This window comes from Megalops cyprinoides, chromosome 16 (genome assembly GCF_013368585.1).
Source record: "Megalops cyprinoides isolate fMegCyp1 chromosome 16, fMegCyp1.pri, whole genome shotgun sequence".
In the NCBI taxonomy this organism is placed as follows: Eukaryota; Metazoa; Chordata; class Actinopteri; order Elopiformes; family Megalopidae; genus Megalops; species Megalops cyprinoides.
The window spans coordinates 10,563,610-10,635,698 of NC_050598.1; the positions used below are offsets into that span (position 1 = coordinate 10,563,610).

The window sequence follows — 72,089 nt, forward strand, 5'->3', positions numbered from 1 at the left end:
GAACGGCTCTTAAGAAACCCGACCACGTTTCTGCGCCACCTGTGCCAACTCAGCCAGTGCATGTTTTCAAGTATAACGTAACGAACCGCATGCGATGCACAGTGACGAGTCTGACCTTTGCATGCCTGGCACAGCGGCCGCTGCCTCTAGCGGCCGCCCCCCAAAGGTTGCTCACCTAGACCGCAATAAAGAGGACTGAACTTAGACGCTTTAGGGAATCCCAGCCAAAGATGGTTGTGCAAGCAGCGAGGGACAGCTCATTTCCTGTTTTATTTTCTCCCAAAAACAAAGTTTTTATTATCACTCTCTTTTTCTTACGAAGATGAGAAGGGCAAACCAAAGATCGGCCTCAAAGAGATCAATGGCAGGCGAAACGACCCGAGAGCCCCAGTTAGACGATTGATACCACAGGCAGAGGCGTCTTTGCTCGACCGAGTTCCAAAGGTCAAAAAACGGAGACTTTTTTTTTTTTTTTTTGCTGGACAGTTGAGCATGGTGGGGAAGAACACGTTAGCTCGTCCACGAACAGGTTCTGGAACTAAAGAAAAACAAAGAAAAGCATATAGTATTGTAGGTAATTACAGTAGTGTCCGAAATTGCTTACTCGTCAGGGATTTCATGCTGAAATATAACTTCTATACTAGTGAGAACTTATCCTTGTGTTGGCTTGATGGTGTTCTATTACACTGTTTCTACCATGACTTCAGTTTGTGGGTGTGGTGGTTGAGCATTTTAGTAGTTTAACACTTTTTGAAGAATTTGCTGTTAATGAGATAAAAAGATTATTTTATACATGGCCTGCTGATTTTTGGTACAGTGTTTTCTAGCTAAATTATTTTGTCATGCACATATAAACATTTATTATGCACTACTTTTCTAAATCTTTTTTTCCAACTGTCATTTTAGGCACATTTTTCACGAATGGGAAGACTCCTTTTTGCAATACCTCAATTTTTCACATTGTGAAAAGTAGCTTTTGTACTTTTGTTACTGAGAGATCTGCATATATGGTAAAGTTCATTTAAAAGAATTGAATGATTTTAATATATATTATTTTCAATTCTGCTTTTTATACATTTCAGTGCTGAGGAACCTTTTTAACTATAAGCGTGCACTGGTAGTGTTGTGGCAAAATCTGCAGAGGAAGGATCAAAGTGTATTGCTAAAGGTCATATCTTTTACACTAGATGTTTCTATTTAAACTAAGAGAAATATATCGGATATTACAGCATGACAAGACTAAGTTGTAACACTACCGTTGATATTTCTAAACATGTGTTGAGCACCTGTCTATTCTGGACAAAAAAAAAAGAAGGTGACTATATTTCTGCCTCCCTCACGTCGGTAGCTGGAATATAACTATAATATGAATAATGCTAATTTGGTTAATGTTAGGCTGTATCTCGTATCACAAGAATGGATGTTAGGTGTTTAAATATTTTACCATTTAAAATATATATTCTTGGGCTGCCAACTAGGTCCCACTGTAATCTTTAGCGTGCATGACATAAAATAAATACAGGAATTAGCTTTTGAAATTACTTGTCGTGATTGTGCTCTAGATGTTTCAAAATGTATTATTTCTTAAATCCTCCCTCCCCGCCCTGCCCCACCCGCCCGCCATGTGTTAATCTTTATGCCTTCCCCATACACAGACCTCTGCAGGGTGCACAAAGAAAACTCTAAATCAATTTTTGCAGTGCAGGACTTGAGCATCTTATAGGACACTGTTGGAAAGACTTGATCACTCATCCCCTTTGTGTTGAGACACTGCGAGGGGACTTTTAAGACTTGAATGTGGTAAATGTCACAAGTTAACTTCGAGTTGTTATGTGCAATACTTTTTTTGAGATCTTTTCAGATACAGAATCTTTGCAATGTAATTCCTTAATGCCATTTTTAATTGCAGACATTTAAAGAAGATGTTAATATGTTTTTCACAGTCATTTTCTACTGTTATTGTAATCCTTTTCATGCTGGTGTTTGTAAAAAAGAAAAAAGAAATCAAACTATTTGTACTAATATAAATGATTGAAGTTATTTTTAAAACATTAAAGGTTTTGTGCTCATTTGCTTATTTTGTTTATTTCAAGCTACTGTGATTGATAGCATTGTAATTATTAGGTCAAAAATGTAATTAGCAGTTTATTGGTATATTTTTAATTGGAATGTAATTCATTTTTATAATTTTGATCAGATTTTTGTTATATTTTTGAGGTGAAGCTTTTAATATGTTAAAGTGTCTAGTTTTTACTAATTGCTATATTGTGCTCCACAATATATGGTTCACATTTTCAGAAGGAAAAAAAAATATTTAAATATGTCTGTTAATGATGTTACGTAATGGCAAAATTTCAATAGTTTTTAACTGTGTATGGGAAGGTTGTTGTATTTATTAATAGCATTTTTTACTTAAGATATCACCTTAATTTTTATTATGTCATTCACATTTATAAGTTCCTATTTTTGTATTTTTCTTTCTAATTAAGTTATGTAATACAGATGTCCATATTTCTAGTTGGTCTGTAGAAGTGCTAGTGAAACAAACAAACAAAAAAAAAATTAAATCTAATGTTATTTAATTGTTTGCAGCCAACTATTTATAACAGTATGCATCATTTTTGAATATTTGTAATGTGAAATGTTGAATGAATAAAACTGTGAGAAGCAAGTTGAAATGTGTGTGTAAATTTGTCAGCGGGGGCTGTGCTGTGTGTTCACTGTAGATAAATACTTCTCTAGAGTTCCTTTGTATGCCCTAGAGGAGTGCTGTGCATCTTTTGCATGTCACAATTCTTAATTGCAGAGCTCTTTTAAATCTCCTGCACTGTGTTTGGATTTCTGTCTATTTATAACAGTCACTGAAAAACAACACAATGGCTTCTGGCAGTTGTGTCACTGGATTAATTTAAATATATCTGGAACTCAGAGTAATATTACAGTAGAAGTGTTTATAATGTTAACATTCTAATGTTTCCTAGCTCCATACAGGGGTATTGAAAAGAGGTGTGCATGTATGTTGTATATATAATAAACATACAGAATTACCTTTAAATCATTGGTTGAATGTATTTGAGGAAATGACCGTTTATTTTCCTGATCAGCACTTAAATGTCAGATGTACTTATACATTACAATGTCACACTGGAAGTGTGAATGCCTGACCTTTCTTTTGCATGCTTTTGTGTTCATTTTGTTCTAAAAAAGGCTATGAAATAAGGATTGACTGTTGGACACATCCCAACAAAGCAGAGAAAAGCACAACCAGATTGCAGTCCCTTGTCCTACTTGCGTCACTTAGTGGCAGAGTGCAGTACCAAACCGTGTAGAACTGGACAGATGGATAGACATACAGTCACACTGAAGAAAATACAATGCCAAAGGGAGTTGAGGGCCACAGCCTAACCTCAGCTTCCAACTTTGATTCATTCAAATTACTCAGCAGTGCCATCTTCTGGCTATGCTTGGTATTGGAGGGTTTACATCTTGAATTGCACAGCCGTTACCATGAACCCTGAGTTATTTGTTAATGATTCCATTTGGTAATTCTGATAATGTCATTGACAACTGAAGACAGGTATCATGCACAGTGAAACTAGCAGCATAGAAGTCAAACTGCCTTTTTTAAACAGCAATTTTTTTTTTTTGACATTTTTAAGGGTGTGTTTTTTTCCCTGCAGAGCAGCATCAGTGTGTTACACAATTAGGGAAACCAGGTTATTCATAAAACACTAAGCATGATGTTCTTTTCTGTCCCCAAAGAATACTGTGTAAGAAAGAGAAGCTGGTTTTGACATCCTGAGCGGATGCAGCAACTGTTTAAGATGCCTTGTTTCAAGACAACCTGTAATCTGTATGCATCCACCATGTTCCAGAGTAGTACTGCTCGGGTATGAGACTTGCTGCAGTTCATGTGTCATGCCACCGGGGGTGCCGCAGAATACTGATGCCTTCTGCCACCTACTGCAGCACTGATCCTGAATCAGAATTCACCCTTTACACAAAATGGTTAGGATAAGGTCTGGGGGTGGGTAGAATCATCCTGGAACATTTGATAGAAACAGAAATGAGCCAAAGCATGGGGTACTGCAGGCACACTAGAAGCATTGCTAATCCCCTGCAGGAAATGATCACGGATGATAGCCTAAGATTCCCGAAGATGAAAACCTGCTGACATCACCCAGTTTTCTTACAAAACAAAGGTATTTCTGTCCAGTCTGGTGGAGAATGCCTTGAACCAAGACACAGAAAACAGTCTGGAGAGAAATGTCATCATCAGCAACTGCATTGCTCTGTCAGCATCTGAAACTTTAGCACTGTTTTTTGTTAAAATGGTAAATTAACTAATCCTATCACAGCTGTAGTTGAGCAGTGAATTGTTGATGCCAAACTGGAAGAAGAAATCCACATTTTCTCCATTTTAGACTTACTTTGGTGCCTTTAGACAATATCCGACATGTTGTTGATAAATGTCATTAAACACTAAAATCCTATAAGGATTAATCTGTCCTTTATATCTTGCAATTGTATCAAAATGAATTGCCTAATCAGTTGTAATCAGCTCCACTTATTTTCATTGAGTAATAGAGGGGTTTATTTGTAAGTAAACTGTAAACATGCGCCCTCTTGTGACCATATGAATAAAAGGGACCTTTCTTTTCAAACATGATACTGCGTTGTCATTGCATGGCGAATGCTTGGTGATAGTGTTTTCTAGGGTGAAAAAAATAAAATAAAGTTCATTTGAAAATAAACTGGCTAACTTAACTTTTCATCTTCAATTAGTTTGTTCAAATAAATACCCAAATATAGAATCTACGAATAAAAGTACAGCACAGTACGTATCTGTTACCCATATGAAGAGCTTTATCCCCACAGAAATGGAGTAACTGTTACTCCGTTTAAATCAGACTGAGAGCCGAATGACTGAAACATCCTATTCCAAAATCTGTAGTCTGTGTAATGGCCTTTATGTTGCACTCAAGACAGCCTGTGGAACAGGGATGGTGAATTCTTAATTTGAGGATGTCAGAGCGAAGTTTCACCTCGTTAGATATATTAGTCATTTTTCGGAAACTGGTCAAACGTCATCTAACAATTTTAGCCATAATGATATGGCTAGTCGAAAATGTCACTTTATCTGATTGTAGTGCTCGAGATTAGTGAGTCACGAGCATCGATCGTCCAGTCGCTGCTGTCCTTCCTGCGCCATTTTACAATATTGTTCGGTTTAACTGGAAATCACAAGAAATCTAATGGCTGAGACAAATACAGTATACACCCCGAGGTTTGGAAAGAAGTCGTCTTTGACTGTTGGCAGAAAACGTGCTCCTAAAGAGATGGAAGTTAAAGAGAGTTCTGTTGCTTTCGCCGGGCCCAGCACACAGCGTAACCAAACAGTCGGCACGGGAATAAAAGCTAAAAGGCTAAAAACGGCTAAACTGGTGTCTGTAGCAAGGAAAGAAAAACAGCCCCTCAAAGTGTGCACTCCTCTTTGCGAGCGAGGCCAAACTCCACGAAAGTGTACAAAAACCTCGAAGAAAAAGAACGAAATTATACCCGAGGAATCAACACATCATCTCACTCAAAGTCGTAAGGACCGAAACGAACCTTTCTGTTGCCTAAGAGTATATAACTTAGCTACCCAGCTGCTTCACCCTCAACAAATGACTAGATTAATTGGTAGCTTTTCTGGCTAGTCTCGTCGTAAACTACAACTTGGCTTGTGTCCAGTCCAATCTTTGTCCAACGTATGAGGTTGGCAAACAATATTGAGTCAATCAAAATGAGACCACAGTCTTACGCTAACGCCCGCAAAGTTTGATTCTTGTGACCACCAGCAAGCTTGTGTGGTTATTAATATTACGCAAACAATATACTGCGATTAGTCATATGATTTTATCTTTACGATGGCATCCAGATATGAGATCAATGGTGATCAGAGGACGTGATGCAAATGATCAAGTTCTGGCCACCATTTCATTGAGCCTATATTTTATAACAAACACTTAACAAAGCACTTGAACACAAATTTCGGCATAAAACTTTCTGGCTGATTGTATACAAAGTGATTTGTTTTTTTGTAGGAACAACTGGCGTGGTGAATGAGGATGTTTTCAGTTTTTCATACACAGACGGTCTCACGCCATCCAAAACGGTATGATGATCTCAGCTTGTGTTTTAAATTTCTGTCAGCTCCGTGAACAACTCTCAGAGAGTTTAGTACAAATGTATCTTCTCCATTCTTAGGTTTGTCTTTTAAAATACAATCTATTTCTTGCATACAAAGGGTTCACCTAGTAGCATTAAAGTATGATGACATCAGTAAACCATTACTGTTATATTCTCAGTTAAATTAAACATATTGAAAGATATTAGCCTATTTCAACAATGAAGAGGCCTCCCGTGGAATCATGTTTGTGTACGATGTGCTCCACTTACAATCTGCATCTTTGGTAACCGCATTGCAGTCTGCTGTGAAGCAGCATGTTCTGAGGACCATCTCTAAAATGCTGGAGGAGAACAGGGTCATCAGGAGAAGACTGATCGCCTGCAGGCAAGAGAGCAGAGATGCCGAACGCGCAGAGATCTGATGACATCGTTCCTACAGGCTCTTAATGCCCGGCTCTGTTTCAGCGTGTGACACGAGTCACTGTCGTTCACATAGTCGTAATCCTGCCTATGTGTCGTGGGTCCTTTGTGCTCTGTGTGCTGTGTAATTACACGTACACTGAGAATGGTTTTTCAGAGTGTCTCAGTCTTATGGGAGGCCTTGCGAAGATGCTCTACAGTTCTGGTTTTGTGTGGATGAGACCATGAGTGGACAGCTTCCAATGTCAGGCTCATTTTGTCTCCATTCTGTGCAACTGTTCGATATTTGTTATATGTTGAGTGTTTTGGAATTCCTCTTTTGGCACTCCTGTGAATTCGGTTAAGGTCAGTTTCTGTGTCAGTAATTTCAAAGCCTTTTTTATCCAATTATACAAAGATGGTTCTCTCAGACACCCAGAAGAGCATTCAGTTTGTACCAATAGCAGTGCCTATCAATTTTGTTTCTTGCTTGTGTTTTATTTGAGGTACACACATATAATCTGTTTATGTGTAAGACAAATCAATGTGTAGTTATCCCATGTTGATGTTAAGCCATTGACTTCAATATTTCAGGCAATGTTGTTGGAACACACAGCATGAAAACAGCCATGACTACAGTGTCTGTCATCTGTTTCCTGTTGGCCCTTCAGTGTTGTTACCCCTCAGATCTATTCCCCAAAGCAGGGAAGTCAGTGAAAGGCATTTGAGTGTTACAAACAGGATCCTTGAGAGCTGTTGGTAATCGCAGCATGAGGACTTGTGTTTAAGATTCTATCACTTCTCAAGGTAATTTAGTTAAAGTGGTGTTTTCCCGCTATCTCTGCTGTTGCATTGCAGTTGATGTCTTGTTCTGAAAGTGCTCCAAATGATACTCCAGAGCGGGTCAGCTAAAAAAAAATTTAAAAGAATCCCTTTTTTAAAAACTAGGATGGATCAGTAATTGACAGGCGCTGTGACAGGAATGGACAAGAAGGCAAATCACTTTTAGGTTTTGAACTGGACCCTTACCTCTGAATTATAGCTTTACATTACATGTGCATAAATGGTGTTGTTTTTTATTGAGTTGAACCAAATTTGTTCAAAAAGGTTGTGAGTTACCAGTACATTTATTATGGTAAGATGTGCCATATGAACATCCAGTTTAATTCCAATGGATTGTGCTGTTACTTGTCTTACAGACATTAGGTGCATTGTCAAATGCATGCTTATGTTTACTGGTATTTCAAATAAAAATGGAAAACATTGTACTGTAATAGTGCTCCAGTTGATATAATTTCACATTCATACCCTTATATCCCCGGACATTTGAATAAGAATATTTACATCCATACCAGACATACAATATCAGGCATTGATGTAGGCCATCAGTGTGAGGAGTGTGGAAGAATAATAAAAATGGTATTCTTCAGAAACCCTCATGGTCGTCTCCAAAACAACCTATCCATAAATGTGTGTAAAGGAGTCTGTAATCAGATAGTAGAACTGTTGAAGTTAACCACAAGGCCTTGAAACTGAACGACTTGGGACTTTTGCTGTGATCAAGAGCAGGTCTTACACACTTCTGTGTAAGAAGTATATTGAATATAATGAATAGGGGGAATGCTGACAAACATAACATGCATGCTGTTTCGTGATGGCGACACTGTGGCCAAGGACAGAGAGCAGATCAATTCAGGGATTGACAAGCAATCACAGATCTGTTCTCAAACCATTATTGGAAAGAATAAATGCTGCGACAAGTCAAGCACATGTGTTTGGTGCAAAGCATACAGTTTCCCCTAAACTCCATGCCCATTTTACAGCTCCAAAAATATGATTTTTTGCCATTACGTCGGCAGGTGGCGGCAACGACGCTGATGCGAACAATTCACTTGCTTTTGTTTAGACTAAAAAAAGCAAATTATCAACGGTATAATTATTTACTCTGATTCATTTTTGTACTAATCTCACACCTGGATTCTAAATGCTGAGCTTAGATTCTAAATGCTTAGCTGGCCACTTACTTTCTGAAACTAAACGTGCATATAGGAGAGTCGTTCTGCATTTTGCTGCCTGTTTAAAATCAATAAATCATGCAAACGGTTAATTCCATCCAATTACAATCAGTGGTCTAAAGTATAGGAATGAACTAAATGCCGGGTTTAGGAATGTAATTTACCAAATTAGCTTCCATTTAAGGCGAATTAGGCTAATTTAAAAGATAGAAGGAATGTCATATTTTAACTAAATCGTGCCTTAGCACCATAATTATGGACTGAAACTCAAACATCGCTTGCGATTAGCTGAAAGTAATGGCGCGGACATAATCATGTGAAACGCTTTGCGTTTTAAAGGAGAAATTATCAGTGTCATATTCCCAGTGTATTATTTACTAGCCTACTCCTTAAGCCCACAAAAAGTTGATTGGACGCTTTATATATTACAATATTACAAAAGTTTCTGGACAGAAGATCCATCCTTATGGCAGACATAGGCTACTCAACCAACGCAAGTTTGGCCCTCTGTGAACTAGGCGTATAAAAAAACACTAGTAGAAAAGTCCTGTCCTCCACCGCCTGTATGCAAGTGTTGCAGACAGAGCTCGCATCCAGTTTCCTCCCTATCCCCCTAGTGGCGTTAGCTGCGAAGTGGAACCGGGAGCGGTATTTGGATTTGCACGCTGTCGCTGTGTTTCCGTGGCGCGCTGCCGTCTGCCAATGCTTCTCTCATCAGCACCACTCTCGCCGTCTCCGTGTTGTGGAAACGCAAGCGCTTTCTCCGCCCGGCAGCATCTCACCTCCTTTCTCCCTCAAGTTTGTTAATGTAAAACAAACGTTGACTATTATAACGAGAAAAGGAACTGACATAAGTTCATTATAAATAAGGAATCCGACATCTGTAAGTATGATTTCATCTCCTTTTTTGTAATATAACCGGTATGTTTACTTGCACTGCGGAATTATTGTGCGCTGGAGTGAAAGCAACCATAGCGGCAATTTTGTCTATCAGTCTGTTATGAAATCTGAAGTTTCATTAAGTTGAACATTGGATATTTACAATATTTACGCATGTATTCTTTTTAAATCGTGTTATATCACTTCCCTTTGTCATCTTGATATGTGGCTACGCATTTTGCAACTGCTGAATTTAAACTTCTAAGAGAGGGTGTTGTCATATCTTTTTCTATAAACTCGTCATTTTCGTGAATATGCAAATTGAAGTTGATTCGAAATATAATTTGCCAACAGACGGGCTTTCACTTGCTGCGGTATCTGTAAGCTGTGTGTGATGTTACGAACAGCAAATTAGTGTAGAAGCAAATGCAATACAATAAATGTATTAGCGTTTAGAATCACAAAGTCTCACCATTTGTAGCGACTCTTAAGAAAGAAACAAAATGGTATGTTTGTAGATTCTGTTAGCTTGCTGGTCAGAAGGGACAAAAGACGGTAGAGCACCCGATGACAGCTTTGGTATTTACTGTTTCAGTGTGCAAAAGGCGAGAGTATTCATAATTTGCTGAAGATGGTCAAATTGGGAACTAATATACAAGACAAAGGCACCAAGGCAGTCAGTGTGGAGGATGGTTTTCAGAACGTTCCCCTCATCACTCCACTGGACGTTAACCACCTCCAGTACGCTGCTCCGGACAAGGTAAGGCGGATTCTCTTTCCTTGCACTTACACTTTTAACCCACAGCCAACGCACAGAGTCTGACATTATTGAGAGGGAAACTGTCTGCGCTCATACATTTTTGATACGTCTCCCGGGCGAATTTGTCTATTGCTCGTTGAGCAGGATGAAATTAGCACCATGCTTTGTGTTGGGTCTTTGACTCACCCCTCCCCCTCCCTCTTATCCTGGGCGGGGGGGGGGGGGGGATTTTAACCCTTTGTTTCGGTTGGCGATATATTCTCAGGTTGGATAGTAATTCAACAAAAACAAAGGACAACAGCGTTGTGTAAACGATGTTTGAATATTCATATAACTATTCGCTCAAAAAATTATAGGCCTACATAACTCACAACCGAGGTTAACCGACAGTTTCCCACTTCATTAAGAGAGCTATGGCGAACACCCTCTATTTGCATTTACTCGTTGAAAGTAAACGATAGTGTTTATTGGTCACCCCCTATTTCATCCTGAAATGCTTTAGTGCGATAATAACAATTGGCACAAAGTGCTACCGTGCTAATGCAGGCCAGGATATATCTGCCAACTGGAAGGACCTGTCATATTTCACAGGGGGCACTGTCACATCGAGTAGCGTGTCCTGCATCATAGGGGGGCATAATCGCGCCGCACACCTGCTAACTGGGGCGGTCTGTCATATTTGATAGGGCGCGCAATCGCACCTCACACCCGCTAGCTGTAGTGCCTGTCACATTTCATAGGCTAATCTGTGCAAGGACTGAAGGCAAATTTGTCAAGGGGGAGCAGAGGGTTGCAGGCTTTACAGTGCACAGAAAGAAGCCCCTTAACCAATCTGTCATAGGGCCTCACCTGACTCATGCTAGCCCTGCAAATGAGGTCTCTTTTGAGGGGGGGGGGGGGGAGGAATAATGTAGAATGACAAAATTTATGAAATGAAAATTTATGAGCTGAACGTGTGTTAGCTCTTCACAAAAGTCTGCATGTAATTTCTCTGTTTGTTTCTATGGATACATTACGGCTGTGGGTAGAGAAGCGTGGAGAGGGTATGAGACTGAACATCTGATTGTTTGAGTATTCAACCGTGAAATTAGTAATCAGTTACATGGATTATTATTGCTTTTTAATGAACAGTAAATGAACAAAAATCCAGCGTTGGATTCTGTCTCATCAGTATTCATGATGGAAATCCTCAGAACCCTCTATCAAATAAGATACTTCTTGGCATTATTAATTTTCTTGCCTGAAAGTATGACTGAATTTGGAACTCTGCAGTGAGTCATTATTTACACTGAAAGAACCGGAGTGCTTGGGGTAAGAAAGTGGGATTTGGCTATTCGACTGTTGATCATTGGGAGTCACAGGATATTTGAATGAGCGATTCTGTGAGGCGCACATCCTGGGTCTGGAGTAGAATGCAGTCCAGGCTTGTAGGCGGTTCAGTCGGAGGCCGGGGACATGCTGTGTGTTTGCAGTGGGCGGGGCCCCGTGCCCCTGACCGCCTCATTTGTCACTGCAGCCTGGATGGACGAGAGGCAAGCTGTGCTCAGGATGGAGAAACACGCTGCTCCGCTCGGCCAGATGCCACGAAAAAACTTGTTTTTCTCCTCTGTGTTCAAGATGAATGTGAATGAAGGTGCACATCTTAGTTGCAATAAAGGCTGTGTGTTTATTATAGGGAGCTTTTGTGTCTCTGCACCAAACAGGGTGCAGTTTGTGCCATAGCAAACAAGCAGAACTTACTGTTTTACCCAGTTCTTTTAACAGTATTCTCACACTTGCTATGTGTTTCAAGCATATTTCTGGTTGTGTTCCACGCACGAACCTTGATACATCTATGACAGGTTGCATTTAAAACTGCCAATGGAATGTACAGATGGTCGGGAAAGTGAGAAGACAGTAGTATACAGAGACATTTTTACACTTCCACAGTGTATCTTACACGGTACATATTACGTGTACTGTATATTATACACCCTTGAAACACTCCTGTTGGACTAAACATATGTTAATTAAATGTGTTTGCAGCCTAGTTTTACAGCCAAGAAAAGGGTGTCATGAAATGATATTGCTGGGTTGAACTATGTTTTGCTGCAGGCATTTGCTGTTTGACCAGATGGGTCACAGGGTTATACAGAGATTGATGGAAAACAGTTATACTCCCCAGTACAGTGCAGTGCTCAGGGATTTAACAGGATTATATTTGATTCCAACATCTGGGCAAGGATGCGACAGGATCTCCAATATCCTGATTGGATAGATTAGATAGTGATTTCAGATGTGGAGCCAGACCACACTCCCCAGAGCGCTATGCTGATTTGTATTCAGATTGCACTTTGGACAACTGTTTCTTTAATTAAGTTCTGTCCTAGATATGTAATTCTATTGCAGATCGATACCCGATTGCAGCTGCAAAGTGACATGCCATTTGCCCGGGTGCAACAGTGCTTCCTGGTATTCAGCCAAAAGGCTATAGTGGAGATGGACCTTGAAGGAGAAAATATGTTTATTGATCCCATGTCACTGGCTTAGATTGCAATTTCATGTATTGACAAAACTCATCTGCTTGTTGAAAATCAAGATTTTTTTGTCAGTTTTTACTCAGTCATATATTAAAGGCAATGATTGCTATTGCTTTGTAGAGTAACCACCATCTGTCTACTGTAATACATTCTCAGATTCATTTAATATTGCCATCAAGTGAACTCACCCAGTTGGATGGGCTGGTGGTCTCTTGGTGTAATGCTACATTATTTATTTGCCCTTTCAATGAAAAGTTAGACAGCATACCTTTCTATATGTTGGGGATGGCCGGGTACTTGCTGAAGCAGTTGGAGTAAATGACTCAAGGGTGGGGCATGGTTGTACTGTAGCATTGCCTCCGCCCCCCCCAACACCACCACCAACCCTCCAGAATCAATCCTGCAACCCTGTTGTGACAAGTTCCATTGCTTGACTCTATTGCCACGTTGCTGGCTGACATGCAATTACTGAACACAAGCAGAGGTCATTTCCTCAGATACAGGTGCAGTCAGACAGCAGATTACTTCACACCAGTAAAAAAAAAAAAACAGGAACAGTAACCATTTCTCAGGTGTGAATTCCAGGGAGGCACAGGGTGGGAAGCGCAAGCAGGCCCAGCAGCAGTTTCACTAGGAGAATGAGCCGATGGAATGATTGGTGGTGAATGAGGAAATAGTCCTGGTGAGGTTTGGGCCAAGGGGTTAGGTACTCTTCCAGACGGCTTTGGGATGACAGAGTATTGATGCTGGGTTTGCAGGTAAATGAGACACCTGAGGCTGTGGAGGACTTAATCATTTAATAAACATATATATCTTGATCCATTGCTGGCAGCAGTGATGTTTATGGAGTCATTAAGCCTGAGTAATAGACAGGGATTTTGTTTGTTGGAGGGCTAGACTGAAATAGCCACGCTGTGGCTATTTGGAACTTTGCAAAAGTAATTAGGTTGCTGGTGAGGAATCACCTCCTACAGAGCTGGAGGCATACTACCAAGGCAGTCGTGAGAAACGTTAAGATGTGGCCCTGTAAAGTTTAAGCAATGGGACCGTAAAGGTGGTGGCTTGGCTTGATAACCTGTTTGAGAGCAAATGTAGGGCTATAGCTTGAATAGGCCACTGGTGTATAAGGGAGCATTTTGTTTTGTTTATCTGTTTAATTAAACCAGTAGCTGTGACCATTTTATGTCACTTATGCTGTTTCGTCCTCCACTCCCACAGGTTGTGGTAAAGACAAGAACCGAATATCAGACAGACCAGAAGAACAAAGGCAAACTGAAGGTGCCGAAGGTGGAGGAGTTCACCATAAGCTTCAACGATGGTGTGTCAGAGAGACTCAAGGTGAGATTCCTTTCTATGGTTAGTAAGGGTGCCCAGCAAACCAGCCACAGTCCAGCATATTTTAAACACACACATCCTCTCCAACAAGGAATTACAAGTGAAACACTAAAGAAATGGACCTGAAAAACAGTTTTATTCCAGGCTTGCTCTGATTTAGCTTGGCAACCACAGTTTAAAGTAAAGGAATTGTATTTCCTCATAATGTATCTGTAATGAAATATCCATATGTCTTATGATAAGATTGTAGTGAAGGTATTGGAATATGTTGTGACTTTACAGAAACCATGTGGGAAAAGCTACAGAATCTTACGTTCATCCACACTTTCCACATGACAAAATGACATGAAAAGAGTTGGACATGATCCACTTAAAATGTGCTCAGACAGGTGAAACTTTTGTTTGAAAGTTTCTGCAATCTGAGGCTACTCAGCAGCCCTGTCTACCGCAAACATATTCCAGGTCTGACCAGTGCTCTGGTGTGCGTCTGGATGTCAGTTGTAGGGAAATACACTTTGACACTACAGTTCTACAGTAGGCCTTGGAGAAATACAATCCTGGAGTGCAGAACTTGCACTTGAACTTGAAGGAATGTTTGCAGGTTCAAGGCTTTCTATGACATCCTTGAAAGGACTGAGAAAATTGCTAATTCAACATTTGCCCTTCAATCTTCTGCTTCAGGCCTTTATAAAAAAATCCATATTCATATCCAATTGCAGCCAAAAGGGGTTTAGATTAAAGAACTATATGCAAATGTCTGCATCTATAAATACCCCACATAGTCCTCCACTTGTTTGTTTAAAGATGTGCCAAAGACTTGATCATTGGAATTCCAGCCCAAGCTGAATGCAGATAGCCTGTGATGCAGATCTTTCTGCTGGGTGTCTTATTCCAAAGGTAACCCTAGTCAATTCTTGACTAGTCAACAGAAACAGGACTCTCAGCGGCAGATTTATGGCAGATTCACAGGGGGAGGAAACAAGCACAAGGTTTCTGTGGTGAGCAGGAAACTGAACATATTCATGACCGTGGCTGCCGACCACAAGCAAAGCGTGAACTCTGGCTGATCGTGGGTTTTCTGTCATACTTATGCAGTCTGTGCTTTTGTTTTGTGTTGCAGCAACAGTAGAGGAAGAGCTTATGTAAATTAATGCTACGAAAAGATAATATACACCTTACATCAGGTTATTGGGGGGGTGTTTGTGTGTGGCTGCTCTGAGATTTCAGAACTGAGATGCTTTGAGGAGAAGCGAGTTTGTGAAATAACCGAGACAAGCAATACCAAAGAAGAATGCATCAGGAACTGCCAATGCACAAGAGCGTAGTTTTACAACATATGAGGAATAATAACAAAAACATATCAACATCAGAGTTTACCTGCATGTGCCCCCCCCCCCCCCCCCCCACAACAGCCCCTCCTCTTCCCCTTGTCGGGTTGTTGCGATTGCCTCCTCAGCAGGGTTGCCAGCGGTTGGCTGAGGTTCACTGATGGGGAAATGGCAGTCTTTGCCCAGTGCCCTCATTACAACCTGGCTGTACTCCGTGTGCTGCAGGCCGGGGCGATGGCAAACCCGACCCTGCAGTGGGCCCCGCGCTCACCCAGTGGCAGCTGCAGCATCTGCAGAGTCAGTGGAGTAGACGAACGGCTGACCTCTGGGACAGGCCGTGGCAGCTTTCCCTTCATTGCGGTAGCTTGTCGCCTCTGATGAAGCAGGGGTAACACTGGCTCACAGAGAAACAGGCTCTACCTGGGGAAGATGAGTGTGCTTCTCGCAGAGGGCCTGCTCCTATATCAGTTCTCACAATGCCCTGTAACTGTGGATAAAAACCTGCTAAATTGCAGGACCCCCACCAGTCTTCATTATAGACATTTTATCAAGGGCAGCCTTTGCTTTTGCATACCGCACGTCTCGATTCCTTTCAGTGTACAGTTTTTCTTGTAGGCTATTTCCTCATCAGTAAACTGTCTCTGCTGCTTTACTACACATTTCACTTCTTAATTTCATTTAATTAATGGCAGATTGCATGGATTTGAAGTAGGCAAATTTGTGTTTCCCTCTTTGGCGCACACCTCCGGTTGCAAAGTGTGTTTTTTAATTAAGGTACGCGCTCACCACTTGTGGTTGGCTGTAGTTCACTGGCCATTTTCATTCAGCGGGTGTAAACACCTGCAAATTGCACATATTCTAATTCAGTTTGCTGTTAGAGATATTGGTAGTCTGCAGTTAAGATAATTGTTATTGATAAATATACTGCAGTCATGTGAATGACTTGGCAAGGGGTACAGCATTTCTGTCACTGGTGATTACGAGTGTGTTCTTTGAAAAATCTTCCCCCTGGAGTAACCGGTTGATCAGATCCATAATTCTTTCCTTCTTTGATGATTTCCCATATTAAGGAGCAGTCTAAGGGAGGAAAATTGCATGAGTGAATGTGGTATTGGAAAGACAGGCAGTTTATGGGTGAGGAGTTTGGACGGCCACTCGAATACTAATGGCGGAGAGGAGCTGGAGGCAGTGGAGTTTGACTTTAATTAACATTAAACAGAGCAAGAGGGGAGAGGGAATGGAAAGTTTTTGCATTGCCGGCAAGGGCAGTGGAGGACTTAGCAGGAGGAAAGATTTATGACACAAACAGGAATCAGGGGCCGTGAAGCTTGCCTAAAGGAGTTTTGAGTTTCGAGGCGGAATGTGCCCAACACCTTCCGCTGCTGAGATGGAAGGCTTGATTGACCATGCTCTGATTATTCCATAAATGCTCAAAAAAAGATGGAGGGTGGATAGGTGCAGGCAAACACAAGTCAGTCTGAGGTATATGGTGTGGAAAGTTGAAATATTTATAAGTCCACACAGTAGTGCTGGGTTAGTCTGTCTGATTTTTTTCCCTTTTTTTGGAGCAAATTATACCTTTTTTCTAGTTTATTTGATCACTTCGATTTACACAAACTTTGGGTTTTCCTCTGTGTCTGGGGAGGTCCTTTGCAACATTCCTGAGGTGAGTATGTGGAGGCAGTACAGATGAAACAACACTGATTCTCTCTGGTGCATTCTGATTCCCTAGTTGTCAACAACCCAAACAATTTTAAAATATTGTGACACATACAAATGTGAGGTTCAAGTGTGAGATTTAATGTGAATGGGCTGTCTTAACTCAATTAAGTTAGGTGATTATTGAAGTCAAAACAATAACATGAGGTGCATACTTGCCCAGAGCATATTCTTTTCTATGACTCACTTGAAATTCTCAGTTGTAATAAAACTCTGTGGTCAAATTTGGACTGTCTGTTAGCTGTGGTTGTGAGCTGGAGAGTCGCGTTAATCTTCGCCTTCTTCTCCCTGTAACTCCTAGCAGAGAGAGCAGCCAAATTCCCCACGGTAATAATTTCCTCAAACGGAGGAATGTTCTCTTCATTAAACATTTAAAACATGGAATGAAAACGGTCTCCTGGCATCTGATGCAAAATAGTGGAACGGATTATCATATCATGTAGAAGTAAAGAAATAAATACAAAGAACTTAATTATGTGACAGAAAGGATGGCTTAATCCTGGACCGGTGCTGTATTGCCTTAAACAGAGTTAATCGGAGAGCACACTGAGGTGAGGCTGAGTTTCCGCTACCTGCCAGCTGACATATTCAGCCTTCCACATTCAGCATGGCTGTTATTCTCAGCTGGAGTTTGGCCCACACGCCACACCGGGGAATTGAGTCTCAGAAGCAATTATCCTGTAATTACAGTACTTCAGGTTGAGGTTTGCCCAACTCAGAATGAAATGCCACGGGTGGTGACTGCCTGGCTGTTGTGCCCCAGTTCAGCTGATACACAGAAACACCTGTGTGCCAGGTTGAAGAGTGAGAATCCTGCGTAACATCTTCAGAATCTGGCTGGACTCAGACCTGCAATAGGCCCCCTGATTCATCACTCCAGAGGGTGGGGGGTGTCATGTTGCTATTGTGTGTGTGAGATAGAGGTAGAGGTAGAGAGAGAGAGAGAGAGAGTGAGAGAGTGAGAGAGAGAGAAAGAGAGAGAGAAAGAGGGGTTGTGAAAGGGAAAGCAGGCCATGAGTGAGGAAGAGAGGGATGTGAGGGATAGAAAGGAAAAGAGAGGGAAGATGGAGATGTGTTAAGGGACGAGGCAGCAGGGGATTGTGTGAGCAGGCAAGGTGTTTGAATACTTGATTAGTCCTCATTTTCAACATAGTGTCAAACAAACAGAATTATTAATCTAAGAAAATCTTTTGAGAATAACAAAAGTAAGTCGAATCCAGTGAGACTTTCTTTTTTTCATGCTTCTACTTATGAGTGGTGCTCTGAAAACCAAGGACAGATGTAGAAAAAATAGTTTAGCTTGAACATTTTGAAAACCTAAGACAATGAGAATTGATTACAATGAGTATTACTAAAATAGTATAATTATGTTTACAATATCTTAATTAGTTACTTGCTTAATCAAACATTCAGTGTAAAATCAACATTAATTTTCAAAGACATGCAGCTATTAATGGCTTATAGCTTATAAGCATTTACCACATCAAACAGTCAGATAATTTTATAATTTTACCACCACAAGCTATAACTGAATTCTTACAGATCAAGTGTAGTTTCAGCTGTAGCTGTGTATTTACTCATTTGACTTAATATACTGGTTTGCACTTGTGTTTAAGTTGAGGTCTCACCCTCCAACTCTTGAACATATTGAATACATATAGTTGAATTTCTTTTGGTAGTGCTTGCCTACATTGTGTTTGTGTGTGACTGACTGAAGATATTTGCATGTCAGTTTTGTGCATTTGCCCATTAGATCATTACAAATTAAGAAATCCCAATGCTTGTGCTTTTGTTTATCCCATTTGGAAAGGTGACCCCCAGCAAAATGATTCTGGTAAGCAATGAAGATTACATGTGGATGAGGTGTGCAGCGCATGAGGAGTATGGTATTTAAGACGATAAACATGGTTGTTCCTCTGCCTGGGTTTCTTGGGCTCAGGGTGAGCTCACTGTTATGTATCAGGGGTTGGCTAACATACTGTCATCCGAGATCAGTTTGGAAAGTCTGTGGAATTGCCTCTGGCTTGCCTCAGGTATAGCTGACCTACAGCTAAGGCGGGTCAGCAGTACCACGGTGGAATTATGTCTGCTCGAAAGAAACTACCAGATCAGGAACCAAGGAAAGGTCACCAGTGAAACTGACTCTCTTAAGATTGTCCCCGTGTTTAAAGTACAGACTAAAAGGGCGAACAGCACAATGGAAAGACCAACAAAAAGTGAGATTCCTTTATAAATGACATGCCCGTCTATCTACTGCATTGCTGAAATGAGCATCCATGCTCTGTTTTTGACAGATGTGAAGGAGACAGCTTTTTTGGTTAACACCCCTAGCCCAACCCCCTTCATCAGTCATACATTTCAATCCCTCTGGCATGCAATAACAGTTCAGCATGAGTTAGTAGAGCAGCCACTGTTAGTGCACAGACTTCAAGAAACTAATTGCAGAAGCGCAGAATCGCCCACATGCAAGTACAGCCCCAGTAAGTAACAGTGAGCTGGCATTGGCCCCAGGGTCTGCCCCACTGTTGAATAATTGCCGCTCCTGGTGTAGTTAAGGGAACCACAGGACATGTGTAAACCGTAGATGATCCAGTCACATGGCGGCAATGTGTCTAGCCAAAATTATAGGTCAAAAGAAGACCAAACTAGCAATATAAATATGCAATATGAGATAAAGCATAATAACACATGCACATCTCTTAATTGATGTACCTCTATGCACACGGCCATGCTACCATCAGCAAATGGTAAAATGTGGAATGTGTTTGGATTTTAAAACAGGCTTCTGATGTGAGTGTTTGCCACTCACTATTTAATGCTGTCCTTGTGTCTCAGAATAGAACAGGCTGCATTCCAGTGGTCTGATAAGACAGAAAAGAATCTCCATAAGTGGGTGGACAGATTATTATGAGATGTACAGAATGTCCCTTCCCTGCATTTACAAGGGAGAAGTGGGAGCGTTGAGGAAAGAGATATTTATCTCTAATGGTGAGGGTCGCATTCCTCATTTGTGTAAATAGCACAGGTTACTATTACTGCAAGGCATCATCCATTACCTGTCAGCCCACTTACATTTTGGCATAAGCTGTCCAATTGTTGGGTCAAAAAGTTAATAATGTAATTCAGCAGCCATTGTTGTGCAGAAAGTTAAGGCATGTTTTTTTCCACTGAAGAGTTTACAAAGTTCAGTGTCACGTCTTAAAAACTTTAGAATTAAAGATTCTTGGCTTCTGGAAGAACTTAACCATTGAATTGTGTAATCACACAAATCATACAATAATCTTCATGTGTATAAGTTCAGTGATACATTTGAGAACTCTTTCTCACAGTGTGTGCTCTACATTAGGAATTTACATTGCATTCAGCAGACAGCAGCATATTAATATTCTCAAACTACTGTATATATCAAATATAAACATGTTTTGATCCAAGGTTAGAGGTTAGAACCAAGGTTAGAATAGGCTTCCTGTGATCACCTTAGTACTCATGCTCTACCAGGTTCAGAACCGGTGAGAATACGTTGGTGGTAGAATAGGAAAACACCTCCCTCTGTGCTCACAGACTGGATGTTATTATAAAATGTTATTAGGGAATTATTGCCTCAGGCAGTGATTTATGACCAGCCATTCGTCATACAAACAGGGGAACGCATGCACTTTCAAAAGAGCCGGTAAGTAATAACTCTGGTTATCTCTGCAGCGCTGTAAGTAAGGGCCCTGCTGCGGCATGGTCAGTCAGAGACGTGCCCCTAATGTGCATTATTCATCGATTCATCGGCTAACGCTGACATCTGGTCTGCCAGCGCTGACCTCTCTCTCCGGGGACTCTGACTGTCAGGGAATGATTTATCTATTTCTGCGGTCCTGTTCATAGCTAACTTTGGCTCTTAGCAAAATTAGGGTTTTGCCTTTGTTTATGCAATCTGAAATGGAAAAATCAAAAGCAGGATATTGATGTTTTCCCCAGCGATGCGTTAAGAAAGCATCCTTTTGCCGTTGCTGGCCAGTTTACCAAAGTAGAGAGAGTTTCAGAAAAGGAGGTAAAGTTAGCAGCATGCAATCATCAAACAAAATGATGACAAAACAAACATTCTCACCTTAACACCAGTGTTAAAGGAATGTACTGCTTTGCATCAGAGAGCACATAAAGTATAGAATTTTTTACCTATAGTCAGGCTTTCCTTCACTCTCTTTCCTTCTTTCTTTTTTCCTTCTTTCTTTCTTTATTTTTCTTTCTTTCCTTAAGTCCCCCCCCCCCTCTTTTCTCTGCCCTGTGTGCCAATGTGCATGTATCACGTAGGCTGCTTCTACTTTGCTGTGTCTTCCTGTCCTTTGGGCAGTTCCCACAATGCCCTGTAACTATAATATGATTACGGACGTCATTCTGACAGGGGACTTTCCATGAATACCACAGGGTAGCCCAGCAAAAGGGCAATTTTGAGTTGAGTGAAAATGCACTGTGCTATTTTCACATGAAATTGTATTCACTGTTCTGTGGAGCCAGGGGGAGGAGAGGAGAGGCCTACAGGAAGGCATCTGCAATTTCTGTTGACATTTGTCATTTTTGATAAAAGGACATGATTTAACAGCCACACAGAAAGGGCCCTCTGTGTGAGGAACACCAACAGTAATTTATAAAAGGAGATGGATTTTTATTATTGAGTTTCCTTTGCACTTTTTCATTAAAAAGAATGTTTTGTTTCATAATAACCCTAGGCAAATTAGGGAAAGAACACATTTTTACACATTTTAGAGTCTGATATTTGACATTGATGATTGATTACAAAATGACATGAAAATCAAATGAATTCATTTGCAGTGTTAGAAACAATTACTCTTCCATGATGACTGGAGGTAACAGAACTGAGCTGATTTTAGGCAAGTGTATTTCTTGATCAATAACATTTACATATTCAAACATTGTTGAAAAAAGATAATTAATTGTTTAATAATAAAATTACCATCAAAACATAATAATTCCAAATCTTAAATGAACAATAATGTCTTATGCTTACAACATCTTCACCTTCAAAATGGAAAGCTTCTCTGAAGGCTAGCAAAATTGCTTGCATGATATATATCAAGCTAGATACTGTTCTAGCCATTTTTTTAACTGCATGTTATCCATACAGTATAAAATGAAGCCATAAACTGCTAGGCATACCATTGATTGCTCTTCTTGACTGCTTTATATAGGAATGGGCATTCAGTAAATCTTGACATCGTTAAACTACCTTGTGATGGTTTAGAGCCAGGAATGTATTAGACCTATGTTCCCAGTTTCAGTAGTAAAATCCTGCCCCTGCTCATAGACATGAGGAAATGTAGTTTTCAATCACTTTTAAGTGGCAGTCATTCCTCTCTTCCCCTAGCATCCTGTGGCATACCCGGGCATTTCTTCTTCTTGCGGAAATTGTTCCAGCAATTTATGAGAAAAAGTTGGAAGGGTTTTCCAAAAATCCAAAATGGAGGAAGTTACAATGAAATATTCAGAATGCAACTTTTACGTAACTTGTATGTATGTTATTAAGTTTTAAATGCTGCTCAAACAACCAACAATCAGGAAACCAGTCATTTCCTTTTTTGTCACAAGGAAACCAGTTCATTCCATTTGGGTGCGTGGCCAACTGTCATATCCCCTTACAAACCTGCCAAGTTTCAGTTTTGGATAGTTCACCTCATTATTATGGAAGTGTTTTTTTTCAAATGTGGTGGAAAAATATAATTAACCCAAACAGATAGACCCTTACTATTCATCTGTGGTACTTGACCCCCTAATCAAATTAATAACAAATGGTTGGTGTACACCATTTGCGCATGACTTCCTAAGATTCACTTGCTCCACAAAGGGTTAGAATAATAGTCTAGTTAATTCTGTGTAATTCAGTAGATGTCAAAGTGCTATCCATGTCAATCAGTGCTTGTTTTTAGCACCCATTAGGATAAAAGGCATGGTAACATACAGCATATTCATCCAGAATTCTCTCAAACCGCCATACTGTCTGAGGTGGAGGGACAATTCTGATTATACTATACTATACTATGCACCAAACATTACAGTCAGACGAGGAAGAACAGGGCTTTCTCATAATAATTTCTCAACGGAATTTCACCTGAGGCAGAAACTTGGGTAGGATAATTAAATGGCTGAGGGCGATGAGCGCAATCAGTCAATGAAAGCTGGACAGCATACATACTCCTACTCTCACCTCAGCCAAATGGGAGGAACAGAGAGAGAAAGAAAGAAATAAACAGGAAAGGGTGATGGGGTAACGAAAAACCTGTTGCCTGGTGTTGCCGCCTGACCTGGTGGAGAGTTAATGGCGTTGTTGAAGCAGCGGGAAGCAGACGTGACATTTGGCAGGAGTCGTGACACTGTGAAGACTCCGATATCCTCTTCATCATCAGCAGGCTCTCTCGTGCCCTCCTCCCAGGCCGAGGCCCGCGCTCAGTGTCCCTTGTCCAGGCTGCCGTCCTCTGGGAGAGCGGGAAGACCAATTAGCAGTTATAAGCCTGTCTCTGCGACTCCCTGTGTTTCTCTCTGTACCTCATTAGCAGGAAGAGGCCCTGTGGTGTGAGTGGTCTCCAAGAGGCCGCCCAGGTGGACCAGCTTGTTTTTCAGCATACCGTATCGAGGAAGATGTCAAGGGCTTTGCAGCCTAACTACTGGAAGAATAGAGAAAACTCAGAGACAAAGACTTTTTTAATCAAACCTGAAATTCTCTTTGACCTCATCCTTGAGGAATAGATTTACGCATTGTGTCTTCTTTTCATTGCTGCCATATTTTCCATTAATTTAAGTACTCGTGGCAGCCAGCATCATAATTTTGTGGAAAAGTTAACTTCTGTTTTGGCGTGTTGCTTGAAATTAAGGACACAATGTATTACTTTGAATCAAGGCCAAAACTTGATTCGCCACTTCACTGTACTACTGATCGTTTCTTCATAGAAGTGTTTAAACAGCTTGTGAAGAAATAGCTAAAGACAGCACATGATTAACATACCCAGCCCAAGTTCTCTGTCATTTCTACTTGCCAAGCAGACAAAAAGTGCTCCTGAAAAGTCTTAATGTTACCTTTACTCTGTGTGTTTCTGTGGCCATGTGAGAGTGTATGTGTGTGTGTGAGAGAGTGTTTGCATACGTCTATGCATATATTCATGTGTATGCTATATACCACAGGGCGTTGGGGCAAATGCATCCAGTCCATTCATGCATTTACTGAAAAAAACAGAGGGAAGCACTTTATGAAACTATCTAATGCTTTGATTAGAAAGATTAATATCTTAATATCTCTAGCAGGCTGTCTAGCTATATAGATAACTACATCACACCAGCTGCAGCTTGATGCAGTTAACACATTGGAAAGGTAATACACAGTCCCAGTTGTTGAATCTGTGTTTCAGATGAACTTACCTCTAGTATCTTATCTACTTTAAATCCAGTAACCTGTGAAACAGTTTTCTTGCAAACTATTTAGTTACAGTACCCTCACTTCGAACGGAGATATTATACAGTATATTTTTTATTAAAATGTGCACCCAAGATGATTGTGATTGATTTTCTTCTGCATCACAAATGAATGCACCAATGGTTTGAAATTGGCCTAGTGCTAATATCCGATAGGGATACGCAAGGGTAGGTAACTCCTTATTAGATTTCCCCTGAGTTTTGTAGTTCTTTCAATTGAAGTGATTGTGCAGATGGGGCAGCCAATCTCCTTGTCTAAGTCAGTTGTTCCCTGCTGGCCTTGGGAATCCAGGGGGTGTGTGGATGGCCCCAGGGTTGATGGGAAATGCTTGTCCTCGCACACAAATGTCTTTTGCTTCTCTCACCTCCTTCCTCTAATGCACAGTCCTCTCAACACGTTTTAAGGGAAAGGTGTAAAAAAGCAGAAAGAGTTGGTTGTCTTGAATGCCTGAAAACATGATGGGATTCCATTTTAATGGCATAGAGTGCCTGTGTGGGATGGAGAGAGCAGGTCTCCCATGGTAGGGCTGTGTATGCCGCTCCGGTCTGATAGCTTTGCTGTCGTATGTGTCCCTCACCTCCTCCTCTTTGGTTCACTCCTAGTGCATCTAAATATTGCAGTCAAAATACCTCAATGCAACGTCTCTGACTCAGCTCATCCTTCTATTTTTAATTCTTTTTTTTCTGTAATGTGCAACCACATTTTTGGAATCACCAATTATTTACAGTAGCTGTATACAGCTGTATGCTCTTCTCACTGCGACAGCCCCAGGACCGTGCAGGACCGTGACACTGAAGCCTGCTTTCATTCAAACAAATCACACATTGTAATCTTTAATTAGAACCACTTTCTCATCTCTTATCAGGACTCAACCAAGACTGAGCCAAATGAGCATTTTTAATGCTTTATTCCTAGTATGTTTTCTTGTGAATGTTCTTGGAATTGAATTTGTACGTTAGGCTCAGCTAACTGACAATCTGCACTTGTGGGTGCTTATTGGAGGATAGGCTAATGATGTCATCCATGCAGCTCACAGGTGTCTTACAAATCACAAGGAGCCTGAAAGTGGTGAGTCGAGGAAAGCGTCTGACCCACCCACCCTTTTCCCTGGTGGATCAAAGACAATTTGTCCTCCCTCGGGCACTGTCATTTCTGGCAAATGACAGTCAGGTTCCAACCCAAGCTGTAGGGATCAGCCTACATTCAAAGCGAAGACCTTGCCAACTGAGCCACCCAAGGACTCATAAATCTTTAAAAAAACAGAACAAAACTCCATAAACTCCAAGAACATGCATCCATGTGTTAGAACTATGAGAAATAAAGCAATTATAATAAATATACCTTTGAGTGATGTATAAATAAAGCTCTGTCTTTGACACTGGGACTAGAAGATGTGGTTTACTCAGCTCCAGTCTAGCTTAAAGAAACTGGTATGGCTTGACTGCACAAATGGTGTATGGTTTGAAAACCTGCAATCTTACTCGGCAAGGGGACAAGTGTTACACTCTGACTGCGAAGGAGGATGAACCTCAAAACCACTGACATTTCATCCAAAGTAATTTGCTGAGGAGAAAAGTCCAAAAAGTTTGGGGTCCCAGCAATACCCACTTCTTTGGATTTTGGTGATACTGCAGTTCAATGCAGTGTTCTTTCAGTTTATGTAGTGAGTTTATTAATTCACTGTTATGCATCCTTACCTAAGGTGACTCACTGAGCATTAGAGGATAAAATGGTGAATACAAGCAACAAATAAGAAGGCAGGTTACAACTACTAGCATAATGTGCAGCTATGCAGATATTTTGAGGCAACCCAGAGCTGTGCAATTTTAAACACAAATCCCAGAGTTTTGCTGATCCAATGTGAATCATAATTACTCACTGCCCATTACCTCGGCACCAAAGCATGGCACCTTTTTAAAGTTACTGCTTGTTGCACATCTTGCATGGTTCACGGAGTTCCTTGATGCATCAGTGAGAATATGCAATTCCAAATGTTCACACATTTGCACAGGACAACTTGCAGATGTGGACATCTGATTGCTCTACTAAGCTAGATGGGTGATGTAGACATTAGGGCATGGCCAAAACATTCAACTGGCAATAACTTCAGAGGAAGCCAATGCTTTTAGATTTCTGGAATGAAGGAACGACAGGGAAAACCGTTTACCACATACTTAAATGGTAAAAATCATACTAGGTTATGAAATTTTGGTGCAGTGTGCTTTGGTGCAAGCTACGGTGTCGTGACATGAAATCTGTCAGTCCCATAGCCAAGACACCTGGGTTGTGGGGTCTAATCCTGTTGCAACATTGTTGCAGCATTTTCCAATAAACAATCCTTGATTGGCATAATAAAGACTTCTGGAGTCATATAAAAGTGTAAGAACAACAAAACTTGAGGTGTGGCTGAGTAAAACGACTGCTTTCTTGGAAATGGAAGACAAAGTCAACTTGACATGAGTCCTAGCTCACCCTGTTTACCACCATCCTGCTGTGGCTTCTCTCCTGAGCCTCAGAACTGGAGTAATGAGTTCTTGTACTGTGCTCCTCACAGATGTTGAGCAGTTTGAGATTATAAGCATATGGATTATAGAATAGGGACAGACACCAAAAGCACTGAGCCACAGCAGCATAAAACTGTGAATAATAAATACTGGGTGAAGGCATATGGCTGTTTATCTCGTATCTAGTGTGCTGTCATATCCCAAGTTGTGCAAAACCATCTCTCTGTTGACTCTCACTACACTGAAATGGATAGCAAAATAAGACCCAATGTTCTATACTTAAGGCTGTTTATATGTAAATAATAGCAGTTATGGGAGAGTCAAATACTTTTATTTTCAAACAAGCTGTTAAACAATATGTTCTTGTTTTTAGCTAAGTTTTAGCAAAAATTTTTGTAATGCCGATTTCATACATTTTGACACTTGACAAAGCCTGATGACATCTAATCTGTGAAATTTTTTGGGGGACATATTCTTTCTGTATTTTTTCATTAATTTCAGTGACAGTTCAGCCCCTTATGATGTGTAAAAGCGCTCCCCAAAATGATCAGAATCGATCATTTGTGCTTTTATAAAATGTGGGGGAAAATGTGGGGAATGCTGATTCTAACCCCAGCCACACTCCCAGTCTTGTACCCTCATACAAGATAATTCTCTCATAAAATCCCAAAGTAATTGGATACCAGAACATGTAAAGCCATAGACATAGCAGATTTACCTAGATAGGAATGTCTTTTGAGTAAATGAATGATATTTTACAATAAACCATACAATAATAAAGCATTATCCCTTTGGTACCTTGTGTCTAATCTGTCTAATGGCATTTTTCTTAAATTCTGAAAAAAATGACCTGCATTACAGCCAAAACAGAGGACATGAGAGAATTACAGATGCATATTATTTTCACATTGTTTCAGTAACATTAGGGGTGCATTAAGTCGCTGCAAAGTAGCAGCAACTTTACTTGAACACTGTGTGCTCAAGATGTTATATCATCTCTCAGCCAGCAATGAACGGAGTTGCTATGAGGCTTTCAAATCCATTACAGAGGGCATCAACACTCCTGTTCAACAGTCAAAACAATTAGGAAGAAATAACATTCTTCAGGACTCACTGGTGCCTGCAGAACTCCTTGCAAAGACTTACCGAGGTAATCAGCTCAACCTCCCTCTTAAGTCATTAATTATGAATTTGTGTTTTTTGTCAACAGAGATGACAGACTAAATGGAATAATAAGCAACATGGCAGACTCGCCACCTGAAATCCAGGACAGCATTCTCGCGCTGTGAAGTTTGATGCTTTTTTAATGTGGCATTGATTGCTTGTCAGTGCTAGCGCTGCTCTCACTCCGCAAAGAGTGTGCTAAGACACCAAACGCGGCCCGTGATGGAAAACAGATTACTGAAGCCGCATTTTCTTGGCAGCTAATATTTCCTTCCTTGTGTCTTTTAAAAATTAAATTCGGCTGTCTAGGAATTGAAAATACTCAACAGGTTCTAAACAGTAGAATTGATCACTGTTATAATTAGGAGAGGTTGTCTGGAAAAGCAGTCAAATAGTTTACTTATAATACAATAGATTACTACATTGGACATCCCAGAGAGTAAGACAAAAAAAAGGACAAAAGTTGACTGTTGTGTATGAGAGAATTGAGGTCATGTGACTGAGAGAGCTTGATCTGTGAGAGGCCTGTACTTGATCTTCAAGTACAGATGTTGATCAGTACTGCATTAAGAAGGGGTGGAATTATATTACTGATGTACTTACATGCAGTCAGAGCAGAGGGCCAATGGAATAATTATGCCATGGAGGTATAGGGGCCCATTTTCTTCAGTTATCTGATGTACTGCTGCAGTGTACATCAGTGGCACTTTTACAGAGGGGAAATGATGCAGCCATACCCTGTGTGGTGGGTGAATCATTAGTGTGGCGGGATGAGGGGGGCTCCCAATTTGTGACAGTCATGAACATACTCACATAGCTACTTTCTCTCAAAGTAGCACACAAACAACCGAAATGGATATTGAAGACAATATTGCCCATATTAGAACAAAAAGCAATGGTTATAGTACAGTGTTTATAGAAATATGCCACAACAGAGTAAACTGACAACAGGCAAACCAGACAGCAGATTTCTAAAATCCTCCCTGTGTGACAAACCAGTTAATCCTGTACAGATGTAGTTTTGATTGGCTGTTGGCAAACGGTATTTAACCAGAGCCAACCTGAGAGGAGGCAGGCACAGCCTGAGGATCACTTGAGCTTCAGTGTAAACTTAATGCTGTAGAGGAAAATGTACAGATAGCAACCTTCACTTTTCAATAATGGAGGGAAGAAATGAACTGAACTTCAGATGGAACAAATTCGTAAAGTATATGCACAGACACTCAAATACAAACACAAGCAAATGTTCTGGCTTATATTTTACATTGTGTTATGCATTAAACCATTGCCAAACTGATGACAGCTAAATCACAAAAATACCTCACCACTTTGGCATCACAACCACAGAGATAATATCTCTTGTTTGTAGGGTGGGAAATAGGAATGAAGTGTAACCTAAACTTTTCATTTAGACCATATTGTAAATATGGGAGAAAAAAATCTGCCTCAGTCTTCTGGAGAGTTTATTTTTCTCTTCCCATGAGAATTGATTCAAGAGGGCACCATCGCATTGGTCTTGGCCCTGGTGTGTGTGTTATGGCAGTAATTAGATTTAGCAATTCATGTGTATAGGCCTTATAGGCACCATAAGATAATTACAAAAGCTGAGGCAGAAAAGATATTCAGCATGCAGCTGAAAGAGATTTGATATTCTGAATGAAATTCCACAATGTACAAAGGATGTTCACTGTTCACGTAAACAGTCTAAACTACTGTATTGGAGTAGTTATTTGGGCCATAGAATTGTCATTAGTGAGTTCGAAATCAAGTCCCTATCTTCTTTGTTAGCATTACTTATGTAAACATAATTGACTGACTGAATGGCTGAATGATTTTCCCAGGATGAATCTTGGACGTCGCAGTTATGTTGAGTACATTTTGATCACTTAAAAAGACTTGCACTTTCCACCCCAATTTTAACCCTAGCCGGTAACAATTGCTTAGGCAGTAACAACCGGCAGTAACAAAATTGAACCTTTTTTAGCAACAATTGACTGCATTTGCCATCAAGAGTGGTTTGGCTAGTGGGCTGAAGAGGAGTGCAGTTTGCAAAGGCGCTAACTGAACAGTAACACTGCGTTTACATGCGGATTTCTTCCCGGTGCCAAAATGTAGGATGCCTTCATCCCTCTCCAGAATGGCACGCTCTCACTTGCGAAGAGCACAGAGGGACAATATGTGGAAAGAGCTTTCTAGAGATGAGTGTGGAAGATAATTCCTTGCCTTTTAAGCTGCCCATCCTGCTCCCTGCCATAAAAGACCATCTGTATCTCCAGACACAAAAACTGATTCCCTTTTATACGTAAAACAAACAAACAAACAAAAGGGATAAGCTAAGAGGATTTCATTTTGCCTCCATCAAAAGGAAGGAAAAAAATCCCTCTAAGTCTTGGCTCTTACATGTTAGATGTGATGCCTTTTGAAACGAAAACAGCAGCCACAATCTGGCTTACACACCACACTGATAAAAGAGAAATCAAAAAGGGAGAAGAAAGGATTCGTATTAACCTCTTCGCTTCATTTGGAGCTCATCCCAGGCAATTTTCCTCTGTAGCCACACAGAAAGGGATGCATTAATGAGAAAAGCACTGCGAGACCTTTAATGAAATTCATGTCTACAAGGTGTATTTGTCTGTGAAAAGCTCCCCCACAGGCTTCAAATAACTATCTGTCACCTACGGTGCAATCTGTAGTAAAATGCAGCCATGACGCCCTAGCAATGGGATTTACAGAGATTGCTCAATACTGGAACATGGTGCAAAAACCTTAATTTGAGATTTACAGTGCTTTTCTTTTTATGGCAAAAACCACTGCTGGCTTCACACATTTTTTTCATGCACAGTCCATTGCACTGTAACATCATAAACTACACAGAGTGAGTCACCTCGGATACGGGTGCATGCTAAGCAAATAGACAATATGCAGAGCAAGAATGAACCGGCTGCCGAGCGCGCCGCGTGGCAAATTGTACAACGTCTCTTGCACCTTTTAGAAACCCTTAAGTCTCTGTTCCTGGGGAGAGACGGTTCTGCAAGAGTCGACTAGAGAGGACTTTCATCCCTGCAATGGCGTGTCAGCAAACAGCTGCAGTGTGATGACAGGCCTTGAATCCCTTGGTCCCTCTGAGTGATGGGGTCCAGACAGACTGATATTCCACACAGCAGAATTGTCTGATGGGCAGCGTAACTAAATGCGGTAGAGGAGTCTGAAATTTTCAAAGTAGAGGCGCACCTTGAAGGTTGCTGTCCGCAGCGCATGCCGCGTTGGTTTTGAAGCGGCTGCTCGAGTGAAATGTCGGACTGTTTAGTGCTTATGCAATACTGTGTCATGTGCAATTCATGTCTTTGGAGACAGCTTTTCAAAAGTGCAGGCTCTTGTCAGCTTGCAGTATTGTCAGCTGGTATGAGACCATTCAACAGAGCTGCACATCAACAGGGAGAGTTTGTTGTTTAGCCCGGAGGATTCACAATCTAATATGCTGGAATGTTCTGTAGAAAGATGGTCTTGTGTGTTCATATTATGGATTTAAGTGATGATTAAAAAAAGTTTCTGTGACCTTGACAGTGCTATAGCCTCCCCTGAAATACACAATCACATATCACTTAGCAAATTTGCAGAACCCAATATGTTACACCCTATATTCAGTATTCACATTATCATGCATGACACCTTTCATATAAATATACCAGAATACAAAATAAAAAATACTCCATGACTCAGCTGTTAGTTTCTTAAGTGCATCTCTCTCACACAGTACCATCTGTGGGGAAAGCAGACCTAAAAAACAGCATTCAGGACAAAGAAAAACCTCTTCTGACCCCATACTTTAGTCCTTGAAAAATGTGTGGTGTGCGTGTTGTACTCAAGCCGAATATACATTTCCTTTGTTTCACCAAGTATGTCTTCATGCAGTGTCAGCACTGAACCTTAATAAGGGACCTAACAGTTTCTTGAAATCCAATGTGCAAAAATGTCCACATATCCAATTTAATTAAAGAAACCCTGTGTGAATCCTTCTGAAGTGTGTTGTCTAGCAGCGCTCTGTCTGCAAGCTTGCTGTAGGTCCACAGATTTTATTTCCAAACATCTTTGTAATTCAGCTATGAGTTCTGAAAATTCATGCCACATTGACTCCAAATACACATCAACTTCCTTGCTTGATGCTTAAAAAATCGAAACAGTATGCTTGAAGCTATAAAGCCTGTTCTGTTTTTGCTGCTGCAAAAATGACTACTTTTTGTTTGTTTGACCTGCTTGTGTGATCTGCCATATTATGACATCCTGCTCCATGGGAGATAAGGAGACCTTCATAATCACCAGCTTTGAAGTGGCTGATTCAGCAAACTCACATCACAATAAGCCTGTGTAACCTGGGATTCAATTCATACACATTTTCATTTTATAGTATATATAAGCATAGTTACTGCAAGATAGCCTTAAGGGATAAACTGGTTATCTGAGTAAAGTTAAACATGCCTAGTTCATACACAGGAGATATGACTTTTTTTTCCCTTTTTCTCCCCAATTTGGAATGGCCAATTCCCTGAACCCGGGCCGTAGCGTTCAGTCTACACTCAGAACGAGTGCTTTTACCGACTGAGCCACTCGGGGCCCCCAGGACATATGACTTTAAACAGCGCAAAGCATCACACATTTGTTATGTGTTCAGCTGCCCATTGCTCTAAGAAATTCTTTGTTGACTTGGTTGAAGACAGAATTGGAAATGCATGAGGTGTATCTATTGATCTAACCCATCTTGTCAACCTGTGTTTGCAGGTCACGATTCTCATATTCCTTGCCTTGGCGTTCCTGGCCTGCATAGTGTTCCTGGTGGTGTACAAGGCCTTTACCTATGACCACAGCTGCCCGGATGGCTTTGTGTATAAGGTGGGTGGGGGCACAGGTGACACAGTGAAAAGCAAATGCATTTAAACGCATTTAAATGTTTGCTATGAGATGTCCTTTTCCAGTTTGAAGATTGATGACAGCAGGGTTAGCAGGGTGCTCTTGTGTCAGTTTTTTTTTTTAATTCCAGTTATCATAAAGTGAGTTTGAACTGATATGTAACTTAAAGTTATTAATTCTATTCAAACTTTATTCAAAAATCAACATTTCACTGGTTACTCTGAACTTTTACTGCTACTGTATGTCTGGTAGAGAGGCATTTGCTTTACACTGAGAGACACTAAATCTGTGCTTATGTGTTTGTACAGCACAAGCGCTGTATTCCTGCGTCTCTTGAGGCCTACTACAATGCCCAAGACTCCAACTCTCGGGGACGCTTCTACACTGTCATCAGCCACTACAGCATGGCCAAGCAGACCACCTCTCGCTCCGTCTCGCCTTGGCAGCCCGTGGGCGGAGCCCCGCACGACACCAAGCCCCCCAACCCCGATGACCACTGAGTGTCCCTAAAACACCCTCTTTTTAACGGAAAACGGCAAAAAAACCCCGCCTTCGTGCCCTCTGATACACCGATTAACGAGAGGGCCTCTTCTCTGTCATCCAGCCCGTTTGTTTTTAATCTTTTTCATTTCTCTGTTTCGTTCTTGTTATTGCTGTTTTGTATTTGATATTGAACCACTGAGCATTTGTACAAAGGCATGACTTAATGTTAGTGAAAGTCTACACGTTGCAAAGGTTTTTTTTTTGATACAGTGTTAGAGGGGTCCATCTGGCAGTGCTGGCTTCTCTCAAAGTTTGATGTTCCTTTCTGTACACAGTGAATGGCATGCATTACTAATTTAAGAAAAGATACTAAATTTGGATTCCTCATAACTCTGGTGCAATTAGTTTGAAATTGCTGTGAATCTCTGTTCTACTGTAAATGAAGATTATCTTTATTGAAAATATGTGTTCAGGCCAGTTCATTTGGACATTATTTATTGTTTTCATGCGTGCAAGTTAGACGTTAAAGTTGTCGTAGACAAGACCAGTTTTGCATACTATGAACTACTGAAACTGGACATCATCAATAACTGCAAGGCATTTTTAAACCAAGGTTTTCATGTCCCATGGATGCTTTTCATGTGTAGGGGCCTTTTTTTACAGGTGTGCGATTTTAAAACATCTGACAGTGATGTGTGCAAACAGTGTTAAGCGGATTCAGACTGGTCAGTGGTGCATTTAGGGAGTGCATTTTGATCCATTGCTCCTCATATGATAACAGTAAGAGACGAAAGGGAAATTTTAATGTAAAAATTCATTAAAAAAAGCAATTTTGCTTATTAGAATGTTGGGCAATTGAGTGCTAAATGAACAAATCAGAGGCCAGCTCATACAGAATTGTGTAAGTTTTTGTATGCACCCGATTGTAAGAATCAGTGTCTACTTTCGGTCTCAACTTTTTAATTGTATTAGTGAAATGAGCAATTGCCATGACCAGATGCCTCTTCTGTTCTAATTTATTCTTAATGTATTTGTGTACAAAATAAATGAACAGCAGTAAAATTGTATTGAATGCAGTGAAAGGACATTTAAAAGTTAGTCATTAATTATTGCTGTGCATTATCCATTTGTCTCTTTGCTCAAAGTATGAAAAATGCAGCTGGCATTTTAATGATTGACAAATTATATTTTAACTGTCTTAACACCCAATACCCACTAACATAATTTGCCCAAATAGACCCCTTGTAATTGGAGCAGCTAAACTGAAAAGGTACTACTCACATAAGCTGCCATTTGCTAAGTTTAACACTTAATTTACACTGAACCTGTATGCTGAAAATGTGAGTGTTTGCCAAGCCCAATTTTCTGCTATGCATAGACTCATTACTTATTTTATTTTAGCATCCCTGTCTGGCTATCATTACAATCTCCTGTCCTGAGCCAGAGTGATGGAAAACCAGCTCTGAAGGAAGATGATTGGCTCTTTTTCCCTTAGTTATTAAAAATAAAAGGCTTTAAATTTGTGACGTAGTTTAACATTTAGTAAAGCTTGGAGTATTTTTGACTGTGCTCCCTTCAGTTCTCTGATGAAATGAAAATAAAGCAAGCTGTGTCCAATAACTGTTTCCAGGTTTGTGCTGTACTGTATAAAGCCTTTTTATTTTTGAAATGGGTCATTTTGACCCCCTCTCCCTCAGTCTCATTTGCCTTTTCAAATAACTAAAGATTTGTAAAGCTGTAGTATTACACGAAGTACATATATTTGTTTACAAGTTAATGGTGGTCAATAATTGCACATATGTGACCAAAATGCTACATTTGCTAAACACTTGTTTACTTGAGAAAGGCTTCAGGCCACAGAAGCACTTTGTACTGCATAGCTATTATTTCTGTTAATTTTCCTTTTGGAACCATGTCCCAGCTATCACCGTTTTGGATGACATTTGATATGAGGATGTATGACAATACTCAAGGCCCCAGTTCAATAAGGTCAATAAGGGTGTTTTTAGACACGCACACAACTCCAAGATGGTAGGACCTTGAAATAGGGTGTGCATCAGCAATGTTCTCTCCTCAGTGCAGGGAAAAGTTATATAATTTGGTTTAGAGATCACACCATGTCTTTCAACCCAATGAAAGCAAACAATTTTATATGTACAATATTGCTTTGTCTGGCTTGTATTTGGCGTGTTCGTTTTTTGTAATGTTTTATGTATGTGAAAGTTTTTTATTATTATTACCCTAGGTCAAAAGCCACACTCATTACTACCACAAAACACATTGTTTAGACAATAACCTTTTAGTGCATTCGGTTATTCATCTCACCTGTGGCACAGTATGCAGAGACTTTAGCTATGTACTGACTGCTAGTCATGGCTTCGGTCCCTATCCACATCCAGCCATGCAAAATCTAGTAAAGACTGTTGCATATGCATAACTGTATGCATAACTGAATTTTTTTAAAATAAGATTCTTTTGTAAATTTTATCAGTAGTCCTTCATTCAAATAATATTTGCCTAGCATTGCTTAATATACAACTAATATTTCACATCTTAAAATTCACAATTTCAGGATGTAGGCCTACTCTTAACCAAAGCTTAGAGCCACCATCCAGCTTGGCAGTCTTTTTGTTGTATTATGCAATACGTGTCACTGTGTATTTTGCTCTTTCTTTCTCCAAATCTGTTCATAACAAAACATGCGTATACACGTATATTTATGAAATCTGAAGATTGTACTCAGCAATTTTGATTACCAGGCATGAAATGAATTTCCACTTCGGTAGAGTGAAAGACAGAAGAGAGACAGAAGCTTTCACATAATCATACAAAACACTTTATGACAGGTGTGTGTGTGTGTATAGAGAGTGAGTAAAAAATAACAACCTGGATAACTATGTTCACTGAATCAGGTTAGTCCATGATCTGTCAATAGTGAGGGAGAAACTAATGGATCCAGGGTGAATTTGCTGCATGATAAATCAACTCAATCTACTTTTAATGCATCTACTGTGGGTAAACACCAGTTTTCCAGTCCTTGGTCAATCAAGTAAACAGTGTCCATCATTTTCAACATCCCAACCACTATGATCAACTATCGAACAGCTCCTGGTGGTCCTGTCACACCACGGAGCAAAATCTCTATCCAGGACTTTCTCCGCCATTGTCCCCAGTTGGTGGAATGAAGTTCCACACTTCATCCGTTCTGCCGAGTCCTTCTCTGTCTTCAAGAAACATCTGAAGACACAGCTCTTCCGCTCTCACCTGAGTATCCCAAACAATACCACCTAAAGGAATTTCTCATGTCTCAAAACTGTAATGTGTAGCAAATAAAGGTAACACCTATGTCACACTAAAAGTATTGCAGAAAAGTGCTCTTAGAAATGCATGTCCAAGGGTGTTCTGCAGCTGAATTTTCCTGTGAACATTAGAGAGGCTCTTGGCATGATGCTGATTGATACAGTCATAAATTACTTTCAGCAGACACGTTAAATTAAACAACCATATATCCTTACGTGATTTCTGTTCTGTCCACTGAGAATCCCAACCAAAGCAGTGTAATTGATGGGGAAAGTAAATAAGATTAACTCTCTGATTCCCTCATTTCTCAACATGCAGACACATTTGTGCAACCCAGCAACATCACCATCACTTCTCATTTCAAAACAGACAGCAGTGCTAGCCCTGAGAATTTGACAAGAGCAGTTTGTTTCTAGCTGATCTCATTTGTTTAAGTCTTTGCTAATAGGAGGTGTCATCATTTTTCGCTATACCCTGATGAAGGGACCACTTGTGCCAAAACGTTTGGTCCCTTTTCTAAATAAATGAAAATGGGAGCGCGTGAGCTTGTGTGACCTCTCATTCTTCTTTATTAGGAGTTAACTTGGTTAGGCCACGCTGTGAACACTGGGTCTGAATCCTCTCTTTCCTTAATGTGTCATCATTTTTGTTGGCAATAATTTCATTTTAGCATGGAAGCATAATTTGTGTGGTTTTAACTAACTGTTCCATGAGGTACCTCCTTCCCTCTCAGATGGCCACAGATCCCCTCTCCCAGATACCACCGGATCTTGCTAGAGCACAATGAAGGTCACACTCCATATTTATGTATTTGCTGCTTGCACACACACACACACACACACACACACACACACACACACACACACACAACACATTTACATATGCATCACACATGCTCCATTGGGGTGTTTCTATCCGCAGTATAAGATAAAATTGTAATTAGTGAATGATATTGAGATAAACTACCCATTGATCAATGGGAAGGTGTAGGTCAGAGAAGACATTGGAAAGTTTCCTCATTGTAATTTAAACACAATCACTTCATTAGCAATCTGTCAGTCCTGGGTAAACTGAAGTGAGCATACAGCAAGTTGCCTGACTTTAATTGCCAAACACTTATTCATGGTGATTTATGATGCTTACTGTTTTAGTACAACAAACATAGAAACCCATACATAAATTCATGTGTCCTGACCATGTTTAATCCACACACAAGGAAAACAGTAAACAAAAGCACATGGACCACATTGACAGACAGGGAAAACACCAAAACAACAGCTAGGGGGCCGGACTACTGACATGCACTGTGGGAAGACGATAAGCCGGTGGAGGGAGTGTGACGCTCTGGGCAATGTTCTGCTGGGAAACCCTGGGTCCGGCCATTCATGTGGACGTCAATTTGACACGTGCCACCTACCTAAACATCGTTGCAGACCAGGTACACCCCTTCATGGCAATGGTATTTCCTGATGGCAGTGGCCTCTTTCAGCAGGATCATGTGCCCTGCCACACTGCACACATTGTTCGGGAATGGGTTAAGGAACATGATGAAGTGTTCAAGGTGTTGCTCTGGCCTCCACATTCTCCAGATCTCAATCCGATTGATCATCTGTGGGATGTGCTGAACCGACAAGTCCGATCCACGGCGGCTCCACCTCGCAACTTACAGTACTTGAAGGATCTGCTGCTAATGTTTTGGTGCCAGATACCACAGGACACCTTCAGGGGTCTTGTAGAGGCGGGTCGGCGCTGTTTTGGCGGCCGAAGACCAACAGCATATTAGACAGGTGGTAATAATGCTTTGGCTCATCAGTGTATATACAATATATCTCACCCTAACCTGAACCCTAATACAAAACCCAACCAAGCTACAGTGCTGATGAATCACTCCCACTATCCCATTACACTCTGCTTTACACAGCCTGAGTGAAACACACCGAAGGTCCTGCCTTTCTTGAGCGACAGCCCTATTCTTGACGTTACAGCTCAAAACTGTCAGTGCTCTGAGACACTGCAGGCCTGTAGGTCAGTACTCCCTTTAAGAGCTTGTTTTTTTAAAGCACAGTGATGGACTGGTGGAACCCCTGGAGAATGTGCTGGGAGGTTGTAAGTAATTCAAGTGTGGCCTAGTTTCTTTGGACCAATTAGGGCCACTTCCTGGTTTGGCTGCCGGTAATCATGGTTACCCTGCTGTGGGGGGACACAATTCCATGAATGCAATATTTAAAGAATGGAGAACAATTGAATTATTTAGAAAATTGGTCTGGCTCATGCTTCCAAACCTCTGTCTGGACTGATCAAATTGATTCAGATACTAAAATGAAAAAAACAAAAGACATGCAGACATTAAAACCATTATCTGTATATGTTGGACAGTGCATTTATCTGATTCTGCTGCTCAGAAGAATTCCTGAAAAATCCATGCAAAACAATGAAAACATCCAAATGCCTACAATATTAACACCAGGTGGTATGCCAAGTTGTTAAAGTACGTAATATGTTAAAGCAAAAGACAGATATGGAGATTGATTTTAAATGTCATTCTTCTGATTTCCAATGTGTTCCCTCAGGGAAACTATTGGTCCAGGTTTATTAGAATATATCATAGTATGTATTAAAAATAATATATCTTTTTAAATAATACGTATGTATGTGTTTGTGTGTGAATAATTATGACCAACTTATTCTGGCATTTAATGACTCATGTCAAGGTTAGGGGGAGAAAAGACCTCAGATGTCTCTCTATTATGACATAGAAATAAATGAGCCTGTAAGTCTTTCAAATATGTATCAAACCCTTCGGCACTGCTGCAATCAGGCTAAGTGTACTTCACAGATATAATTCTGTGTTCAGAGATTTCATTGTTTTATTCACCCCTGTTAATCCCACTGATTTGCAAATTAAAATTCTACTAATGAACCCCTCCATCCATCTCTGAAGTTCTGCTCAACCGTAGCGGTTGCAGAGTTCTGATCTGGAGAGGGTCAAACTTAATAAAGCATTCCACCCACGATTAATCCTCATGGACACCCTTGCAACCTGTCAAGAAATCCTCCACACACACACACACACACACACACACACACATACACACACACACACACGTGCACATACACGCACATACACACACAAACACACACTTTTCTCTCTCCTTCCCGCTGACATTGAGGGGTAGATGCGAAGTGGTCCCTGGAGTGGGACCATAAAACCACCCCGCAACATGGCGGATTAATCCTGGCGCATCAATAATTCAGACAAGCTTATAATAAAGACTTTCATCTGCAACAACCATAAACTGGGCTGCAAAGATGCAGTCTTAAAGCGTCGGAGTGAGGAAGCAATAAACTCTGAAGGGAAGGACTTGCATCTGTGACACGCTGTAGTTCATCCAAGCGGACGATACCCCTTGCAAACTGTTCCGGCAGAGGAGGGAGTGATAGCTTAACCCAGTCTCTGTCCCTGGGGGTCGCGCTGAAGGATCGAGGCAGTCAGTGGCAGCGATTTTCTCTCTCTGCAGGCTCTCTGTCCACCTGTTCCCTCTCTCCCTGCTCCATCAATCAAGAGGAACACCCACGCGTGAAGCCTCTCTGTCACGCGCGCTTCACCTGCTGTTGCCTGGCAAAAAAATGAGATGACTGACAGAGTGTAGACGGATGTGATTGGGGGGATGCATTATCTCCAGTAATGATAGAGCGCCCCAATGTTTCCTGGGAGGGGGGGGGGGGGGGGGTGGCAAAAACAAAGCCACCATGTGCCATGGCCCGATCCATGGTCAACAAAATGTTGTGTAGGGCAGCTGACAAAAGCTCACCGAAGGTCACAGTCAATAAAGATCCACACACCATGAAGTGTACTGTCTGTTCATTTGCAGTAATTCGCAACATGTTTCTCGACAACAGGCTAAATGTACTGCCACTCTAGTGCCCTGTGGGTGAATGATTTGGTAAATGCGGCTCGTTCTCTAAAGGGAAAGTGGCTTGACCATGCCACGCTCACAGCTGCACAGAAGAGAAACAAAGGGGGTATATGGAGTGGTGAGGCTGCAGTTTCCACGACGGCTCATGTGCCATGTGCCACATTGCTTCACTGAGTTCAGAGTTAATCTGGAAGCCTTCCCCGCAGAGCTCCCTGATCTGAGCGTCCCTCATACTGCGGAAAACTGTTTTACCAGCTTAAAATATCCACGGATATCATATTCATTTCTGTCTATTTAGCTGCCATGTGATCCTGAGTTGAAACAATGTTGATCTCCTATTGAGAACAAAAGGTTATTGGAGGACCTTGGGACAAGAACATGATTATTGCCCAGAGAACAGAACCCAGCAAGAACACCACTGATTTTCTGTAGCAGTTTGGACAAAATTATTATTCACAAGGAAACATTTTTTTTCTATTAAAACAGAAATTCATGTATTTAAACTGCATTATTTACCTTCATGCAGTGAACTTGTTAAAATACACTCCTCAAAGACTCCTTTTCATAAAGTAAATGCAGAAATGATATGAATTAATGAGAAACCATTCATACATTATCTCTCTAAATTATACAAAAGTCTTCAAACCACATTCCTTTCAGAAAGATGTCAACTTGCCAGGTTGTGAAAAAATGAAGCCACAGTTTCCAATTTCTCTTGTGGAGGATGTCAGTTTCACTTGAGGTCTTTTATTTCCACAATTCAACATTCTTTGTGCCTCAGATCTTACAATGAATAAATTTGTTTGAAGGTTTCTGTTTTGTAGTGTGACTGAAGTCTGAGTACATTTCCACCTCGGCATGATTATCTTCATTGATACAGTACACAAGATAATAATAAGGTAATTATCTACTAAGGTAATTAGACAATTCAACACGTGAATACAGGGGTGGCTAGAACAATAATTGGCCAATCAGCAAACAAGACCATCCATTTCATAATGTTCGTTTAATCAATCAAAGAGCTCATTATGACAACATAAACCTGCATGAGTTGACCAACATAGTTGGTTAACCAATTGTACCGCGTGTGCTATCACAAGCCAACTGTTAATTATGTGGTTAAAGGGATCGAACACAACACTGAGTGTTTGCTCTTAATTCTTGAAGCCTACATGCAAATCTTTGATTCTGAATATAAAAAAAATAAATCTGTAAGAATCCAAACAGCACTGTGGTGTGGAGATTAGAACTGGGTTTATACCTAGAAGGCTAAAGATTTAAATCCAAGATGGGGGAGTTCTCTGCATTTAGGGCAAATTGCCATACCCCGGGTAATGTGTCAAATGTCAATCTCCACCCAGGGTAAGGGCATATTCTAAGAAATAAAAGCAATTTACTACATTCTGTGCTGTTCTCTGCGTTAACGGAAACACTTGTGTTGACAATGAGCGAGCATGCCGTGTGAGCTATTATCCACACGGATTTCGTGAGGAGAAAATGGAGAACCCTAGCATGACTCCTTTTTACGAATTACATCCACTTTGAAGTTTAAAATAAGAATGTGAAACAGGCAAATTAATCTTATTTGAGGAAGTCTGCCAGTGATTCGCAGGGGGAAAGCAATCAGATGCGTGTGGCGCCACGCTTGTTTTTGGGAGATATGTTTCATTTATATGCTGTTGGCAGGTGTGAACTTCACAGCGACGGCTTTCTCTCCGCTCATTCCTGGGGAATTGAACACTCTCACCAGGTGCCTGCAATTCTGCCGCTGTGAATCCACTCAGAGCAGCAGCTGGAGTCTGACAGACAGAGCGAGCCAAACCCCTTTCAAAACAAGAGCTTGCTCAAGGAAACTGTGACTAATACGCAAAGGGATTCATGCGTACCTCTTGATAATAACAAAATGTACACGTTGTCCCTTAATGAGATGAATACTGATGGATGTTTCCAGATGCAAATTATCCTGATCATCACTTTTGTGATTATTTTGTCTGCATCTTTATGATATGTACAAAAAGGCAGCAATACAAGTCTGCTCACATGAATGAAAAAGGGTGCATTAACATTGAAAGTACAACGCTAATGTAAAGGGCCTCTTGCGCAAAGTGGTTTGATTTGTGGGAATTACTTCTAAAATAATGAGAACTAAATGTCTCCTGTCTTAGAATCAACTAAAAAGGTATTTTGGCCTGACACTGTAAGTCAAGCATACATATACACCCAGAAATGCATGCAAATCAGGTGTGGCTTGATCAGTAATTTTCCTGCTGAAGCTGCAGGAGCTGCTGAAGATTGACTGTGGTCTTTGCTTTATGCTGAACAGGTAAGTATCAGGAGGTGCCTTCTTATTAAGACATGGCATCTGAAGGGCTATTCTGCTAGCTGGACACCTGGACTCACAGTGGGCCCACATAGTCTCGGATAGTGACGGCATTTACACAATGCAGAACTGTAGGAAAACCAACCTGCGTCAGGTGAAAGCACAGAGACGGAGTTAGAATGAGAAAGTGGTAGATACTGCATATCAATGCTACACTATTTTCTTAGCAGATGCAGCACATAACTTATTTTTAATGTACTGTCTGTTTAGTCAGTTGGATATCCTTCCCTAAGTAATTCAGGTAAAGTACCTCACTCAAGGATACGACAGCAGGATCCCACCCATGCTGAGTACTGTTCAGTGTGTCACAGTGCTGCCTGGCTCTAAAGCAAATGGGGACATTCTAGAAGTCTGAAGCTATGAATCACAGGTTCTGACAACACAGATTAGTCCCGCAGGGGTGGCGAAAAAATGGAACTGCGCAGGTCTGATCTCCGGTCCGGTCAGGTCAGGCCACCAGCCACGGGCAAGGTTAGGGAAGGGAACAGAGCCCGCGGGAGGAGCGGTAAGCGGAACAGCACCCAGCGGGGGATGGAGGGAGGACGGAGCTGAGGGACGCAACGAAAGACAGGGGACCGGAGAACAGAGCGAGCCGGGTAGCTGATGCAGCAGTACTTAAAGCAGTGATGCGGGGGGGGAACAAAACCCCACACAAGTCTAATTAGTGCACCTGCCACTTGAAATGCATCCAAAGCGCAGTGTTGTATCAACATCAGGCGAGGATCCCGTCTGGGCCAGATGGTGGTCTGACCTACTTCCCTCCTCCCACCCAGTTTTTCCCTCATCCTTCTCCACTGCTGACAGCTGTACACTAGGCAGCCCACTAGGAGAGAGAATCACTGTGGGGAGCAGGAACTGCGTATGGATCTTCTCTGCAAAATCAGTCCGTTTGTGTGTGTGTGTGTGTGTGTGTGTGTGTGTGTGTGTGTGTGTGTGTGCGTGTGTGTGTGTGTGTGTGTGTGTGTGTGTGTGTGCACAATCTGAACCCTGTATGGACAGAGAACAAGGGCACTTTGATAAATGCTGAGGTGATTCACCTTTAGAAAAGGTCGATAGGAACTCCTTGGGGAACATTACTGACAAGAGACTGGCACGGGAAGGAAAGATTGCAATTGTTTACTGCTTTATGTGAAGCTTTTTTTTTTTTGGCTTGTTTGGCCCCTGAGTGAGGAGGTGATGTCTTTTGATGTCTGGGTCAGCTGTGAAAAATAAATCCCCTGCTCTGTAATTCTGTAGTGTTTGAAATCCACCTACACCACATTCAAGTCAACGTGGGCTGCACCAGGATATCGAGGTCAAGTTTTCAAATCCTCTCTCTGAAAGATGACAAATATACACGTGAAGAAGCTGGATATGTCTGCCGTGAAGAGAACATAAGATTCTTGTTTAATAAAAAAGGAATGGAGATACACACAAAAATGAAAATAAAATTACCATATTAATATAATTAACACATAATCATAATAAATTGTAAATACATGTATGTGTATTATTGCATATTGTTAATTACTGTGAAGTATCTGCATAATTGACTGGACTGATACTGTAAATACTTCAGCACAAACCTTCTCTGACAGATTATCTTTTCATTTGGGGCTGCTAGCGCCTTTAAGGTAACTGTTAAGTTACTGCAGGTAAGGTTTCATCTGCAGGTAAGGTTCAATGTGTAAGGTTTACTGCAAGGTTTAATCTACAGGTTTTCAACACCGTGCTTTTAATGACACTACTTTCACCCATGCTCAACATTTCAGAGAAAAAAGGCTGGAGAGGTGGAGTTTTAGTTTCCTTTGCATATCCTCCTTTATCAATCCAACTACAAATGGATTAGTTTGGACCCCATCAGTTGTTGTGATTTTAACCCAGCCAGAATTCTAATGTGGACCTTGGGCAGTTTACTTGGATCTTAAAGCACAGAACTTGCCAAAGTACATTTCAATCTTCATCTTTAATACCAATGTGAGCAAAGTCACACAACATAGCACTTTAGCCCTTTGCTCTAGGTCACTATCCAGTTTGGTATATGTGTGTGCACTGCGATTTAAAACCAGTCTGTCTCCCTAATTTCCTCTTTGTGGTAGTTGCCCACAATCGTCTTGGAGGGAGCTGCCATTTCCTGGCTATGTCTCATGTTCAGTGACATGACTGCTGTCCATATTAGTTTCAAAACCACTTCAGCATGTCAGTGCATCATATCTGCCAGCATAGCTGGGTTACCCAGGCTCCCTCCCTGCTCACCTCAGCATCTGTATCTCTGGAACTACGTTCCTGCTGCGTTCTGGTGCGATGGACCAAGACCTTGTTACATAGACAAATGACAAATCAGATTGAAGACATCAAGTGGAGCTGATGCCCTGTGAAGTGTCCTCCTTGAACTTTTGAGGTGGTCTTTCAAGGTCAAACATTTACTCATCCTCCTCTTGATCTGTTTTCCCTAATTTAGATCACTGTGTACACTGGTTTCCATTCCAGATAAGCTTTAATTGAATATTGTTAATTAAATGATATGATGTTAATTTAATACTGACCTGGATCCAACATTCAGTGACTGGTATTGTGTATTTGTGAAAGAAATGCATAGCTGGAAGGGTATTTGTGCTGAGGCAAAGGTACTTCACTAACCATTTGTGCCCCTTAAAGAAATAAATTATACAAATTACTGTTCAGATCAATCCCATAAAATTAAATAGTTGTTAGACTAAATTGTTTTAGGGGCAATTATTGAATGCCTCATTAAGCTTTATTGAGATAGCCACCTCAAGGTTAAGAGGTGTATGCAAACAAAAAATGTAAACTTGTTAATTAACACATCCCTCACACAGCACATATGACTGATGTTACTGTGAATACAAACGTCATTAAGTAAGAGCAAGTACAAATAAAACCAGCATGTATACCTGAAGTGCTGGTATCAAATCACACTGCTCTGGTTGATGACTGGACCAAAGAGCAGTGAGGTATCGTTCCAAGTCAGGCTGCCACTTGAAAGCACAGCCATGGACCCAGCCTCTAGGTCACACACTATAATGGGATTAAGGATGAGAGACTCCATCAAAAATTTTTTTGGACTCTTTTAGTGTCGTTTTGAAAAGCGACAGCCATGCCTCGAGATGACTTGGTAATGATCCAATCAATCCGAATAAAGCCCAGACCTAATTACACATGAATCTCGGTGCAGGCGCGCTCCTAGAAGACTCCCATTATATCCCCTTCATTTGACGTCGGCGTAATGCGGTTAAAATGATCTGGCTAAAAAGAAAATAAAGGCGTGACAGGATTCATAGTCAGGTAGCACCGGGATAAGCAACATCTAGCCCGGGGTGGGTAATTGAGCTGTTCATCCAGGGGCGTAAGCATTGCGGCACCGTGACAGTTTTGTTTAGTTTGTTCTATCTGCAATAATTAGTGGGTTCTCTCTGCTGCTCTGTTGGAAAGGAAAAGACTATAAGGACGGTCATTACTTAGACTGTGGCAGAAGGTCCGCAGTGACTTCTGGAGATACAGATAACATTCAGACACCTCTACTATGTAATACAAGGATTTGTGCATTGGTGTTGAATGCATGGTGTTGGTACATGTTCAGTATTTAAAACTCTAACTTACTGACGTTGGTCGTGTAGTATGGTGCCCGGAGTAAAGGGACTATATTGGAAATTTGGAGGTGATGGAGTTCTCTTCGACAGCCATTCAGCACTGCAGTGATTCATTCTGAAACCTTTTTCCCACACTTTTGTAGGATTACCTCATTAAATTGTATGGCACTCCATCACATAACTCTGAACGAGCCATAAACATCCCAAAAGGCCTGCTCTTTTCTCTTACATAGCATAGCAAGGTAAGGTCAAAAGATAAAGAAGAAGCTACTAAGTCAGAAAGTAGCCTCTAATAAAATATGCAAATGGTTCTTCTTTATACTGAAGCTCTTCTTCTTTTTCTTTTAAATTGCATTTCTTATTCTTGCAAGAAGAAGGTCTGTACCATTTTAATAAAAAAAAAAATGCTACTTTGAAGAATCTAAAGTATAAAATAGTTTTGATTTGTTTAACACAGTTTTTCTCTGTCACTGCATAATTCCATTTGTGTTGTTTCATAGTTATGATGTTCATAGTTTTGTTTTCATAGTTTTAGTTTATCAAGCTTTTGACTGGTACTGTATACAGCTGAAACATTTACAAGGCAGTGCCTTTCCCAATGGCACAAGCAGCCTTTGGGCAAGGCCCCACTGGGGGATTGAATTGGCAGTTTTTAGGTTACACACCCTGCTCCCTACCACCATATCACACCGCGGCTATAGATAAATATTAATGTACAGGAAAGAACTTCTGCCCTGTGTTGAAGGGCACACAGTATCAGGGACACAGTTATGGGACTTGTCTCCTCTTTTTGCATAAAATTCATTGCTATTACTGAAATGAATGCAGCAAATGACGTTAATTGTTCTCTGGCACATCCAATTAAGTACAGAACAATGGAAAGTGTTTAACAGTGGAAACAACCTACCTAATCAGGATATTTCAAACATTGTTTACAATCCAGTGCATAATCATGTTCACTGCCTCAACCTTTGTTTTCAATATGCTTTGGTGCATCATCTACAACAACAACAAAAAAAAAAGATAAATGTGAAAACCTTATAATAACAATCCGTCAGAGCAGAGCAATGCACCAAACACATTCAGTTAAAACCATCCCTGATGTAGGGAGTGGAAATCTAACTGACAATACAGACTTCTAGGAAATTGAAATTAGTGGAATGGAAATGAATTCAATGGAATTTGATCTTCTGCATTACATGAAAATTAATCAGTTCCGGAGTCTGAGTCGTACTTTTCATCTTTTCCATCTTGATGTCCTGGAGGACCAATTTCGGTCCCAATCTTACGTGATGCGCACAGTGATGCACCCAGAATCCAAATGTGCTGATGCTGTAAGGAAACTATGTCGCAGACTGATCTGACCGTTTTCGTAGCTTGGCATTTGGAAGCATATATGCCTCGATCACCCAAGTGATAGAACTATACTAGTTGACTAGCTGCCTAGTTGACTAGTTACCTCATTAGTCACTTCTTCGTCTTCGTCCTGTAGGTAATTATTCCATTAGGTTTCATCCAAATATCTCCTGAACTCTTTCAGTTATTCTGGTCAAATTCAGACAAACATTTTAGGCAGGCAAGGGGGATTTCAGTTTGACCTACTGGTGATGAAGTTAAAAAAAAAACATGAATCATCTATCCCTCTGAACATTGCTGTTCCCCTCCCTGTCTTCCATCTCTTATGCTTTTGGTAGAAAGTGTAACAGCCTTCTGCCTCCTCCTTTGATAAGTGCTCTGAAAGCACACAATGTGTTTCTGCTGGAGATGAGATCTTTGAAGTCTAAGAACCCTCTTTCTCCTACAGCGAAAAACAGATGACAGGGCAGCTAGTCTCTTAGTTCAGCATAGTGTCTGCTGTTTCGGGGCAATCATGCTGGTTTGTCTCGTACTTATGCGGCATCCCACAGAGTCAGAGCAACTCCCGACCAATCAGATGCCTGACTTCATCCTTTTCATTGTGACAGCAGGCAAATTGGATATTTCTTCACATAACTTAAGTGGAATCATGAAAAAAAAACACATCTGGACACAATAAGAAATGTCTGCCAATCATTTGAAATCTTGCACATAGGATGCTGCAATCCTGTGCACAGAATAGTTGAGGAGAGGGCGCAATAATAACCCCCAAATCCTTGCTTCATTCCCTCTGCTCACTCCATTGCAAATGACATCATCTGCAGTGGAGTGAACAGATATACAAATATATCCACATGAATGCCCCCAAAAACTTGAAAGCATTGTTAATGCAGTATGACAGTGATTATTCTCTAAAAAAAGTTTCAGTTAAAGTCCTGAGGGTACACAATAAACTTGGAAAAAGGCTTTTAGTTTTGAGGTGCCTAGAAATTAGGAATGGGCTTCCAGCCAATTTGAAAGCCATTTAGAAACTTGCAGCATTTAAAAAAAAAACCCTTGCTACATTTAGAGAGAAAGTCCTCTTGTTGTTGAATGGAGTTAGAAAACTTATTTTTAGTAGTTGTACTGTATGCTCGTCTATTGTATTACCCACCACAAAAGCCCACGCTCTAGTTCAAGGTTAAAAACTTTATATATAAACATGTCAAAATATATAAATTAACGTTTCACATTGACTCACACTGGGACTTATACTGCAAGACAACCTTCACAAGAATGAGCCAATAAAGGCAATGTTGTGTGACACCAGGGCTATGTCACTAGGATGGTGTCACCAGAATAACTGTGCATTGGCAAGAACACAGGCCATACCTTTTGAGTCTGTTCTATTGATGACTGCATGCAACATGTGGCTCTTGCAATCCAGACTAGTGAATACAGAGAGGGAGGGTCTGTTGAGGTTGCCGTTAGTCACCTTGTCTACTTCCAGCGTGGACTGCATGCCATGTTTAAACCTGGGGGGTGTGCAGTGGATTGTTGGCTGTACCCTAAACTGAGCCAAGAAATTGGTCCAGGGCATCAGACACACATACCTTCACATTTCAGTGTGGGAAAGCCAAAGCCACCGTCTCAGGTTTGCTTTGTTTCACAGCCACACTTTTGAATCATTTGCCCCCTCTTCATTCCCCATGCTCTTATATTGTTTGCCACGCGCATGAGTGTGTCACTGGGACCTCTCTGCCAGCAGGAATGTGGATCTGTAGCTGTGTGAATGGCTGGTTGCTATGTGCCTTTCCAGAACAAAAGTTTTAAAGCATTAACAAAGTATTCATTAACAAACATTAACAAAGCTCTCGCTGTGGTCGCGTTAAAAAACGACTCTGATTCATGTTTTCATTTTAGTAGTGTGCATGCGTATTGCATTGAAAGATAAACTCCAGAGGTCAAAATCCACAGCAACTATCAATGCGACACCTGCATTATAAGCATGGAGCACTTTGCAGTTAATGGTAGTTTGCTTATAGTTGCTTCATAGTGAGAGGCAGATATAGTAGCACATGCAGGTGTGATGGGCTGCTCTTTGTGCTGGCACTGTTAGAGTTCACACGCAGCATGGTACACAGCTATTGCGGTTTCAAAAGATTTAATCATCCTGTGATCTTCCATCAACCAGACGAGCAACGCCCGGCACATTAAGGTCTGTGTTGGACAAAATTAAAAACACAAGTTATTACAAGGACAAAGTGATGCGCTGGATATTTGCCAGTGGATGAATGTCAGCGCCATTTAAGAGCAGAGGGAACACATCAATCTTATCTTTGCAGACACTTTGTGGCCTTTTTGTGGGCGTCTGAAATGGGAATTCTTTCTTTCAAAAACCCCTCTCTGACTCATCTACAGCCCTATCCATTGACCACACTCTTTTCTCTGAACTAGTGTGTCGCTAGTGTGTCTTGTGCCATGAACTGAAATCACAAACATGTTCATTCACAATGGCAATTGTTATCCTCATCCATCTTCTTTGACTATAATATCGTCACACAACTGGGCATAATATGAACTTACATGACCCTTTTCCTCTGCCCTGGAATGCAATGTGACCACAGAGAATTTGTATCACTGGGATGTGGCTGAGACGGGATATGCCACAATAATAATAGTCTGATCCCTGTCCATCTCTCTGGAAGGGTAATTCAAAGGGCACACTGTCCCGCTCTCTGTCTCTGGTCCTTGTTTCACTCCAGCAGCCATGGTAAATGATTGGTTAGCCCCATCACTGGTTTCCCATTCTAAAAGCAATCATTTCTATCTATTTCCCATAATAGCTTGCTTTTCAGTGCTTAATAGCAACCCTGGTTTGAAATCAGATGAAGCTGAAAGCTCCTCCACACGTCAAGCATAAATGTCTGTACATAGTGAAGTTCACCTGTAAATGGAAATACTCCTCTTGGCTTGAATGCAAGCTTCTTTAAAGGTCACCTCACGTCTAAAAACTTTTTACCCAAGGGAAGTGAAGGATTTAAAAATGTTCAGTACATCCAGCCAGCTTAGGAAAAAAACATGTTGTTCCTGTGACATATACATGTAGCGATTCTCTCACTCTGTACTCCATTTTCTAACACTAAATCATAATAAGAAACAAAACGTCAAAAATATGATATCATACCCTGGAATTATAGGAAAAAAATTGCATATGCGCAGGGTGACCTAGTGTTTTTTTCCAGAAAAATAACATGCATTTGAAGAAACATTTCTAATGTCAGACAAATCAACAATCAAAAAAATTTGCAGAACAGAAAATGAGAAATGTATGAGATGGCTCTTGAGAGACACTTGCAGAGAATGTTGTCCAAAGTGATAAATGACTAGGGACAAACACTGACACACACAGCCATTCCAATAGGTCACTGAGGAGGGCTTTTGTATGTTGCTGTGAGGATGAATAACTTCGGGCGTTATTAAACCCTAATGAAATGTCTATTTGAAGCGCCATTTGTTCTCAGTTCTTTAGTACAGACTCCGGCGGGCCTGCTGTGTTTTGTGCTGCATGTCTGTAGGGGCATGCAGATGGCCTTGTCTCATCTGACAAGTCCGAGATCCCTCAGGGTAAAGGCTCCACAAACAAAAGTTAAAAAAGAGCATCAAGAAGCATTGAGGTGTCTCGACAGTGACTTCTCTCCCCGCCCCCTCTTTGATCTTAAAATTATATGGGAGGTGTCTTGATCCAGGTTCTTGATTTTATGATATGGAGTGGAAGCAGCTATCTGAAACCTCCTGATTTATATGCAAGGAATGCTTTTGAAAATTAGAGAGAGAGTCCATATTGTGTGTCAAGATTTTGTGTCGTGAGCTCAAAGGCCAGCTTTTTTATTGCTTGAAGATATTTTTAATGATGTGAGCCAATGTGACCTCTAACAAGGTTAGAGCCATAGAGAACGCTGTTGAAACAGGATTCTGATACACATACCCTGTATCTTATGAAGATGTGAGGAGGGAAAAAAATCACACCTAAAGAAATGACACCCACAAGGGAAAAGGTTAACCAAATGCTATTGCTGCAGCATTGTTAAATTATGGAATCCATGCTCAGAATGCGGCCATTTACAGCATACAAAAAGATCACCACGGGTGTAATGATGCCGGCTTGCATGAGAGAAATTTGTTTTCCACTGGGCATCATCTTATTTTATGTTCCCACTGTAATTCCTTTCATTTTTTACTAGTGTTTATAGTGCCACACTATAAAAGCCACCCTGGCATGGCCACGGAGCAATGAGACTCAGGTAGAATTGTGATGAGGATGAATTATAAAAAGCTCAGAGCATAACTGTGTAACAGAGGGACAGATAAACTGGCCATTTAGACTGAACTGCCACCTTTAGAAAGGTGAGGTCCAATTCAGATGATCTTTCATTATCAGAAGGACGTCATATATGGATGTGAACTTTTATTTTCAAGAACACAGTGGAAGTAGCTGTCATGCCATATTTTAAATAGCCAATGGACTCCATCATGTCATTGTCACACCAACAGTTTAGAAATGCTGTGAAACATACACATTCACAGAATCAGCAATTAACATATTTTCCATACATTAGAAGAACAATATATTCCACCATTATAGGGTTTTTTTAGCAAGTCTATGAAATAATATGGAGTGTATAATCAAAGTATGACTACAAATTGTATATTATGGTTTCACTTGTGTGAGAAAGCACCACCTATTTTATGGTAATTCTTTATGTACTAAAATATTTCTTAGGTGAGGGTGTGCAAACCCTTCCAATAAAAATACAGTGCTGGAACCACTACAAGATGATGATACAAGTGTAACGGGTGGTCTCTTGCGTTGTGTTTTAATATGATGGTACGTGGGTCGGCGAGCGAGCGAGTTTCGAACCGAGGTTCTTACTGCTCGCTGCCAACCCCTTAAAGCCAGCGTCGTTGCCAGTTGAGCTAAAGGCAAATTGCTGTTAGCCTGTCGGCGACAACGCTACTTAACCAGGTCTCAGGGGGAGTGACGTAGCCGCTGCAACCACTCGGCTACCTGCTACCCGCTACCTAAGGCTTTACGCAGGACTCACTCGAGCTAATCACTTCAGCTCCGCTACACAAGTATAAGCTTATATTATTAATAAACATTTTTGGGAATCATGACATGAAGAGTGCTTCCTGACAAAGAATGAAACCTCTACAAAATGACTGCAGCATTCCTTGGGCGAGTCTTTGGTACCGTGATCATCTCTATTTGATCAAACTAACAGCATTGCTTGACACCATACCCCGTCTACCCCTCAGGCCTTTTTAGTTTCAAAGCCATTTGCAGATGGGGTACAGGACACACTCCTTCCTTAAAGATAACAGCTTCACAATCCAATCATCATTAAAGTTTCATTTCTCCCCCCCCCCACCTCTCCTTTTGGCAGTATGATTTCTTTTTTGGAGCTTCACTCTTTTGAAGCTCCGGCTTGATATTGTTTTGTCCTCCACTTTAGAGAAACCAATTACTGCAGATCAAATGAACACTTGTAAGAGCAGAAAACACGCTGCTCTCAGCCCTCTTCCCTACGTAAGTGTTTCATTTCTACAAATGAGATTTTGTTTTCTTTTTATGCATGTCTCTGACTTCCCATATCTACTCAGCATTGCCCCTGGTATCTCAGCTCTTGAGTGCCATGCCATAATCAGCCATGAGGTAAGGCACTGTTTTTTGCAGGTAAGAGTCATAATTGATGTGTTTGTCTACAAAAATACATGTCATATGATAACAGAAGGCATCAAGCTTTCTTTCAATGCACTGCCATCAAGACAATCGGAAATGTAAAAAAAAATGCACTTGGAGAGGTGAGAACATGTTGAATCAAATGCATCCTACAGATGCTTCCCAGCCCCTCCCCCAAACCACACTCCTATCACACCTTCTCTCTGAGTGACTCTTTCAAAGACTTGCATATGTGAGCCCTTTGGCCGCTCGTGCACCTTACTTGTGAGGAAAAGTCACATCAACTCTTCATTACTTATTTAACATTCCATGTTTTTTTGTCGCCCCTTCTCTCTCCCCTCCCCTCTGTCACTTTATCTACCCCTCTCCACCACAGGTGGCAGCAGGCCCCAGAGGGGATAGAGCTCAGAGAGAGAGAAATCTCCATCTGTGCCGAAGGGGAGAGGAGGCGGCGTATTGACATGCCGCATGTGGTTGTGTGGCACGGTGCCAGCCCGAGGAAGGAACAGGTGCCAGGTTCACACCATCATCCACGGTTTGGCCAATGTTCAAGCAAAAAAAAAGGAAACAAAATGTGAGAAATCTACACTTTATTAATTCAGTCCATGTTTCATCCAGAGTGACTGTACCTGAAAAAGAAAGGTCAGGAATCTAAGAATAATTTGTCATGGTTCAAAGATTTTGGTTGGCAGGAGTGATGCCTCGTGTGACTGAGATGATCACATGACCGGGCTTCTGAGCGAGGCCATCTAGCATTCTGTTCCACATGGCGCTGCTGCACCAGGACTGTGACCTCAGTTAGAAGGAGTCTGTTACAGCATGAGAGACTCCGTCACAAACACAGTAGGGCTCCTAAAACCACAGCTACAAGAATCGAATCATCCTGGATGGCGATAACTCTTATAAGCAAAGTGCACAGTCTCCCCCAGTTAATCATTTTTTTATTATTCTGAGAATTGAGGAGGTTAAATGTTTCAGCAGAGGAAATATTTTCAGTGTAAAAAAATAGCTGAGTAGGTGTGCTATCTAAGATTAAAACAATATAAACAGAGCTCTCAGTTCAGCTGGTATGGTCACCTTAGATAATTACCCATTTTGTTTGTTTCTTGTTAGCTGTCCTTGTCGTGTTTGCTTCAGATTTTTTTCTATTTATTTTGTACTGCCACCGCATTCTGGTTCCTTCCTTGTGTGCTTCCATTTGGTGTGTAATTTTGAACGGCTGTTTTGAACCCAGATTTTTATGGCTACTTTACTTTTCGTCACTTGACTGCCTTTCACAACCTACTTAAAAACCTAGACAGTCCCTCTTCAGATTCACTTTCATTCCCTCCCTATCTCTGTGATCCCTCACAATTAGAGTGAATACAATACAGAGAGAGATGCCACTGATTAAAAACCAGTCAACCAAGCTCATGCCAGCTGTAACTATATTGCTGGCACCCCTTGTGCCACAGATGCCCGGTGCATGATAGTACAAGAGTTGCTTAGCTTTACAACACGGTGCCCATTATGCGTGCAGTAATAGGCAGACAGACATGAGAAAGTAAATAAAACTGCCAATTTTTTGAGGGTACTTGATTCATTCAAATTGCGGATGTTATGGACTGCTTAGTTCTACATACCTCCTCAGGCGAGGTCAGATCTGATACAACAATTCAAATCTCTGTGTAGCATGCGGCTTCCATTAACACAGGCGTGCACCGTTGTTGCATTTTCTGCTGTGGCCTTTGAGTGTCTTGCATACAATGTCTAGTAATTACAAAATATCTGACAATATCATGCCATACTTTAAAGTCCAGGTCTAACCAAACATGTAATGTTTACATCAAAGCCCTCCTATTATTACATTAGCACTCTGTGTAAAAAAGCTGAGATTTCATATGTTATATACTTTTAAATGTTTTAGGCTTACTGTGATAAACCCGAAAGCAACAGAAATAAACCAACAGACCCCGTATCAGTGCACATTGTCACCTGCCTATGCTTGTGTATTGATTCCTTTATTTTTAACAATTTTCACCAGGCATGACACAGGTTAAATCACAGCACAGACTTGTGGCCAGTAACCCCTGGTGAAGGTGAGGTACTCCTTTTTGTGGACTGGTCAAGGTTAATTAAGCATATAATGGTCCGTCACAATTGATAAGTTAATCGGAATGACACCAACTCCAAATTTGTTTTTGCCTAAAAGCGTGCATGAACAGTGACACATTGATTAATTCTGAGTATCATTTAGAGACAAATATGCTTTTAAATGATAAATATACTTTTTAAATAGGATATTAATTTAATGTTTATTGCACAAAAATGATCAGCAACCAAATTTCAGGCCACAGATTCTTACCAAACACCTTTACAAAAAGATGCAAGTTCACAAATTGGATATATTTTGTGGTTAGAGCAGTTTTCACAGACTTGTTTTTGATGTAAAATATCAGGTCCATTGGAATGATTGAGATATTAGAAGAATTTTTAAGGACCACACGAATCTGGTAGATGCATATTCAGGAGAGAGTTAATCTATAAATGTAATACTTTAAATTGTTCAATATATTTTCCAAAGAACTCAATACTGATATGTATGCCTTTTAGTAGATATGTAGAGATAATACTGCATATTTGCTGTTGACTTAAGTCATTGAAAGAAGCATCTGAAACACAATAATCTCCAAGCAGTTTATAATACAGGAAAACAACGACAACAACAACAGCAAGAACAACACTAGGGGGTTAGAAGAGGGCAGATAATGTGCATAATATACTCCGAATCTTGCACAGAGGAGCAGTGGCAAAAAATCTTATTAAACACTATAAACCTTTGGCTGTCTGCCAATCTAACTGGACTCACTTGACTCACCAAAGATTGACCTTGATTGTTGTATGCAAAAGAAAGACTGTCTGTATTCACACTGCAGGCCTTAGTGCTCAGTTCTGATTATTTGCTCAGATCCAATTTGTCTGTCAGTCTGATCATATTTATTTTTGAACCTGGCCCATATCCAATATTTGTGTGAACTGACCCAAAGCTGACCCTGAACATCCTGAAATGACCCGCATGCGCAAATTAGTTGCAACAAGAAAAAAATAACAAGATGTCACCTCTTTCTAGGCAGTCAAATCCAAATGCTCATGGTGGAAGTTAAGATGATTTCTGCTGTTGACTGACTGCAAATTCATCAGCTAATACTGATAAGGGTGAGAAGGACAAAAAAAGCTAAAAGCTTTTGCACTGGATGTAGGTGTCACCCTAAATACTGACCAGATCCCTCCACCTTTCTGGTCTTTGATTGGAAACGGTCCTTCTCAATGTCCTCCATGGTGTATGATGAACTCCCCTGCAAATGCTGGGTTATGACGTTATGAGCACCTGTCACATGAGGAATGCATTAAACTCGCTTGGAGCATGTTCAACACTGAATAATTCTATGTTGAGTATTCACACCCAGGTTGCATACAGATCACATAAGTAGGTATCAGATTTAGTACCACACACATATATGGTCCAAATTGGAATTGAAAATATGCATTTAAATGTGATTTTTTACTGTTCACACTGTTTACAGAACATCAGATCTGCATCTCATACATGAGAAATAGTGGAATCGGGTCACTTTTATCTACACTGTAAACAGCTCTGGTGAACTGCTTTTGGGACATTGGTACAATTGTGCTGAATGTTGTAGTGCATTATATAAAAGTGTTGACAGGTTTGAGTCTGTAGTATATACAGCATTAAGTAAATATTATATAATATTATAATCATAAGTAAATGATAACAATACTACAGATAGTGGCATTTGTAATGTATTTTTCCTCAAGTGTTATCTTTACAGATTGCATGCAGATAGTAGATTTTGACAACAACGATGCCTGAATTATTGCATTAAGAAAAAAAGAATTAACAACAAAGAGCGAACAACCGCATCACACATCGTAGCTCACATGAAGCAAGTTTTGTAAAATGAGCCCTGGCGACACAGAAATTCAGTCACAATTGTCAGAATATTATTAATTATATATTATAATCATGAATTCTGTATGCCTATGATTAAACATTTTGTAAGCCTTGGACATTAAAGCAGTAAATCTTTGGTGTTGCTTTGACCAAACCTGCATAATCCACTATGATTAGTCCATGGAACTATTTGTGCATAATTTCTGTAGTCTTCTCTGCTCGGTGACATAGTCTTTGTCATTTATTTAAAACTGTACCCTTAGGGATTCTACAGAGATCAAAGTTTTTATTATTAACTCAATTGCAACTCCTGGGACAAATTACTCCACTTAAAAGCAAAGCCTACCTGTTAATATTCAGATATTTCTCATTAATATTGACAGTTTAACTACGCCTTAGTTGGTAGCAATACTACATTTCCTTCTCTCTGAAGAAGGGCAGGATGAACCAGTACATAGAGACTAGTTTATGCTGGTTTAAGAATTTACATGATCTTTCATTTACATTTAACAGTTAACCTCCCTACATGACAGTAGTGTAGCATAGTGGAAAAGAGCAGGGCTCGTAACCAAAAGGTTGCTGGTTCTATTCCCCGCTAAGGCATTGCTGTTGTACCCTTGGGCAAGGTACTTAACCCAGAAATGCCTCAGTAAATATCCAGCTGTATAAATGGATATAACTGTAATTTACTGTATGTAAGTTCCTCTGGATAAGAGTGTCTGCTAAATGACAATACTGTAATGTAATGCATGACAACTGACATGTCAACACAATATTGGGTCACAATATTGGTTGCCCCGAAAAAAAAACATGATTCTTCAAGATGTCATTAGTAGAGGGACCTTTGTGGTAAATTAAGGAACTGGTTGAGAGTCTGTAATTCAAAGAGGAGAATGAAGTTTAGCTGCTGTCAACAATCAACCCAGGAAGCAAAACCTCAGTCAGTATAGATAAATATACTCAGGTTCTGCATGCACAGGGTGTGCAACTAAAAGTATCCTTTCGCACGTTATCTTGTATCTAAAATTTAACCTAAAGGTGTAAACTTGCTGACAACCCTAAACCATAGCTATTTCCAAAACTGCTCCAAAGTAGGCCATATCCAGGTGTTCACGTCTTCAGGGGAGCACCATTTGCATGCTTCATGTTTTACATTGTTAGCTTGTTTCACATAGTGGGTTCTCTGCTTTAGACTCTGCAGGTCTCTCACATTGCATAAGTACTATTCAGAATATGCGGCTATTATTTTAGATTACGTATCAATGTAGAAGTAAAAACCACACCCAGAGTCCCCCCCCCAAGGAGTGAAAAAGTACTGGAAGAGATGCAGTGGGAGGGACGTGGATATAGACTGATCAGTCAGAGCGCAGGGGGGAGGAGATGGAGATGATCTCCCCCCTCATCTCTGTGCTCCCAGAGAGCAACCAGCATGCAACCCTGGAGGGAAGACCTCTCTAAATTAGTCATTACTCTACTCTCTAATACATTTCCTGGTGCCTTAATGATTTTAGATTAGCAGGGCTCTGCAAAAAGCAGCACTTACTTTGTACTTTTAGTCACACATGAAACTGGATAGAAGCAATCCTGTTTCATACAGTGTTGCATGATAGATTTCCATATAGGGAAACATCTCATTATCCAAAAAACAAGGAAGTCTTTCAATGTATGAAGAGCATTATTTCAGCAACTCATGCAAATGACCCTATAACTTTGGGACAGACAACACTGCAAAAAGCTTCCAACAAGCATTCATGCATTGATTTGGCCAAAAAATATCATCAGTGCTTGAAATTTTAACTGCCAGGCAATTGTCAACAATATATAGAGAACTATCCAATCTAACAGTGTGCACTGTTCCTCAGAAGTAGTGTTACATTTGAAACCATTACAAGGACACACATATACAGTTATGTGTACAATAAAAGTGAGTATAAAATGGCTGTGGTATCCAAACACTGCTCTAGACTGATTTATAATGCCCTCAAGAGATAACGGTGAGGAACTAATGGCAGAAGTTAATATAAAAGACAGGTTTACTGGGATGCAAATTCATCTGGGAATTCTTAAATCACAGTCTCAGCTCTTCCCCAGTGGCTGCTTATACTGAAACAGTTACAAGTTGAAAGGTTTTGCTTTATGAATGCGCATGTATTAATCTCATCCCAATGTGATTTGGGTCTAGCAGCTCGCTAAGTCACTTTGCGATGGAATATAACCACTGCCAGTTCAACAGAGGGATAAAAGTTTAGCATCCAGTCTGCAGAGATGGATGGTTGCCAGGCAACAGTCCTCCCTGGGGAGAGAGCCATTTAAAGGTGGAAGAGTGAAACAGAGCAGTACCACATACAGATTCTCAACATTTACACTGAGCCATTTCAACATGTACAGAGTTCATTTTTTTCCACAATTGTGTTTACTTGAAAGAATGGCATGAGGGGGAGAATTAACATGAGCCAAAGTAGACAAAATTCCATATCTTGCTGCAATAACATAGGTCCCCGAACACACACACACACACACACACACAACAGCAACTTTGACTCACTGGTTGCACAATTTTGGGATTCTTAAACTGCATATTTAAGAACCGTAATGTGCATCGGCAGCAGTTACTGCAGAAGTGAAATTCTTTTCCCCATGTCACAAATTCAGCCTGTCTCCGAGACACCAGACCAACATCCCAAGAGATTTTAGATCCTTAAACTACAACCACTCAAGGAATATTATAAGGAATAAGTTTTGTATGGCATTAGAGAAATATGAATCAATAACACTAACACAATTCCCATGACATGCCTCACTGTGCCTCAGCTGGAAATAAGCCCACTACTTCACTAGCAAGCTTGCCCTGCCTGACTAGCTTCATGTTCAAAGATGACAACATCAGGCTCAAGCTCTAGCACACTGCTCAAACGTCTGACTTGTCCCTAATACTATGCTGGCCCAGTGAAAGTTTGTATTTCATCTCTCCTCAGCTTTCACTGCTGACTAGACCAGTCTGTGGGCTTAAGAGCAGATAGAGCACCTCTTCAAGCCAGTGGTGTAGAACAGGCAATCACACGCACAAGTGAGGAAACAGGTGTTCCCTGCTGGCCCAACAGGGGATAAATAAGGTGTTAATTTGTTAACTACTCCCGTCTGATTAGCCTCTCCCCTGTACTGACTGTTCAAGCCGACAAAAGGCTATACCATTCACCCAATCAGGCTAGAGCAGAGACATTCCCAGAGCAGCCAATATTCATTCTTATTAAAACAGACTTTGGTGATTAAATTAGCAAAATAGTTACTTTGTCAACAAGTTAGCAACTTGTACAGTTAGCAAGCCATCTTGCAGCTAGCAACAGATTTTGGTGTAAGCATATGTTATAAGCTTGCTGAATAACGATAACTGACAGTTGGGTTCAGAGAGCAGCCTATTTCAACTTTATGTGCACTTTATTTTTGCTGTTTGAATTAGCTCTATTAATGGTGTCTTACAGTTAAGGATCTGTTTAATGGAAGTAAAAACACATGAAAGTAACGTGAGTGCCTTTGCTTTTGGCTTCATGCTTGTGGAAATGTGTGCCATGTTATCAGTCTCCTCAGGTGGAAAACTCTGTATATGCAAACCAGGCTAAGCTATGAGTGCTTTGTTTACTGTCACAATATATAGTGAGAGGACCAAATGTAGTTACTCTTTGCCCTGATATTGACTGTTTGATGAAGCACATTTTTGGGTACCTTGGCATAAACAAACAGCAAGAAAGAAAATAAGGTGATTATGAGTGTTCATTGTCGTCAGCTTTTTCTGTGGCGGTACTGCAAGGAGCCCATTAAAACCATTCAAAAATCTCAGAGGAGCAAAGAAAAGAAAAGCGATGAGCCTTCTTGGACTCAGACAATGATGTCTAATTAGAAGGTATAATTAATGGCCTCTCTCTTGGAGCAGCATTCCCGGTTTTGGCTCCACTGTTCTGCCAGAAATGTATTGACCAGCGTCTGTGTAAATTAATTAGGACTCATACTTATGGCCCCAGACTATAGGGGAGCCACAATATTCAATTTCAGCCATTACAAGACACAGAGAGCTTGCCACATCCGGCACTCTCCACCGACTGCCAATGATGACAGTCCATCCGTTACCGCTCTGCTCTGTTGCTATGACTCTGGGAAGCCTTCACTGCGACGGGTCCCCTAAGTCCTTCAGTGCTGACTGTGTAAACACGCCCCGGGCGATATGCAGGAAGTAATCTTTAAGATGTTTTTTCGCACTCAAGTACCACAGTGACCATGTGACAGCTCCTCAAACTGTAATGAATTTTGTTCGTCATCTTTTCTATTTGCCTTTTTGATGTTATATTGGATTTTTAATATTACAGAGTGTGGCAGATGTTTATGACAAAACCGTAACCGAAAACCAGCTGATGTCTTACATAGTGTTCGTACATGGCATAGAAAATCTATATAATTTATGCTCTAAAACAGTTGGTTTGTGCTACCCTATGTGCCTCAAATTCCCAATGAAGTAGTTAGGGGCTTTGTGTCAAAACATGCCCCATCAAATTCAGTCTGATGAAATGATTTCTTTATTGCTTGTGACAACATAATGAAAATATTATCAAAGTAATCCGGGTTAGATCTTGTGGGAAAATGAAGCCATTTAAAATTAGAGCTATTTAAATGAGATGCTTTATAAATGGGAGGGCCAGAGGAGAATGTGAAATCCTTTGTTTGTAAAAAAATGTTTCTTTATCTGATAGTAGCTACAGTAAGAACATGCCCAATCAGTTGGTGTAACAAATGGGACTATTCCTTGAGACAGACCCTGGCGTGCAGCTGTCTGCATCATACAGCACACACTTTATAGTGAGGCTGGATCTCCATTCATCTCAGTGCACCAAAAATAATGGTCTGCATTGTTAAAACTGCTTTGTGGCTTACTTATTCAAAAAAGTAGAGGCAACATAGCTGGGCTCAAAGAGTTTCATTACATACTGTACACTTTGTATGAACCATTAAAGCATCTGCTTTAATCAGATTTGTGAGTACTGTACAGTAGACAACCCCAGAGCTCAGTTTGTTATTGCTGTCCTGGAGCAGCGTTTACCTCTAGTGCCATGATACTACTGCAATTAAATTCTCACCTGATACACAGTATATACAGTTTAAACCCTTTAGCTAGGTTTGACAGTAAATTGGTATCACCTGCAGAATTTTGTTGTGGCATTTTATCATAGCGACAGCAACATTTTCACTTCAAAGATCCATCACAGATTTCCTACACGGCTTCAACTCCACACCATAGTGCAATGTTGCTACATCAGTGACATGGGAAAAGAATAATTTCCTTAAAGACTGACAAACTTGCATGTGTCTGTGTAGTTGAGACTATTTCTCACAGGTCTTGCAAAAATGCATACAAATCTTCCTCAGTCCTTCCAATGCATGTGTTCAGAGTGATGAGATCCAATGGCTCGTTCACTCAGCGGACATTGCGTAACTAACCCCAAGATGGCCACTGGACTGTATTGAATAACAATACTTAGTATGAGACTTCAAGTGAGAGAGGATATCATGCCTTTTATGTCGGGATTAAAGGGGAAAATATACAGGGGTAAATTGTTCTCGGCATAATCATGCAACAGCAGATGCAGCAGCTGGGAAAAATTAATAAATAAACAAACTGTGTAAAGACCTACAGGACTGAGAACCTCTTTGAGCAGGAACAGCTAGACGGAGTCTGAGGCAACAGGTGTGTGATGTACAGGTGCTGAGGCAACAGGTGTGTGATGTACAGGTGCTTGTGCACACATACAGTACCAGTCGAAAGTTTGGACACACCAAATTCTGACACACCAGATTAAGAAAATGGGAAACATACATTCAAAGACATTTTGATCTAAAGACTTTATGCTTACATGCTTGAAATTTGGTTCTTTGAAAAATATAAATAGTGAAGCTAATTCTCATGTGTGAATTTCTTTCCAAAATTTTTAATTTTAACAAATAATTTTTGGCTATTTTGAAGAATCTAAACAGTATGACTTTATAACACTTGGACACTTTTGAGTATTATTCTGAAATGTGGAAGATAGCGAAAATAAAAAAAGGTGTGGCCAGACCTTTGACTGGTACTGTATGCATGCTCACTTTTAGTCTAATTCTATGTTGTTGAAGCAAAAGCATCACATCTCAATGCACAGCACAGTGGCTGTCTTTCTAAGATAGAGAATAGAACTGAGATGTGCAAAATGCAATGACTGTGCACCCATGTGTACAGTGAACCACTGTTATATATTTTGCTCTTTTGTATGCTATAAATTGTTATGCTGTCCATGAATCAAAGTAAATCAAAGCACTTGCAGTTTCCAGGAGACTGAGGATGACATAATCAGCTGTTATGTCTCCACCTCAGAACAGCAGGTAAGAGAATATGTGGTATGTGTGGTTCCTGCTAATGAAACACTCAGAACAGTGCATCCTAATAGAGCTCTCAAAATAATGTAAGATGAGACAGCTTCTGTTTTCTCTTGGTATAGTTGGTAACCATTACTGAAGTAGATTTTCTTTCATACTTTTCTTATGGAAAAAACAGATACAAACAATGGTAGCAATGGTAGCTATCATCATCCTATAACCTTTTTATAATCTATTTATATTATGTGTGTGTTGAATTCAATTGGGTTATTCTTTTCCTATGTTCTGTTCTGGTTCCCATAAGTACACATCACTCACACCACACACACACACACACACACACACACACACACAGACACACACACAGATAGGTACATTTCATCAGTACTCAATAAGGCTCACAGATAAGGTTGCGATTGCTTTGTCCTATTCATTCGTTTCCATATTCTTCAGTTTTCGTCAAAGGCAACATGATTGCATCAGACAAGAAGCCTGTTTACTGTGGTGCATGTCTTATTTAAGAGTACTGAGAGTTCACAGCCCTCTGTGCAACACGATGTTGTTAATTTTGAACAAATGTTGAGGATGCCACCAAGACATGAGACAAGAGACAACTACAGTGATCACTTGGGATGAGGGGTGATGATGTCCCATTGTCCTTGACATCCTGTCTTTTCAAGGAAAAGGTAGATTGCAGGCTTTGAACTGTTCCTCATCCCGTGTTTTGATAATATGGAATATACTAAGGACTAAGTAACTGCGTGAACAGCCATTTAGGACAAGTCTAACTGTTTGGAAGAAAATTGAACATTTATAAGGCCTGAGCAGTATCTCTTATTACAATGCCATTTGAATTAGTCAGGATGGCTTCCCACCAGTTTTCATCCAGAATGTTCTATTTCCATTGTGTACTTTCTTCAAAACATCTTCAAGGAGAAACTGCCCCCAGAAGCTCTTCTAACAGCAACACCTACCGTGTTCTAATATACGTGATCTGTGGCCAAATGCCCAACTAAAAAGATGTCTTCAGCATTGAAACAGCTGCCCTGACCTAATTTCACTGTCAGGAATTTTGAGGGAAGGCAAAGTACTCACACTGCCATCTGACATGATAATTCTACAAGGAATTGTTGTAGATGCACCCATAAATCTCTGGAATTTTCTTGTCCTTGTATATCCCTCATTTAATTTTAATGAGATTTCTATTTTCTGAAGATGGATGTTTTTCCCCTTTTCTTTAATTACGATATACAGTATATCTATAATGGGAAACCATATCTATGCATAGCAGTGCAATTTCACTCTCCATGAAATGAAAAAAAAAGCACTCTCAGGAATTGCAGTCGTAATCCCACCATCACCAGAAATGTTTTCTTTAGGAGAGGATGTTATTGTTGCATTTCAAGGGTAGGTCAAAGGAAATAATCTCTCAGAATTTCAATGCTGACAGATCGCAGTCCCCCACCCCCCACCCCCAAAAAAGTCTTAACCTAGTTGCTTTTCTTCAATGCGTATTTGCAGAGTACACCTGGGTAACTTTCTTCAATAGCCTCAAATCCTTTGATGGCGATTAAACAGGAAAAGCATAAAAAAAGAGGAAGTCATCACACTGGGTGTAAAATGAGCCCCATGTATTCTCAGAACTGTGTATAGTTCAAAGACCTCGTGAGAGAGCTTCTGTGCCAACCCCGCTGAACTGTGACAAAATGGATTGACAACACTGTGGCTCACCAAATTGCTGCTAACTCTGATAAAAGGGGCTGTCAGTGCTTTCTGAAACATCTACATCTGTGGCATAGAGAATTGTCGCGAGCTCCGTCAGACAAATTTTCTGATAGAGCTGAAATAACTCATTTCAAAACCACCCCGTTTATTTCCCACGACGGCCGCCAAAGGCAATAATTTGTATTTCTGCTTAAAGTCAAATTCTCTATTCTGATTGTTTAGTTCTTCCAAAGACACCTACATATTTTTATGGTTTGGTATGTTAAGGTTTGGGTGACTTTAATCGTTTCTTGGTGATGTATGTGTGATGTAGTGATGTATACAAGAATTATGGGACACTAATCCATGGGTTTAATAAACCCTTCCTTGTGCAAGACTAACACATTTTAAGGCTAATATACTTATCTATTAATATGGAGCCACAGCAAAAGGAGGAAATTAAAACTCCGCAGACCACAGTCCCAGGGTACTTTATCACTTTCCAATTACGGAGAGGCAAAAGGCACATTCCGTGAAAATCCTGATACGCTTCAATGCCAATTGTGGGAATTAATTTCATCAAGGAGCATTGTCCTGTCCTGGAAAGGAGTTAATGAAAGCAGTCTTGTGGACAGGAAAAATATCCAGACAGAAAGCATAATGTTATGTAGTAAAATAAAACACTCCCAGTTTTCAAGAATGATAACAATCTATCAGAACACAACATTTCTCCACAATTAATATGGTAGGTTTATAATAGTACAAAATATATTATTGTTGAATTACCTAATTATTAGTTTCCTTACATGCATCTTGTTTTTATTTGGACCTGTTAGGATCAACAAACTGACAGATTAGAGTTTAAATTAAAAAAAAAAAAAAAACGAGATATAAATTGCAACAAAAGTTCTATTGCAGAAAAACCTGAACTATAGTCTAAATCTGTAGTTGACACCTGGAGAGAACAGTTCACTGCACTTTGTATCTGGTAAGGTCAGAAAAGGTCTCATTCATTGTGGATGGATATGCACAAATGCCAAATGCTTTTCTGCTATCGGCACGGTGGCAATTTTTCTTTTATTTTGTCTGTTGACATATTCGGCTGCAGTGCAGAAAGAAGAAGAAATGGAAAAACCTACCTTCAAGGAGTGAATTAAACACTGAAACCCACCATAGTAACACAGGTAGTACCGTTCAATGTTTATGCATAGAAGTACTACATAAGTCATTTTACATGTACTGTATGTGAACGCCAACTGGCATAGGGCAGTGGTGTGAAGAGTCACATGAAGAGGTGCCTGGAGAGTGTTAATCCATCTACTGCTGACCAGAGGATCTGTTCTGATCAATAAAATCAGCCGTTCCACTCTGCTGGAGCTCAACTGGCCTGGTAAGAGCGATAATGAAAAAGGAGAGCGCTCCCTTTCTCTCCTGTTTTTCTCCGACAATGGTTAGTAATTGCCTGCGACGGAGATAAAACGTTAACTTGGGTCCAAAGCAGTTAATTGCTTCTGATTACATAGGGAGCAAGGGTCTGGTGTGATGATAAGGTGGGCCACATTCATTACCCTAGCTAACCATTCGCTCCCCATTGTGCAAAGTAAGGAACAAAGTGCTCCAGGAGGGCAAATGGAGCATGATGGGATATTTTTTTTTCCCCAAATGTTGGAAATAGGAAAGATTAGATTTGTGTGGTTGGTAAATTACATGTATTGAGTGAGGGAATATAGGGGGTCAATAACAGTGGCTGCAGAAATAAATTACTGCTCAATTTGCATTTAAACGCAATAAGATGAAGAAACTACACTGATGAAAGTTTAATTAGGAACTGTTTGCTGTGAAAGCACTTTCCATACTATGGAACTACAACATTTGAGGAACATTTAAGGGTTTCCTTATGTAGGGGTGGAAAGGTACTTAGTAAACCTTATATAACTTAGTAGAGCAATTTTGCTTGCAAGGTGGGGCATGTATGGTATGCTAAAGATAAACAGGATAGGAAAGTGTGGGAAATGCTAATAAAGTTAGTGTGTTATGGTTAACATTTTATAGAGCAGGCAAAGTAATCGTAATTCCCAATATGGGTATTGATTTAGTTTGACAATAACTGAGGAAGCACATTGTAAACATTATAAATGGTTGGAGTGATTTTATAATACCCTTTTCTAGAAAATATATCATTATTTGACTTTAAAATATTGATAATGGTTAGTGACCTTGGGGATTTTAGGACAAGCTCATTCTTGAACCAAAATTTTGGTTCAAGAATTAGCTACCAAGCTACAAATCAGTAAATAAGTAAAGCAATGTTTTTGTCAAAGTTTTTCTGAGGGTGTTAAATTGTACCTCCATAGTAAATGTAAATGCATCAGTATCTTGACACACAGAATGAGACAGTCCATTCTGTTGATTATTTTTACAAAAATTATTCTTTCATACATTTCCCAATCTTTAATTACTTAATGTAAGCTTGTTTAACTGCTTATCAGCTTCAGATGATTTTGTGTGAAATAGCTTTATAATCTAGATCTCTGTCTGTGTATTTAGGTATTCCCTGCTTTCTGCATTACCTTCAACTTTCATTAGATCCTACCAATTAAGTAAGAAAAATTCAACACACTAATGGTGCAGGTGTGGATGAATATAGCCATAGTGAAGAGGGTATCTGGGGTCACAGATTATTCTTTTGAAATATTTGGGATATTGCTCATCATATAAAAACAGAGCTCCTTGCTCACAATTTAGGAAAACATGGGATGATAGTTTATGTGGTACTTGATTTTACATATAGAATGAATTAGTAGTGACAATTGACTCATATACAACTTGGAAACCTTTCTTCTGCAAGGCCCAGGGGCTGGTTGTTTTGGCAGATTTAAAATGGCTGGGTGTTTGACAAGGGCAAGCTGAGCGGGCAAGGAGGTAATTTACCCTGCTGGCTGCCTCTCTCCCTCTCTTCTTGGACTGAGTGATGCTGTGTTTTACCATCTGACCTGAAAGCATTTCTCATCCATTTGGAGTAAAGTCACAAACTGCTCATAACAGCTTCACTAGGGACTGACATGTCTGTGATGGAGGAGATGTGCCTTGTCATGAGCTTTAAAAACCTCCCACCGCAAATGCCCAGGAGGCAGGCACACAAACACATTCACTTTGCTCTCTTTTCTACTCACAGGCTTTGCTATGGATTCAGTCTGGTGCTTTAGTAAAGCCTAGGTCTCCAAAAAGTTCTGCTGAGATGTTTTGATGGGCTCGGGACACCTTCGTTCACCGGTCAGGGAGTCGTCTTAATATTGTTTTCATTCCCCTTCCCTGAAATGTAATCTCTAACTGCTGCAATTTCCACCATATATGAAGTAGATATTACAGCTAGGCTGCTTGTTTGCAATGATGATTTAAAATGGTAATCTCCAGAGCACTTCAAAAATATCGCTATATTCTGTATATGTGGTCTCTAATGTACAATTTAGGCTTTGAAAATGAACGAATGGCTTTTTAACTATCGATGGCAAATATTGAGTAAGCTTCTTACATTTTTAGTGCTGTAAATTTTTCTACTATGTGTTATACTGTCTTTTTTCTTTTTAATGCTCATTATGAAGAACTAAACACAAGTACCGCATACCACAATGAAACATCTCTGTCATAAAAGAAATTAATAGAAAGACAAAGAAGACAACAAATGAGCAAGCCGGAAAACAGTACAATGGAAACAAGTGGAAACAAGGTTGCCATAGAAACCTGCTTCATTGCTCTCCATCTGGTATATCATGTCATGCAGCTGACTGGACACTGCAGATAGAATTGAATGGACCTCTTCTTAAGAACGCTAAAATGGAGCTCCTGTGTTTCCATGTGACCACTGACACATCACCAATCAGCTACAAGCACACCAGGGGCCTTTTTAACACCAAGTTGGATGTAAAGAGAGATAATAGAGAAAGCCGTAGAGAAAGATCAATAAATCTTTCTGCATGGTCATCTTCTCAGCTCCACAATGCACATGAATCATTGAAACCAATTTATGTAGCATAAAAGCACCCGGTCCCAACTGGCTAATCAAAGCACTGTGTCCCACCCTTTCACTTGTCCCAGAAAGTCAGCAGGCATTTGCATAGAGGATAGTTAACACAGATCCTTCAGAGGGAGATTATGCTTAAGAAATCTTCTGGACTTCACTGAACTTAAATGTGACTACACTTGTTCTTGAAGGAAAATTGCAGTTTTGGTAGCATTTGTCATACACTACCTACATAGCTTTGTAAAATTGGCAAGGAAAAACTGCACTTAGTGTGCTTTTGTACTGTAAAAGCTAGACCAAAGGAGTTATTATTATGGGGAATAGCCCACCGGAATTCAACTGACTTTGGCAGTTGCAGAAATTAATGGAGAATGTTGTTCAAGTAGCAAAACGGAATGTTCTGTTATCTATTCTTGCCGACCACCACTTCAACAAACATTTTTTAAAAATAAATTATAGATAAAACACAGCATCATTTTCTGTACCACAGTCTGCAAAAGGCATGCAAATCATATACAGAATAACAGTACACTTGAAATAGCTGATAATATTCAGAATAAAAAGCAATCATAGGCACAACACAATGAATGATCGTCAATGTGCTTTCAAAACAGTGCTTGTATGTGCATCTTACAACTGTAAATGGACTCAGAATGTTCATAAAGAGATATTCTGTTAGTTTGGTTGTATTGCCATAATGACAATATCTGTACCAGCTTGTCCTTGGGTATCTGTAATAACCCAGTGCACACAAGAGTATTCCTACTAAGAATGAGACAATAAATTGTAAAGATAAATAAAATTCACTCTCTGTAGGTTCCATTCAGCATTCCCTTTCACTTCTGCTTGGTGGTACATTGCTGCCTTATCTTCATCTTGGTTTTCTGCAGCCAGTACAACTAATTCAGCCATCCTTTACACACTATGTGGAGTGAGCAATGAACAAACTGTAAATAAAGAGAAAAAGTTTGGTCATTTTAGGTATAGCAGCCTACATCCAAATCATAAAAAATATAAAGCACCAAAGGAAGCAACACTGGTTTACGTGATATGCCTGCCAGGTTTTATACAACACATGAAACACAATACATCCAAATCCGTCTGTCATTCGCAGATATTTATGTGGTAGTTGTCCTTTTCAAGTATTTGAATAGTTTTTTTCCTTCTTCAGTGAAAACAGTTTCCTGTTCTTTATACAAGAAATTATGTCAACACGCTTTACTACCTGTTTTCTCCATGGTAGTAATTGTCATCATCATGAGATTAATTCCAAGATCCTGTGGCTGTATAATCATGGGAACATTCCCTCTTGTATTTCATTATCAATTAAGCAAGGTGTAATCAGGTGAGCTGTGGCTGACATGCTGACACAGGAACTTCTATTGTCACTTGAAATTGCTCGGGTTCTGTCCCAGTGGACCTCCAGCAATATCATAATGGCCCTGGGGAACACAGGTGTGGAAGATGAGGGGTTAATCAAATTAAGGCCAACCACAGTTAACTCTCCACCATCAGCTGCGGGATCATTCCTATGATTCTGGCTTAAATATAGGATGTTGATGTGTTACATTTTTTTTCAATATGACTGTTGCTTTGAAAAAATATGTTCTCTCAGACAAATACTGGCAGGCTGTGCGATTTGTGCTTGTGGGGACTGCCAGCCTCCATAGTATTGACATTACTGTAGATTCCACTTTTGCTTTGCTGAGATCCTGATATAACAGTCTGTATTAAACTGAAATTAAACTGAAAGATCTCCTTTATAAGCTCAGTACTAGTCCTTTCCAATCACTTTATCACATCAAGAAATGGATGTAGTCTTTTAAAGAATGCTATTTATATTTTTATTCCCATATGTTTAAATGAAATGATACAGTGAGTTCCCAACAGTCAGTTTTATTAAAGTTTTCAGCACCATGTCTTTCATAATCTGTTATGAGATCTTTGAGGTTATAGTAAATAGTGTCTCTTGCCCTGGAATGAGATTCTTCACTCCTGGCTCTTCATCATCATTGTCATATTCCAATGTCTCACTGTTCTCTGGGGATATGGGATAGGTTCTAAGCCAAAATCATGGACTTCGCTCCTAACTAAAAACT

At 40.4% G+C, this 72,089-nt stretch overlaps 1 protein-coding gene across 1 annotated transcript; it reads left to right on the forward strand.

Moving 5' to 3' along the window:
• Positions 1-9,978: 9,978 nt before the first annotated feature.
• On the forward strand, positions 9,979-34,111 carry LOC118791363 (neuronal vesicle trafficking-associated protein 2-like). Its single transcript, XM_036548704.1, has 4 exons — positions 9,979-10,224; positions 13,962-14,081; positions 33,038-33,148; positions 33,475-34,111. The coding sequence occupies exons 1-4, from the start codon at positions 10,096-10,098 to the stop codon at positions 33,664-33,666; spliced, it is 552 nt and encodes a 183-aa protein (XP_036404597.1). The 5' UTR covers positions 9,979-10,095; the 3' UTR covers positions 33,667-34,111.
• Positions 34,112-72,089: the final 37,978 nt, after the last annotated feature.

Bases quoted from the DNA above. Each gene is read 5' to 3' on its own strand.
- LOC118791363 (XM_036548704.1), top strand. From the start codon at position 10,096: ATGGTCAAATTGGGAACTAATATACAAGACAAAGGCACCAAGGCAGTC. The intron at 10,225-13,961 runs GTAAGGCGGATT...CCACTCCCACAG, and splicing joins AGTACGCTGCTCCGGACAAG to GTTGTGGTAAAGACAAGAAC. The intron at 33,149-33,474 runs GTGGGTGGGGGC...GTGTTTGTACAG, and splicing joins CGGATGGCTTTGTGTATAAG to CACAAGCGCTGTATTCCTGC.